Source organism: Struthio camelus, chromosome 6 (assembly GCF_040807025.1).
Source record: "Struthio camelus isolate bStrCam1 chromosome 6, bStrCam1.hap1, whole genome shotgun sequence".
In the NCBI taxonomy this organism is placed as follows: Eukaryota; Metazoa; Chordata; class Aves; order Struthioniformes; family Struthionidae; genus Struthio; species Struthio camelus.
Window position 1 is genome coordinate 42,603,048 of NC_090947.1, and position 72,089 is coordinate 42,675,136.

Here is a 72,089-nt window from a genome sequence, read left to right on the forward strand (position 1 = left end):
CTCTTCCAAGAAACACAGATCCTTCCCATTACCTCCTTAGAGCAAGCTTCTACTGTAGCCACGCAGAGGGAGGGTGTGTGACAAAAGTTCAGCATCCACTTTACTGCTCTGTTATGTACAAAAGGAGTCACGACATAAGCAAATGTTATAAAAAGCCAACAAGTATGAAAGACATTTTAGGGAGAGCGGTATCTTCAGCAACAGATGATCTCTCTTCTTGGTGCCTAAAATACCTGATTTATACTCTTTCAGCTGAATGAATAGGGTGACCTAAAGTGTCTACATCTGCTCAGGACTGCATGGCTTTAATCACTGTTAGCCTTAGTGGTCTACATATGCTTGCAGAAATTCTGATATAATTCAGATGAATAAGTACACGAAAGCATTTGTCCGCCTGATGGTGCAAAGCAGAAGTTGTGAATAACGATGGATGAACCTCAGAGGAGATTATGGGTCCCATTTAGCTGAACACTCACGCATTAGAGTAAGAGTCCTAACCATGTAAACCTCTTCAGCTTGCCAAAGTGGACTGACAACTACGATGCAAGAACATCTCCATGGCTTCTGTCTTAGTTTAGGTTAGAATAACATGGCATCAACTTTTCTCCTAATACCACAAGTCCAGCTGTATCAGGACTTTGGCAACTACCTCCAAAACAACAGCAACAAAAAATCAACCTTCAATAAGAAATTTGGAAGGAACTCAGGTCAGTTGTTATCCTAATGAACTGAATGCACCTTTTACAATCTAAGCTAAGCAGAATGATAGACATTTCTAGCTCAACTCATTCTGGATGCATGAGACTATTAGGGGAGGTGGTTTCTACACAGATTTTCCACCATCATGTTGCCATCATCGTGAACCAATGATCCTATCGCCTTCATGCTATCAGCAGATAACATTGATTCCCTATATAATTACAATTACAGTGTAAGCAGAAGTAACAAATACCAAACTTAGAGAAGTCCATCAGAACTTTTTTCTCCCATATAATAAGCTTCTAACCTGAGTTCCCAGGTGTGCTCAAAAGCAATGGTTTGTAACTCTCCCAAAGGAAATTGCTGTGAGTGTCATTTACCATTTTGAGGTTGCAAGTATTCTGCTCCCATATGGGACACAGCCAGAGACTTGTCTATGATCCCTCTATTTATCTGAACTAATACTCCAGTCATACAACATCTCTGCACATACTTCACTTCCTTTCTAAGAAAGATATTATTTGGTTTACTCATGTGAAAGATATTACTACATACTTACTTGCAGGACTAAATCTCTAGATTGCATCCAAGAATACTGGAATGCTTACAAAGCCTCCCTATGATTTCAACAATCTTTGGATCTGGCTTTATATGGGCTGCATCTCTTTTACCCAAACGTGTACAAGAGTAGGTAGACTTCTAAGAGCTAGTGTAGACAGTTGTGATGACAAAACATGAATCACATGCAGTGTTCTTTAAGTAATTACTCAGATTTTCCTTTTCTCATTCTTAACTCAAAAAAAAATAGTGCTAGAAGTGGTGCTGTTAATTTTGTTTTCTATGGAGGAGAAATTCCTGTTTTGCCTAAGTCTTTTTTGAAGTGACTCTCTGTAAAGAGACCAATACAAGGGGCTGGAATGCGCATTTCAGCACAGCCCAAATCTAGAGCTAGACAAAGACATTCCTGGTATTTAACATTTTTTTTCCTAAGTTGTTGTTTTGAAACTTCCATTTTTATGTGAAGCGTCATGACATCCTGAGTCAAAGCAATAAATGCAGCACATTTTCTGGGTCATAACACTCCCATCCCCTTCAAGAAATCTTGCCAAATAGCTGTGTCTGTATTCACTCAAAATAATACTTCCTCTAAAAATGCATGACATCTTATATGATTTACATCATGTTATGTTGCGGATTAGGTTAATGACTTCTTGTGCTTCTGTGAACCATTCGAAGTACCACGGCCGAGAATACTACTTTATATAAAATATAAATAGAGAGTATATTGCTGCAGTGGTCGATTATTTAACACATGTATTTCCATTAGTATTCTAAAGGTCTAGACTGAGAGGTGGAACCTCTGCATAGCAAAGCCATTCTTCCTGTATGGAAATAAATGCAGTATACCGCTATTCGGAATTAACTGATCTATTTATGGACGAGAATTAAATATTTTTCTGCCTTTCTTCTAGGAGTTTCATCTGGGGTGTGTATGTTGTTTAAATACTAAAGTACCTTATGTCTAACAAAACGGCAACCATGAGAGAGAGTTAAGAGAATTTTTTTGTTCATCTACAGCAGCCTTCTTTGGATGAAATCCAGGATGGGGATAATGTTTGGTTAGCTAAAAGACTAGCAAACAACCCGATCACACAGGGTGCAGTGCCAAATGCATCCTGAGGAAGCTTCTCTGAGCAAATAACCCTTCTTCTATTTTCTATATGAAATATATTCTAACACGTACAAAGACCTTCTCTCTATAGGACAGGAGGTGTTTAGTTAAAAACACAGGTTACCACACTGGGAAGAATTTTAGGAGTCATTAAGTCACTACGAGATAGCAATAGCATCTTAATGATCAGATGCATTCTAAAGGTAAAATAGGATGAGGAATTATTAGGAAAGGAGTAAAGAACAAGCAGAAAACACCATTCATGCCATTTTAAAAATCTATGGTATGTCCATAGCTTGAATATTGAGGCCCCAATATTCTGAACCACCTCATCTTGAAAAGGATATCATAGACAGAAAAGCAGCAGAGACGGGCAATAAGGATAAACAAACGTGTGATGTGACTTGCCAACAAACTAAACGAGTCAGTATTGGAAAGAACTGAGAGGAATATGACAAAGTCCTGCTAAAGTGCACACGATGCAGTGAGTTATCCAAACAGCCAATAGCAGCTAATAAACCAAGAAGTAGGACACACTCAGACAATCAGGTACCGAGCTAAGAGATTTAGGTATTTTGCACACACAGTGCATAACTGAACTGTGGAACTCATCAGGAAGATGTGGAGGCCAAAACATAAGTTTTAAATGGAATTAGATAAATTATTGGAGTATTTCTCCAATAAACAGGAAGTAAACATGATGCAGTAATACGACGATATTCGTGTTACCTCTGGTTCCAAAAGTGTCTAATTCAGTGACTGAACGAGCTGTGAGGATATGTTAAGGGGGGTACCACTCTCTGTCTATGACCTGGTCTCGTATTTTTCCATAAACATCTACTACCATCCACTGTTGGAGTCAGGATATTGAGCTAGATGAACTTTTGGGTTGATCCGTGTAGTGGCACATATTACTGAGAAGCAAAAGAATATGCTCACTTTTATATGCAATATAAGCATGAAGCTGACGTATAAGCATAAAACTGACATATGTTCATGGCTTTGGCCTATTATGTCATTTGGAAAAAAATTATTGTGTAATATTAGAAAAAACGAGCCGTATCCAAAACCAAACTATCTGTTACCATCAAATTTATCATACTTCTATGGAGACTCTCTGAAACAGTACATACACTAGAAAAGTTTATCATCCATCTGAATGGTGGGACATGCTACTTTATCTTTGGAAATCAACAAAGACAGTTTTAAGGCTTTTCAGAGTCCTTTTGTGATAATCAACTGCAATTAACCATGGGAATAATCTATCAAGAGGAAACGGAGATTATCCAACTCTTGGTCTCTTCAAATGAGGATTGGGTGATTTCTCAAAAATATTCTTCAGACAAACAAAACTTCTTGGGCTGAATCCAGAGGTAACTCAGTGAAATTTAATGGCCTACAGGAGGTCAGACTGGATGATCTAATCACTCCCTCTGGCTTTAAACTTTATGAATCATGCTTGAGGTGGAACTGGTAATAGGAGTCATCTAATGGGAGTGGACACTGAAGCAACGTCCCTGATGCTTAGGGGAGCAGAGAAAGCTCACAACATTTGGCCTGAGGAAGAAGAAACCAATTAAGCAGTCCTCTCGCATGAGGCAGAAACAGCCAAAAAGGATTAAAGGGAGAGGTGTAGGCCTTGGCGATTTGGCATAAAAAAGCTGAGGCCTGAGTTAGCCTAAGTAAAGAGAGAAATGAACATGGCCAAACTCATGCTTGACCTTCAGTCTTCCAGGCGAGAGCAATTTCCCCTCTCCTGGGCATGGCCTGGACCTCTGCCACCTGCCAGCGAACCCGCCGGCTCTGCAGCCGCAGCCCCTTAACGCCGGCCCAAGGCGTGCAGGGTGCAAGTCAGCGCTGTCGGTTCCTCCAAATTCCCGTGCCCCATGCACAGCGGCGCAGGCTTTGGAAAGGTTACCGCACGCAGGGCTGCGGCTTTTGTAGTGCTGCGGTCTCCTCCATGCTGCCCGCAGCTCCCTCTTTTTATAAAGCATAAGTTCAAAGCACATTCTGGATTTGTTTCCCTTGCCTGAACATGATACTCTCAATCAATTTGGAGGTCTTCCAGCTACGTGATAAGAAGGAACATTCATACTAAAAACAAAAATCTACATTACAATGTCAACTTCCTAATACAACTACCAGCAAATGACACCGCGAAAACTGCTCTTCGGAGTTGAAGGAGGGAGAAAGAAAAAAAAAAGTGTAGTTCTTGGGTATAAAAACTTGTAGCTCTCGGGAAGCTTTGTGTTTGCTGAGCCTTAACATCGTAACAACAACGGGGTAATTTGCTGTTCTGCATTGTTAAGCCTTAGTTCTAAGTGCCTTACGTTACTGATGGATATCAACCGACTTGCACGTGGTCCCTTCACAACTGCCCGCCTGCGCGTCCAGCCCTTTACACGGCACTGCTACGTTAGACCTTATCTCCTGTTCCTATCTGTTTGAACAGGAAAGTGAGTATCAATCTGATCAAATATACAAGTCTCTCTGCATGAAAATCAATCCTCTGCAGAAGACATATTTTGAAGATTTAAGTGGGGTCTAAGTACCGCTTTAGTCCTTGTGCATGCACAAGAGTGAATACCACCCACAGGGAAAAATATGCCATGGAAAAATTCATAAATAACTTTGAATTACAAAGACATTTGAAAATGTCATGATCTTCTTCACATATTTCATAAACAGAAAATGTAGTATAAATTCAAGGAAAACATTAATAATTACAAGTTATTTGCTCAGCCCTACTGATCAGCAGCAGCCTAAAATATACTGGCAGATTTCTAGGCAAAATAAAGATAAACACAGTTGTGTTCAAATCACTTTTAAAATTGTGGGGCGAGATTTACAGGCTTTTTGGATCCTCTGACTTTACACAGTTTGTTTACTAGCTTAAAAATTTTTAAAGCGAAAAAATGGCCTTCGCTCTGTGAATGTGAGTCCTAATATCTTTCTTTTTAGTTCCCATGCTTATTCAGATCAAAATATAATGTTTAAGATGTTTCCCTTCTGCTGAACATACCACTGTCAGAATAACTTTGCACACAGTTTACAGTTATTGTACATAAAGTGTGCTTTGCACCAGAGATAAAAAAGTTATACTTCTTTTATTGATAGAGTGGCTGTGAAGCTATTTGCTTTTATTAAAAAAAAAAAAAAGCACAAAGCTATGACCTACACAACCGATTGCTGATTGCCTATAACGTCGGAGATGGCTCAGCTATGAAGATAGGGTTCATGAATTAGTAGGTGAATATAAGTGTCTTCATTTAACAGATCGTTATACTATTCCTTTGTTAGCGTACTAACTAGAAAAGTCCATATCAATCTCAGCTCCTGATATTAAGATATTTTGTGTCACTGCAGAAGAACGATACCAATATTCTTTCTCTTTTAATAGATGACATCACCAAAATCACCATATTTGCTAAATCCAGGTTGCTATTTAAGGAATACTACCAAGGAACCCTTTTCCATCTCTCCCGTTTTGATGGAAGCTTTTTAAAGTTTTTGTTTTATCAAGCAATAAAGCCATTTCAATGAGTCCATCCACAGGCAAAATTTCTGATTTCACACCTTTTTTTTTTTTTTGGAACTCAATTTATATTTTCTAAATAGCTCCCTGGAAGTCAGCATGCTGAATGTGCTTTACACCCCATTCATAAATCATTCCTCTGAAATGAAAGAAGAGCTTTTATTTATTTTAGAATAGGTTAATTTCTTACAATTTTTCTTAAAAGGGCAGTTTTTTTAAGAAAACGTTTATAATAATCAAATCGGAAACACTGTCCAGAAAGTAGCAGGGTGTGACACCACATACCAATGACACATCAGGGCAATGATGAATATTATAACCTATAAAGTATCACATTTTATTTGTTGCAAACAGAAACTTGCCAAAGACAGTGTGTTCTAGCTAGAGCTGTGAAAAAAATGCTAATCTTTGTTTGCAAAAATCTGCATGCAGCCATGGTAATTTCTATGAATATTTGCAAAGCCAGACCAGAATAAAATTTCAAAACTCTATTTTTTTTTTTTATATAAAGATAGATTAAATTTTCTCCAAGCAAATCAGAAACGTGCTGAGTTCGGAAAAAAAACTTTCCCTCCCCCAGCAACAGAACGTGTTATTTTCAGATAGAAAATAGCTTTCAGGGATGACTCCCCCCACAAACACTTTTTTTTTCTTCTGGAAAAGAATACTGGCAGTTTTCTTTTAAAATAAAAAAATAGCGAGGCAAATTATATTCCAAATGTTTAACTTTTCATGAAACAGGTGAAAAGTTATTATATGTTGGAGCGATTTTTTTTTAAATGGGATCTTGATTCCTAGCTCAAGGGGGGCAGAGAGAGAGAAAGGGAGAGAGAGATGAATGGCAGTGACATCTGAAAATATACAACTCCTTTATATTAAGAGAGTTTGGTCATATAAACCTTCTGTCTTGTTGCTTTGAGACCCTTTAATAATGTTTGATACCACTAAAGTTTATTGTTTTTATTCATGAAAGCAAGGAAAAAAGAAAAATAAGATTTTTAAATAATAGGTCGATCATAAAGCTGAGTTCAATGAGTGATGAAGGAGTATTTTCCCCTGGGGAGTTACAGTAGTTGGAAGGGTTTGTTTGAATGTAACCCCAAGTTAAAATTAAAAAAAAAAAGAAAGAAAGAAAAGAAAAAAGTAAAAGAAAAAAAATGGATTAATGCCTCAGCAGGTTGAAGGGGAAAACAATTTTCTACATTGTTTTTGCTACGAGCCATCCTGAGTGTTAGGTACTGCTGCTTTCTACTCTAATAAAGTCAAAATACTACAGCTGAACTAATGCTCTCACACATCATTTCAGGCTATTTTATGGCAAAATATAGTGGTCTTTTTAATTAGAAGACGTATAAGAAAAAACCAAAGTTTATGATTCTAGAGTCAAGAGCTCCTCTACGCTTTGCATCCGTGCAACAGATTCAACATATTTTTCGAGCTGCAGTTGGAGACTCTTTTTTATTATTATTATTAAACAGGTTAGAGGTTTGAAAGCCAAACAAATTATATGCGCAACAGAAGAAGGAAGTGTTTTATCTAATTTTTTTCATCTCTAACTTTCAAAAGGCCTCCAAATTAGGATACTGCATCATTAAGCTTTTGACATTTGTCCAGTTAAGACTATTGACTCATACTTTCATTTCTTCCCCCTCAAATTACTGCAGTGCCACAGCTGATCTAACTATATTTTCCATTTCTTATAAATAGCCACAAGAAAAGTATTAATTATCCTTGTACGATTTAATGCACCGACTGCCTTAACCTTTCAGGTTTTCTTAAACGCCAGCATAACAAGGCATATCCATGGCAGCAAATGTGATTTATGACAGGAATCTTTAATTTCTGTTTTTAAATATGTTACCCACCGATCTGCATACATTTAAATTTGCCTGCAACACTTTTCTCTGTCTTGAGGCTGTTGTTTAATATTCAGGGATGATTTTTGTCCACATACATTTTGGTCTATGTCACCTCAGATTAAATTATTACTGTTTGCAGCCTTTTTGGAGCAGGCCTCAGGCCCTTATTTACAAGAATCAATGAAACAGTAATGAAAATCCATTTTTCATACTATCAGCTCTGGCCTGCTTTTATTTAGTTAGCTGTGTCTAAGCAAGCAATTCATTTTGTGCAAATGTCATGTTGATAAAAAAAAAAAAAAGGACGAGCCACGAAAGGGTTAATCAAGAAATAAGGCCTTCACCTTCTGCAGCCCCCCACCACCGCAAAGCACATCTGTAATGGTAAAATTAAAAAAATATTTTCTTAATGCATGCAAAGTAATGTATATTGACACATAAGCAAGCCTTTTCATGATGAATATTGAAATATATATGCAAAGCACAGGAAATGTGTAACATGTTATAGATCTTTCAGTGTACATTTAGAGGAAATGAGCCATTTATATTCCACAATTTAGTGAATACCTACTGTTTATTGGTACAGAGCACATAGGAGTATATTTGTCTTCGTAATTTATTTAGGTAAATATATTTATTCTTCTAGGGGTTCTTGTGCTTTTTCTGGTCCTATAGTACCAGGCATAAATATTTAACACCGCATTGTCTCCAATGTTATTCATGTAATTTATCAGGGGAAACAGTGGGGCTGCAATAACTTTTAAGCCTGCACCTTCACTTAAACCCGAGATTGATTTAACATGTGGGAAACGGCGAACGCTTCGGCCGGCCCAGGGCCGGCTTCCCCCAGCGAGCGGGCAGCAGCGGGCGGCCTCTTCCTCCTCCTCCTCCTCCTCCTCCTCCCGGGTCGTCTCCCCTCGTCTCCGAAGGACGCAAACGTGAGCGAACGCGTTTTTCACCATGATTTACCCCTGCTCTGCTCTGCTCCGCTCCGCTCCCCATCCCCGCGCGGCTCCTGGGCCCCTTTTGCACCACTGCAATTCGATAACCAGCTTTTTGGACCATTTTTTTCCCCTCCTCTAAAAGCCACCCCGGCGCGCTCCGACCGGCCGGGCGAAGCCTCCCCAGCACGCGGGGCTTCACCTGCCACCGGGAGCCCAGAGTTCAGATTTTGTTAAGGTTTTTATTATTATTATTATTTGCACTGATTGAAATTGGCTTCTAGACCCTCGCCCAGCCATCTCGTTTCTGGACGCTGAAAGCGGAAAACTGTCGCCGCCTTTTCGCGACGATACGGGAACTAGGTGAAAGTCCTGAAATTTCCATTATAGCGTAGGCTACAAACTTGAACTTCTTACCAAAAAAAAAAAAAAAGGAGGAGACACTAATAATGTACAACGAACGTTGTTACGAGATGAGTATAGCATTACAGAAGTGCTTTTCCTTCTTCTCAGCAGGTCGACATGATCTCTGGACATGCCCATGCTGAGGTCCTTGATCAAACCCTAAAGTGACGTATTTGCATCTGCTCTACCTATCTCCTGTTTCTTTCTTTCTGGCTAAACGTTCATTTTCTTCCATGTGTTGTGCAGTGCACTCGGGTTAGCACTTGAAAATTATTTTTCATTCCTGAAATTTCCAAATTTCCAGCTGTGTAAATTTAGCATCACAATAGCGCAGACTGCTGAACGTTACATTTTAGTGATGCTGTCTTTCGCACCTTTTTACATTACGCTAACAAACACCTAGCACAATAATCAATTATCTCAGCTAACAATAACCATTGCAGGGCTGGAGTACTGCAACAAATGACAGCGTTATTCGCCAACGGAAAGCGTGCGGATGAAGTATTTATCACACGACACGACAGAACGCTACTCCCAGAGCACAAATACGGATGATCAAGTTTTTCTGCTATTTTGGTTACTTCCTGGAAAGGAGCCTCCTTGGCTCCACCAGAGCATACTGTGGAGCACTGTGCAGCCACAATTATCCCCTCTCCGCTGGGTCGTGCAAGTGCTGGAGGGCCCTGAACGCCGTTTGCATCTCAGACTGACCTACTGGCGCCGAGCGAGTTGAGCATCTCTCCCGAGGAGCCCTTGGGCTTTACAGCCCCGGCGGTGCCGTTGTCCCGTTTGGGTTTATTTGTCCTCTGAAACCCCTCCCTGTTCAAGAGCAGCACAGCAAGGCATCAAAGGGGAACTTGGTTAACTCATATTACGTGCTGTCACGTAGCATGAAAAAGGAGGAGAATTTCCCAGCCGCTTTCAGGCTCACACACAGCCCCGTGGCGACGCCGTTCGCGCGCCCGCAATTCCACCCTAGCCACTGCACTCTCTGTCTTCAAACCACATCGTACCAGCACAACTGTAGCATCAAAAAAAACTATCATCACTGATGCACACATTTTTTTTTGCAGTGTTGAAAGGATGGGAGCCCAATAGACAGTTAAGCCATTCACGGTCGTCTCTAGCTGGACGAACCCCACCCGTTTATCTAGGCATTTCCATTAATGAAGTAGCAAAACAAAAAGGGAAGGAGAGTAAGTTTTCTCCCTTGCATCTTAAAATCTTGAGCAGAAAAAGACTCCCTGTCCCAAGCTGGGCACAGTTTTATTGGACACATAACATGAAAACCAACTCACATAGTCCCAATTACTCCACTACGTTTAGGTAATTTCAGACCATTTCATGTAAGCTTTAACTTTCTATTTTTTTTTGCTCTGAGAGGAATATGGAGTAAATCAGTAGTAGGCTTTGGTTTTTTTTTTTTGGGGGGGGGGGGGTTGCATTTTTTTCATAGGTACGTGTTCAAATTGGAGTTTAATAAGTACCTCCTTTCTGTACATCCTTAAGGATGAACATAGAATTAAAATTCCTTCACTTCGAGCCTGCGTTCACATTTTTCCTGCTCGCATTTTGTAAACGGCTGTGTGAGCTTCAGTGCCATTAACACTTGCAGTAGGAAGATTTTAATGCGTATGCACAAGTACTTCCTGGGAGGAGATACTGCTGGTCAAACCAGGGGGACAAAACTCTTCCCGAGAGCGCGATCCCCTGGCTCCCTGACATGAGCTGGGAACCACAGGAGTTCAAGGAACCCATTACAGTCAAACAAAATATTCCAGAGGACTGATTTTAAAGTAAATTTACTGACGCATTAACTACTGAAAACAGGAAAAAAAAAGAAAAAAAGTGGTAATGCAATCACGGCATGAAAGAAACATGCTAGCAGTGTGATTCAGAAGACGGCGTGGGACAGATGGTCTTAATTCTTATAAACTTGAACACGTTAAGAAACACGAATAGGTGGCCAGCCTGCTAGGGGTAGGCAGTGCCCAAGCCTCACTCATTGACTTAAGAAGTCAATGAGGCCTGACTCATTGCAAAGAAGAAGAATCACACTCAATTCCCTTTCCTTTTCTCCCTGTTCTTTCTCTAAGGAATGCTTTATATGGACCAAAAAGGAAAGATGAATCAAGAGTCTCAAAACGCAAGGGATTTGAACCCACAGTCCCATTGGCAGCAGGGAAAATGGAAGTCCAGATCTTTCAGGCACTTAAATGTCCTCTGATGCTCCTTAATACTGCTAATCTGGCATTGCTCTATAAACTTACTCAGAAGTTCAAAGTTTTTCCAAGTCGTCCTTCTTAAAAGGCTCTTCCCAGCAATGAAAGCAAATAATATCGTGTCCTTCATGCATGCAACCACAACATGTGACCTTTAAGTACTAATTGTCACTGAAAAACTATACATGATTAACAAAAAGCAAACAAACTATAATCCATATGGAAAAATGTCATTTCGAAGGTTGAAAAAAAAAGAAAATACATCATTGGGTAAATTACTCTGAATATTATATATGAAAATATATATGAAATTCATGTATATGAAAATACATATATGAAAATATATACATTCCTTTGATATTAAGGTGGATGTCTAGAAATGGCTTGTCTCACTTTTTTGTGTTATATGACATCAGGACATGCAAATATGCTATCTGCCATGCTAACCTTCAAGTGCAGAGCACAGAATTGGTATCTATTGGATAATATGTGTAAGACTCAGCTGAAACATATTTCAAACAAGTTTACTTTTGAATTTGATTCACTTTACTGGCACAGACTCGCACCTATGCTTAGCACTTACTTGCCAGCTATAAATAAATACAGAGCTTGTGGAACCAAGCAAAGAAGGACAAATAATCACATGGGAATCTTCAAAGGAAAAAACAAAGTTAGGGGAGAGTCGCATTTCCTGTAGATCTGTTTTTGGGATACGGGTGTACGTTTCTTCACCACAGGCTGACCAAAAATTTGCTCTGATTTGTTTGTTCAGTGGATGGTTGTGTTTACCATGCAACTAACACTAACTACCAGAATTTGGCCCTGTTGTAGCATGGACCTCCACAAGGTCCAATGCCATGGTCCAATGCCATCCTCCTTACTCTTTTTTTTTTTTTTTTTTAATAACTGTCATAGAGTATCATTTTCTTTCTCTGATCCTGGAAGCCTGGAGACTCCTATAACTTACATCAACCAAACCTGCCCAATACTGCAGCAACACTTGTGCTCTGTGCTCCTTAGTTGCAGCTGAACATCTGGACCATTCTTCCTTTACCCGTTTTCATAACAACCATTGAGTCAGTACAATTCAAAGAGGCAAGCGTTACCCCAGGCTCTTCAGCGAGTCACCAAAAGTCCCTGTCAAGAAACGAGGAGCAAACGCATCCAGCTTAACACTTTTAATGCTGCACGCAAATCCCCGCTCTGTTGAAAGTGTCCAAGGACATCCACCAGCTCACAAATCAGTGACGACTGTGTGAGACGAGTATACGCTTTATTTGTTTGGCACACTGCCTTACCTCTCGAGCTGGAAGCCATAGTGCCTCTGTAGGCGCCAGAGGCAAAACGTCCCTGTGAGGATGGAAAGCTTGGGCACAAAACAGTTCTTGACATCAACCAAGCAAGTCAGAGGCCCTCAAAAACGCCTTTCCAGGCTTGCCTTTTGATTACAGTTTTACATAGTTCCTTTCAACCCTATTATCAAACGTGCGCTGCAAGGTGAGCCTTAAAAATAGGCTTAAGAGCGCTCACACAAGCTCTTTCGTTATGTGTTCAGACGCTCCGTTTTATTTCTCTGCATCGCAAAGTTTGAAGGCTCCTCAGTCTAATGAGCATTAAAATCTCAGGAGTATTTCTGTCTGTGCGCTCACTGAGCTCACTTCTTATTTAATCCTGGTGCCTCATTAGTTCCTGCTATAAAGCGAAGGCCAAAGGACTGAGTTTTAGGAACGTAAGCTTGAGCTGGATGAGTCCGAACTTCAGAGTTCGTGGCAAAACAGGGGCCCGGTGCTGTCGCTGGAAACACCACCAGTCCCGCAACGCAGGCTGGTTACGCAGGAGTTAAACCACTTGCAACCTCTTTAAAGATACACGTCTAATGAATGATACCAGAGGTCTGAACTGGGGTAGATTCCCTCAGTACATTAGTGCAGCTCCCATTAGTTTTAATGAGAGTTACATGAACGATTGTCCTCTCGCAGCAGGCGTGCACAAGCACCTTAAATACCCATTACGTTCAAAATTTGTTTTTAACTTGTTTTGTTAATTTAAAATATATCTAATCATATATTTATCCTAATATCAGATCCTCAGGCAAAAGCTTGTTGTATGAAACGGATACCCATAGCTTGTGTTTAAAAAAAACCCAACTTCATCCTTGCTTTTATAGGCCCTCTAGATTCAAAGGAATAGCCCCTGGAAATAGTAACTGCTGTGATATGCTTATGGCTCCATTTACAGACTTTCTTATAGGTTCATAAATGGAGACTAGGAGGAGGAGGGAAAGGAATAAAATTTAATAACTGAATAAAAATGTAAATAAAGATTTGCCTAAAATTACTTGTCCAAGAAATAATTCTCCCTCCCCCTTAAGCTAATACTTTGATAAGCTCTGAACAGTGATCCTGATTTGGAGCGTGACCTTTGAAAATGCTCTCCAGCTTGATTAAAGATGTATTAAATTTGTTTAAATAAACCTCGTTGTAATGGCACATCATTTGTAAGAAGCTATTAGGGGGCTGGAAACTGTGCTGCTGTATTTGCATGAAAATGTGCCCTGCTCGAATTGAGGATCTCTCCTGAATTAACCGCAAAGGAAAAGTGACACTTTCATAATTTTTTTTGACAAAAGGAAAAAAAAAAAACTTACAAAACTTTATGCTAAGCTCTATGAGAAAGGAGGTAACTGCATATCAACAGCAGGGCTACATACACACCACACACTCCTCTCCAAGCCACTTTCTCCTTTCTGTCAAGCCTCTCTTTACTTACTTTTTTCCTTTTTGCCTACCACCTCTTTTTATTTTTTTTCCCTGTAAACAGTCTTTAAAAAAAAAAAATGTTTTCCAGTGGTGGTTTTTCAACTATGATTGTGAGAAGAGCAATCCTATGTGAACAGCAGAAAAATTAGTAACATAAAAACTTAATAGGGATGGGTTGACATTGGTTGTGTTAAAAATACTTTTGCCTTTCAGCAGGGTTTCACACAGTCAGATTTTGCAGTAGTTAGGGGAAAGGAAAACACAACATTGGATACCATGGAGTTTATGTGAGGAGACAGAAAGGTGGATGAATAGATAGATAGATCCCATTCCTGCTTGACGCGCGTAGATTGCCAAATGCACTTTAATTTTTTCCAATAGCTCCCAACTGAGTGAGTAACTGCTATGCTAATGAAAAAGTCTCTCTCCCTTAAATCAAATTTTAAATTAAAACCTTTCCCATTCCCCAGCTAAAGTCAGGGCTCTGGGATAGGCACGTGTACGGGGGGCCCGGAGCCTTTTTCCACACTGCCTGCTCCTAAGCACCGATGCGCAATGTCAGCCCTCTGCAGCCATCCTCTCGCTTGCGTCCTTCAGCATCCACTCGACGACAGCAACGCAAGGCGACGTGAAGGTATCTGGGTGCAGCGCTCGGGCCCCGAGTGCCCATCGACCCCCCACCCCCACCCCAGCCAAAATCACAAGCGGGCTCTGCAGATCACAAGGACTTCTTTTGAAACAATACGTTCTGGACTCTCGCTGTCCCACTTGTTGTTGTTGTTGTTGAATCTTAAGAGTTCTTATTCTCAAACTTTCCTCTGAAACCACAAGGGAAAAAACATGCAAAATCATGAGGCTCTCGGTAAAAGCACGAGAGTCAGCAGCGCTGCGTGGTGTAAGAGGCCACGGGTATGGGCGCTCTGCAGAGCAGACCTCTGCCCTTGGAATGCAAAACGACAGTCAAAGAACAAGATTTTGAGCAATGATACCTCTGTTTCCAGCCATTCCTCCCTTCCCTTCCCCAGTCCCTATTAAAACCCAAAAACAATTAAATGAAATTGCAGATCTGAGCTATGTAGGATCTACCAGGAGGTTATTCGCTGCTTTCCAATATGAACCACGTGCGCATAAAGGGCCCTACCACTTTGTTCATTCAGTGAGCTAGGACAGCGTTGATCTAGGTCCTGTTCAGCGAGAACTCACACAACTCACACAGATAATTAAACATCTGAGCAAAAAGTTTATTAAATAAATATTGAATCAGAACTAATGAAAAACGAAATAGTAGGAATAAAAATTGCCAACCCAAGTCATAGGAATGGTCAAATGGTCTAGTAAGCAACTCTGATAGTGATAAATACCATAGGTCTCCAAAAAAGAAGAAAGAAATCCCTCCTTGCTGGGTGATAATAGAAGAATGCACCCAGAGATACTTCATTTAGTAAACAGTTTATGCACTGAAGGAGTATCTTGTGCCTGAGTTTCCCAGGCCAGCTCAGACTGTGTCATTATTTTTCCTTCTGACTGGCTTTTTGTTCCAGAAGAAGGTAAGAAGGATCACCTATTTGATGTTGAGATCCACTTCTGTCACATCCCTGTGTGTTTATTTTCTGCACTAGGCTGTCGTGGTCTTCTAAATCCATCTTCATATGAGACTTTTACTTGTGTTTATTTGAGATATCCATCACTGAACTCCTTGCTTCTATTATACGCAGTTCCTTGGCACTTGTGGATAGATCCACAAAGACATGTAAGGACATAGATGCTACTGCAAGTGCTAAAGTCCAACTCCGAGCTCCTTGCGCGTAGTAATTCCCTAGGTAAAACTCTTCCATGAAAGGAGAGAGCCCAGGTCAACTCCCACTGCAGCCACGTTTCCCGTTCCCTTACAGCATGGCTCAGCAGAGGCTGAGGGCTGCCTGAGGATTAGAAGGAGCACGCTCCACTCCTACAGAAACCATGCCACAGTGCAGCCAGGAACACGAGTCAGAAGAGCAAGCCAGAAATCCACCTTTCCCAACAACTCACAGCCTTTCTTTCTAATTCAAACCTACATGGTGTAAACACATAGGTGCCCCTGGAAGCAGGGACCAGGATCCAAATTCTCCTTCTGCCTGAGGCAGGCCCTAACGGGGTAGATGCACTCAGCCTCCAGCTTTTACCACGCCTGGCTGCAGTGTCCCACTTCAGCTAGAGCTCCTGTGAGTTTTCCCCTAGACTTGGATGATCATGATAGTCTCTGGGGAAGGGAAGGGAGATGGAAAACAACCTCAGGGAGGAGGAGAAAAGGCTCTCCACATCTGCCACATCCTCAGGGAGGGCTCCAAGGCTCTTACCACCAGGCTCTTGTGCAAAAGGTGGGGAACAGAGCCACCACCTGGCAGCTGCCTGCATGGAAAGTGCCACCTCCTTCCTCTGGATGCTAGTCCCCAGCAGGTGCTTCCCATGCCCCTGCCCTCCTGCAGGGTCAAAGCTGCTGGGGACAGGGACACCAGGCCACCATGGGGCTGACCTGGGCAGGACCTAGCAGTGCAGTCCAGCCCAGACCAAAGTGGCAGGCACTGTGAGAAAGGGGCCAGATGGAGGTGACCACTAAGCAGAGTCTTCATAGGGGAGTTTGAGCCTCCGTCCCTACAGTCAGCCTAAGCCCTCTCTTAGCCTACTGTGTCATGTTTTATTTGGGGGCTGGCCATCCCATCCCAGTGAGAGTGGGTAGACCCATAAAAAAAACTGGACTACTTTGGCAGCAAGGAGCTGCTGCCAGATGGAGAAGCCCAGTTTTCTTTAAAAGCCCATGCCATCTTCCTGTGTTAAAGAACCACATTTTCCTCTTCTGATATGTTCTCTCATCTCTTTTTGGCTTTAATTTACCATTCTAAATTGAGATACTAGAGCAGGTGGAAGCAACCCAGCTCCAGGCTAATTGGTTCATCATGCACGTTACGATAATTTTCATTCTGGATTTCGATTAGGTCAGTATGGAGACTGCCTTGGTCAGAGCCTGTAATGATCTGCTTATTAACTCTGTTGCAGGGTCTTTGACTGTACTCATGTTATTAGAGATTGCAGCTGCCTTCAGCTCTGTGAACCATGCAGTTTTATTGGACTGTCTAATGTCCTGTGCTGGACTATCTAACTGCTCAGTTTCTGTCCTATCTGGCGCCAAGACTTCACTTTGTTCCTTTAACATACCTCCAACCCCACTACAATTGTTTGCGTTGTTCTGCAGGGTTTTTATTCCAGTTCTACCAGTACTAATTAGATAATACATTTCCTACTGTGGCACCATGAGGCAGGATGTTTTCACTGCTGAATAAACAAACTTATCATTTATAATTTTTCCATCAAATTCTGGTAAGGCAATCTTCTAGTTTTCCAACATTCCGAAGTTTATGTTTGGAAAACTTTTATTAGGTTTTAACTGAATCTAGGCAAGAATAGATTACTGTTGGTTGGCGGAACATAGAAACATGGTGCGGCAAGGGGCAAGACTTCTTATTTCTATTGCAGTGACGGCTATCTTGGCAATGGAAGATTTTAGCAAACCTGGGATCACTTTTGGCAGTAGACTTTCCACATCTAAGCACACTATTGGCACTTTCAGCATTTCCCCATCTAAACAGTGTTTCCAGAAAAAGACGTTTTCATGTTTAACTGACACAGACATTCTTTTTAATGCTTTTATTACAACCAGATTTGATTACTGTAATGCATTTTTTCTGCTCATCTTCCTCTTGCTAGTGTTAGTTCCTTTCAGTGGTTCAGCAAAACTTCTGCCACTGCTTAAAACTGCTGACGATAAAAATCCTGTTTTCTATTCTTTGCATTATTCTCTGTACTGCTTCCCTGTTTTTGATATGCAGCCCTTAAATGGTTTGATTTTTAAGAATGAAACTCTGTACTAGGTTCATTGGACAGGATCTTTTGGTGTGGGTGGGAATGTCCCAGAGGGGCAGGGTAACTCGGGGTGGAGGGGAAGAGCACGAGACAGAGGTGGGGGGGTACTGGATCGCTAGGAAACAGGAGAGAGCACGAGCCGTCAGGGAGGTGTGCTTGTATGGTGCGTGGGGGGGGGAACTGGCTCCAACATGATAAAAAAAGCTATAATATCTTAAAACAACAACAAAAACCCTCTTTACAACGTAATTGGTTTTCATGAGATGTAGGTGTGCAACTTCCCTGAGACTTCTGCATCAGGATTTCTGTCCAACGGTTCTTGGTCTTCTGACATTACATTCCTGCTTTTCTTACTATTTCTGTCTCCATCAGTTTCTCTCTCTTTAGGATTCTGGGGGGTATTAACTCTCTTAATGTTTTTAATCAAGGCATCAAAGGCATTTTGATCAGATAATTTAAAGTGATCAGCACTGGCCTAACTCGGCTCCAACTAATGGCTGTGGTTAAATTCCCAGCAAATTTAACTGGAATGAAATTAGACACATATGAATGAACACATATGAAAAATACCTCCCCCTAAGTGTAGTAAGTAAAGCTTTCATTTCAGAGAATTGTGTCTTAAATTAAACTTAGCTTATGGAAGTTCATCATATAGCATGCTGGACATCAAACTGCCCAAGTCACAGGTGAAACATGACCTGTTTAACCGCAGTGAGCCCTTGCTCAGCTCCAATTTAAATGCAAACATTTGTTCAGTTCATTTGTTAGATGTTCACACAATTCCTGCCTGTCTAAACTCAAATTATCCTCTGAGCTTAGCTACAAGTCTTTGGTTAGCACACTTCTTGCTGACTCCCTGATAAACGCCCAAATGCTAAGACAGCATCTTTCAGCATCCTGGGCCTTCAGTTTTGGTAACGCGCAGTCTTTTTTCTTTTTCTCCCTCCACTTTGGCTTGCCTCCCCCCCCCCCCCCATAACAAGCAACTGATCAGTGACTCTTTCTCTGTCTCAGTGAAGTTCCCCATAAAAATTATAGAAGGCATCCTTCACTGAACATAAAGCTGGGAGGTTAAACGGCAATATTTGAATTGATACTGCCGGATCTAAACCTTAAATGCAATGGACACGTGGTCCTGGAATCTGTGGGTAAAAAAATGGCTCCGTCTTGCCCTATAGCCTCTCATCGTTGCTGCTGTAACGAGCTTTGGCGTTGCTCTTTTTGCCTCCTCCTTTCTTGCCCTAGCAGTTCTGATGTCCCCACACCGAACATCATGTCACTTAGTTCATTTCCCCTTAAGGGAGACCTTTCTCTTAGCCTTTGCATATCTTAGGGGGGAATGGGGGACCTTGCTGAAGATATGTGCCCAGTTGCTTCAGCTCTGTAGGTTGCCTGAAAATCATATTTCCTCATACAGTCAGAGACAGTGCTTCTTCATTTAGGAAACCCGATATACTCGCTACATCTGCCTAACTAATAGTTGAAGAACAAATTACAAAGCATTTCAAGTACAGTTGCCCTGCTGAACTTTTCCTTGTCCAGCTTATGTGGCATTTAATTAAATAATGCACCATTGCACACCATTAAAAAATTATCAGGAAGCCTTTCTTGTAATAAATACCTCCTTCTAAAACAGAGCGTATAACCTAGTCCCCGACCAACATAAAACCCCTCGGTGTATGCCTCTGGCATCGGTATTCACTGCCTGGTTTACATACTTACATCTATTTAATATCTTAAGGATTCCTTAAGCACCCACTACAGTGGTATCAAAGCATCTATAATTTGCAAAATAAACTTTGCATGCAATAAAACTATATGACTCATATCATCTGCAACAAATTTCCTGGGAATCTGTATTCTAGAGCTATTTAAAACTTACCTACTTCACACCTCACTTCAGTTTTGATCATTTATTTTTATATGCATTTGACTGAGGTTCCATGATTTTTCATTTTCTCCTTAAGTTTCTGCTTCATCACACCCTCTATGGAAGAGGGAAAACACCAACTAAAAGTGTTTCTATACAACACTTACTGTGTACAGAGAGGAGGGGATGAGAGGAGGAAAATTAAGCAAAGCCACAAGAGCTCATTAAAATGAAAAAAGAAAGAAAGAAAGGAGAAAAAAGATACGCTTTATCCAGAAGCAGCAGAAAGTTCTGTTTTAAGCTTCAGTCAAAGTTTTCAAGTCTAGAATAGTAATTTCCAGGAAGCTCCATACTAGACCAGTCCAAATCATTAAACTGGTCTCAGTTTGCTAGTTTTCAGACTTACGGAAAAAACTGAAACAGGTCATAGCTGAGTAACTACCTGCAAGCTGTCTTAGCAAACGATATCACTGAAATGCTCTCACACAACGAAAAAGAGTTGGTAACAAGATGACTCATAAGTACATTGATAATAATTCTTTGACCCATTTTCCTAACACCTGTACAGTTCTCCAATAGCTTATCTATTTCTCATGCTTGGTTGCTTAAAAAAGTTCAGATGTATGCTTTACTGATTGCACTGGTAGTTATCATGAGTTTCCCTGGGACGATCACAGAATAAAGCACAGTGTAAATGGACTGCAATTGTAAATTGTAGGCAATAATGTAATGCTGGCATTGGTTAATTATGGACCATATTTGATCCATGTGTAACACTCTACTTACTTCAATTTAATTCAGTAATAGCCTAGACTTGTTTTAAATGTGAATGATTTCTATTCCAGCAACAATAAATCATAATGAGGGATGCTGGACTTTATTCTTGCAAAGCTTACAGCAGGGCAAGTGCTTAATCCTTACACAAAGTTAGAAATCTAAGGATTGGCCTTTTTGGGGAGTAGCCAGTACTTTGTATATTGCATATACCCTTCCCTTGGTTGATGCAACATACACTTCAGAGAAAAGTACTTTCCTAGTGCTTTGTGTACATATTTTAATTAAGGAATACCAAAGCCAACTCGTAGCTGTTTTACAGCAACCAGCTAGGGCTCTCTCTTGCAGAAACATGCGGTTGAGCGCGAGAGGGCTTTCAACAGCGCCAAGCATAAAGAGAAAGCCATGGCGCACGGTGAAACGCACCTGTGGAAACCCTACACAGCAGGGAAGCTGCATTTGCAGGCAGCAGCAGGCTGCCCTGCTGCTGCCCAACGGCACGGGACAGCACAAGCCATCAGCGTGATCTAAAAGCTCAGAGAAATTCTAAAATTCAGGAGGTGAAATCTTGGTTCTATTAAAGGCAAAACTGACTATAAAAAATAGCTGGATCTACAGTTTTAACTCAGGCCTCTTTTCACCTCACTTGTTACTACGGACGTTTGGCTCTTTCCCTTCTTTCCCAGCCCACCAACGCGTCGCTGCGCAGAGCCTGCCTTCTTCAGTTTGCCCAAAGAGTCACGGTCCTTTGGCCAGTAGCTGCTGGGAGCAAGGGCCACCGAAGGCCCCGCCACGCCAGCCACCGTGCTCAGATACAGCCTGCTCCCCCGTCCCACTGCAAGTATTGTTTAAAGGCCATCCAAGGCCTTAAATTTGTGTAAAAGTGGTCACTTTTGTTTGCTATTTGAGGTCAGCCTCTATTCAAGGACGCCAGTGCAGTTATGGTGGCTACAGCTAGGACCAGCGAGAAGATTTTCTGGCCCAGAGAAGCCCTCAAGCCTTGAGAGAAGTCATTATAAAAACACTGTAGTCAAAAGCAGACAACCCAATGCAACAAAGCAGCACAAGAGCCCTGCACGCTGCGAGCTACTGCCTTAGCCAGCACGGGACAGCAGAGCAGGGGCACCTTGGGGACAGTGACCATCTAGGTAGAACATCACTTCATCTCACCAAGGTGATGGCCCTGGGCATTACCAGAAAGGAATACAAGGCAATTAGCTACCTGACAAAAGGTATTTTCAAGGTTTTGATACAAAATGTAATGACACCTGTGCAACACGACCTGTCACATGATGTTTTACATCATGTCACAATGATGTCACAAAACATACTGTAGCTTTTCAAGTGATGTGTTGCATCCTCTTGCATCACTAGGTCACAAGCAATTTAAACAACCGCTGCTCATTTTGAATTAGCATAACTTTGCAAAGACACACGAAAATAAAAACAAGAGCGTAGGACGAACAACATTAGTCACAGCCATATTATTGCTATCAAAAAAATTAGTGAAAATGATATGTGACACCTGAATACTGGCTGCAGGAGAAGTTACAGGTTATCGTCTGAGTGGTGGCAGTCTACCAAGAAGTGCCTGGCAGGCACGTCATCTTTTTAAATAGTCAAAAAGGCAAAACTTCAGAGGTATAACGCCACAAAGAAAGCACAGGTGCCCAACAACTGCCACCAAACAGCAAGTGCTGCTGAGCACACCTCACTGCCAGACACTTGGAGCAACCCCAAGCACGCTGCCGTCATTCCCCAAAGTGCTCTCTCTGGAAAAGGATACTTCCAGGAATGTGTATTAAAGGACTGGTAATGCTAATTTGCTGGCACTATTTCTCTCAATAAACCTCCCGCCAGTGGGGAAAAAAAACAAGATCATGGAAACGTCCGAGTTCCTTTTCATTTAAGCTCTGAATCTGCTTTTTATTTTCTCAACCAAAAGCCACATTCCAGCTTACTCACAACTATCAGAGATATGAACCCTCCTACATACATGCAACTATTTCATGTAGTTGTTACCTCTCTTGGGTGTATTTGGGAAGCTGTAGAAATGAACTGAAAGTGGCAGTGCACAACATATATTGAGCATTTTTTTCATCTTTCTTGCTCATGCTGAAATAGCTAAGCCTAATAATAATCTGGTTTGATTTGCAAAATGTATATCCTTAGGCTGATCATATGATTCATACTGATTGTGAAACAGAGATTAAAAAAAAAAAAGAAGTCTTTTCAGGGGCTTAGTTACGAAAAATCAAGAAGTTATTTAATTTTGGCTGCAGTTCTTAAGTATCTTTTTATACAATGTATCCTGTGAGAATAATAGCTCTTTAAGGTGCCTGAACCTTTCTATCCAAAGAGCTGCGGTTGAGTTTGTTGTTGCAACAGTTGTAACTGCATTGAGCAAGGACGGATTTCTCCCAGTACTTTGCAAAGAAGAGGTGGCCAGTGGACCTGGAAGTCCCTGGCCTGGAGAACCAACAGTGTACCATTTGGGCTGATCTCCGTTCGAGTCCAAAACGGATATTTACTCTTTATTACAGGGAGATGGGAAAATACTGCTTTATTATGGAACAACAATTACATGGGGGTAAAAAAAATCAACAACAAATTAAGTGATGTCTCTGAATTACAGGTGCTCTCCAGAAAGGAAAAGTCACTTTCTGCAGCAGCATAGCGCGACTGGTATCACTGATAAGGGCAGATGTGTGTGAATTGGTTTTGTTTGTTACTTGGAGATTTGTCACCAGTTGTGCAATGATCAGTAAGCCCAAAAGGCCTGATTGTCCAGCTTGTCTTCACTAGTAAGTGAATTGAAGTAGTTCCTTGTAGAGGGAAAAAGAAGTATTAACAAGATATATATATATTTTAGTTTCAGGTACTAGAGACTCTTTCTAGTGTCAGTTCTACCGCCAGCTTAAATAACAAACTATGCTGACAAAACTATTAAGTGGCTCTTCCAAGGTGAAAAATGGATTTCACAATTAAGAATCAATTTGATGCAATCCCACACTTAGATAAAGCAAAAAATCCTTTATTTTCTAATAATTATTCATTGAGCATCCCCTGCATTGACCACACACTTAGTGCTGTCCACTATGTTTAATTATTTATTCAAAGACAATTTCTCTCCCAGACAAGGAGCCAGTGTCTTTTCAAGTGACATGACTCCTGGTCCTGCAGAGTTTGTTGTCTCACTTTTGAACTGCTGCTGAATTCGTAATAGTGAAATCAAAGTTATGGAACTTGGGGTGTCCCAGTTTTAACTAATTAGCTGATATTAAACTGTTAGTAAGCATAGCTTTTTCTATCACATCCAGCTAATTAAAAGCTTTTTTTTTTTTTTTAAGGTATCACCAAGGGCCAAAATGGGGGAAAAGTTTCTACTTGCAGCATCAGCTGAAGAGGGGTTGACCAGGACAGTAAAGATGTCACCATTACTATTTGCTTGCAATGCCCACTGTTTGGGCATCAAAAAAGGAAAGGAAAAGGGAAATTATAAGCTTTCCCATGCAATCCTACAGGCAGAGAGAGGGGAACTGGAGTCAGACTGCAGAGGCAGCTGTTCACCGCTAGCTCAGCTGCTATGGATGGGCTCCGCGCCAACATCACCACGGACAAACGTCCCGGCAGACAGACAGGAGTCACCAGTGGCTGCACGGTTAGAGGTGCAGAGGCTCAGATAATACTGCAGAAGATGTGCTACAGCACATAAGTACAGTAAATACATTTGCACTGCAGGACCGTTTTGAGCTGAGTGTTATAGAATACATTTGGAAAATCATGTTTTGAATCTTGATTTAAAAGTCTAGCCCAAAGCAGTTTTTTTACTTTGAAATTTTTATTTTTCTTTAATAAAGATTGCTTAATAGTTGAAAAAGCCCTAAAAATATACTAATGTAAACCTACCTTCTGTGTTCCTACTTGCAAAAAAGTTAACACCAAATGTTGCCCTTGCCTATGAACTGTACTTCTGGGGAGCAAATTTGGTCCTTTCCATTTGAGAAATGAAATTTGTTAAGTGACTGGGCCACAAGGTAGCAATAAGACTGTTGGCAATTTGAAAGATCAAATTAAAAAGAACCCAAAAAAGCAAACAGCTGAGACATTGAGTCTAAAAATTATCTACGACACATGCATAGTAAAATGTTTTCACAAATTCTCCAAAGGATTTTTAATTATTACAGATTGTATTAATTAGGTAATTATGCAATAGATTGTTTTGGAACCATTCCCATCTATTATGTATGCAATACTATGTATACAATACATGTTTTTTAAAACCTGTCCAGCCCTGTAAGCCTCCATTCCAGTCTGCTAGTCAGAGGGGTTACATGGGTACAATAAAGCAGAATTTTTGCCATGCAGTATACCTCCTTATAAAGGAGAATAAGTGTGTGCTTAAGGAATACTGGCACAACATTTTTAAAAGCTACAAAACATTATCTTTATTTTAACAGTAGCAAGGAGCATACAGGGCACCTCCTGAGGATTAACGACCATCTGGGAAAAGGTGATGGCCCAAAGAGTAGCTGAGGGCCATTAGCTCCAAATAACCATTAAAGGCTGCTTATAAGGGTTTTTACACCTTTGTAACACTATACAGAAAAGAAAAGCTCCTGGACAGCTAAACATTCATCTGGTTGTTTCAAATAGCAATATATATTATTAAGTACACTTTGGACCAGATTCTCTGTGCTGGGTACAGAAAAAGGAGAGGGGAGGGGGAAAAAATTGATGATGCTTTTTCCAAGTTCATGATTTCTATTTAGGATCCGTTACAAAACTAGGAGCAGCCTTAAGACTGCTCTAAGCAGTCACTGTTTCTTGAGCTTCTGCAGCTTTTAATAAGTCTGGAAAAGACAAACGCGCTCAGAAAGCCTTTTCTCATCATGGCAAAAGCCATGAAGGCAAGTACTGTTACCTCTACTGGGGAAACACAGCCTCAACGCCCTCCCACAACAGGAAGGCAATATGCATTATTGTTACTGTCTAATTTAAAGTTCTTTTCCTTCCCTGGTAATGGGCCCATATTCCAAAGTTCATACAAAAAAACCAGCATGCTTTCTCAGCCCCAATCTTGGTAGGCTAAAGAAGCTAAAATGCTTGAACGCCGGCTTCGTTCCTCTTCTCTACATCCATTTTTTCTAGACCACATCACCACTCTGAAAGGTGGTATTATTCTAGGTAAAAGAAAAACAGTTGGAAGAAAATGAGAGATTCAGCAAGAGAAGACTAATGAAGAACCACCAGCAATACTCACCAGAAAGAAGGAGGAAAAAAATAACAACTCTTCAAAAGTCTAAAGAAGAGATGTAGGATATTATACATGTTAAAATAAAAACATGGGAAAGAGAAAGGTGAAGGAAAGAAGGGGAATACAGAGCATTATTGCCGTTTTTCCTCTCACGGCCTACTTGCTCGTACGCCACGCTCCTGAACTCAGTGACACCTGTAACAGGGTGCGAGAGCATGTCCCAGCTTGGGCCACTCTTCCCTCACATCCCCTTCTCCTCTTGAAGCAGCTTTGTGGGACAGTTTGGCAGCCTCGACAGGCTGGAGATCAGGTAGCAATCACATGTCTAAATACCAAATATAAAAGCAGTTTGTAACTGCACGTAATCAGTGGCGATTAAGAGCAAGTGGAGCCTCTGGCCATGCCTGGCAGGCACAGGGTCCGGAGAGCTGCAGGGAGCAATGTTTTGCTGGTGGGAAGACCTCAGCTGGGGGCTGCACAGGGCTCCGAAACCCTCGCGGGAGGGCTGTATGCATGCTGAAGCCTAATACGAACTGAAAGCACTAATTGAGCCTGGGGAAGACAGCTAGAGGGTTTTGTATGATATTTACAGCAAAAAATAAATTAAAAAAGGAAAAGATAGTTTTGGAAGTATCCATTTTGTAGGCTTGATTGAGGAAAAAAATGAAAATCTGAGGTAGAAGATGGCCTGAGAACACATCATCCCTGAATAATCCCAGTCCTTGCTACCCAGGTGCCTTTCCCCAAACCCCAGCCGTCAGGTGGTATAAATCATTTCCCCTTCTTGGTGCTTCTACCCAAGAACGCTTCTCTGTCTCTCATCAGTTGTCTTGAACCCTGTTAATGCTATTTTTATTCCTGTTCATTCCCTGTAACACCCAAACCAAGTGGCTATCATGCTAACCATGTGTACAGTAATAGACTGTGCTTCCAATACTGGGACTCGCTTGCCAAATTTTTAGAGGCTTTAAACCCTAAAAAAAAGCTTTAGATTTCTAGCCAATACTTTATGATTTCATTCATTTTCTGATACACTGTTCAAATAAGAGTTGTTTTTTTTTTTTCCTTTTGGCATGTGGAAACATTTTAAATTGTTCCTCCAGTAGCCCACTAAATGATTTTGTTCTACTTCACCCACATTGCTTCATTTCTTGTATCACTGCTTGTCCTTTGATTACAATTGCAAATGGAAAATCTTTCAAAGTGGGTTTTGTTCTGAGAGCAGCTAGGAGCAAAGTGAATTAGTAGATTAGCCTATTTGGCAACCGAGATCCAAGCTCAGAGGGTACTGTAATAAATTTAATGTTCTCATACTAAGCTCCAAGTCCATGTTGCACAATCATCACCTATTACAGTGTCCCATTTAAAGACAGTTGGCGGCTTTTGCCTAAAATTTGCAACACCTAAATAAACTGGGCCATTCTAGTTAATCAAAATATTTTCTCGGCCCAGCTCTCATGAAACCAATTGCCCATTCCCCTGTTGTAGGAATAGGGAACATATCTGAAAGTACTGGGAGAACAGGTATGGAGACTGTTTCGTCTGTGTGTCACGTTTTGAAACCACTTTTGAAGCTCTTCAAGCAGGCAGTGATATTCCTGGAGCCCACACCACGGACAAGCAGGGCAAGCAAGGCGTTGGGGGTCTCCCTTCCTCCTCAGCCCTTCTCCCTCCTTTCAGCTACCTTGAAACTCAGATTAAGTGTCAGGCCCAGAACAGGTTTCTTCCTTTCGGCTGCTGGTAATATGGACTCCTTAACACTCCTCCTCATGCACACATGGCACCAGGACATGAAATCCTGCACAGCTACCCAACAGCCAGTCCCCAGCTTTCACACCCAACAAATGCTGTCCTCAAATACTCAGACCTGGGCAAGCCCACAGCTACCCTAACCAGAGGGGTTCGAGTTGTGCAAAACAACAGGAACAGTGTATGGTGCAGGAGAGGTGCCCAGCAGAGCTTGCAGTGCCACACTGCGCAGCGGAGACGCAACAGCAGCGGCACTCACCCCTTGCAAACCACGTTCAGTGCAGAGAACGTATGGTTTTGAACTCAGCAGAAGAGCCGCTGCTGCAGGCTGAAGCAATATAAGCTGGTTCGTGTCATTGTCCAAGGGGCAAGGCTTTGCTGTGGAGCAGAGGGCCCAGCTTCGCGCAGGGACAAGGCAGATTCTTGTTCCTTGGTGGAGCAGCGGGCTCCACCAGCAGCTGGGACTGTGAAACTCAAAGGAAGCAAGGATCCTCTGCCATATACAAAACGAAGCTCTGCCAATCAGCGGGCTTGCCATGAGGTCTCAGTGCTGGCCGAGTTCAGAGCTCCGTGGGAGCTCAGGGCTGATGCCCAGCACAACAGCTCTATGGCAGATGCCAGACTTGCTGCCTTTTCCCAGGAACAGTGCATCTGCTCTCTCTTAACTCTCCACAAAGCAGTGGCTCCTGCTAATTTCCTAAAACCCTTTGAAAGGCACCCGTTTGCCTAGAACTGGTGGTCCAGTGCTAAAAAGAATAGCATATTGCCATATAACGTACTTGAAGTGCCACTTCTGTAGCATGTTTTATCAGTAGAGCTCAAAACGTTTGACCACAGAGGACAACTACTCCCAGAGGGGGCACTTCTCTGCCGCGAAGAGGCAGAGACAGGGGGCGATGCACTCCCGATCACCCGCGCAGGCAGTGGGAACATCACACTCCAGATCACAGGGTGCACTGTTCCACCGACAAGGTCAGGCTGGCTCTCAACCGCGAGGTACATAACCCATACTGAGCAACCACCAACTAAGGAAAACTAACTACAACTGGATGGAGAAAAGCCTAATTTCAGTGATAAGTAATGTCTCCCTTCTTCAAGGAAAAGCAGTACATAATTCGACTATGGATAACAACTGTCAAGGCCAGAACATGCAAGGTGGAGGAACGGGTCCACTCCTCAGTTATAGCGCCTGTCTAGCAGAGCTCACCTGCTGAGAGATTCTTCCCAAAATAAAAGCAGGACAGCATAAGAATGAGACAAAATAAGCCCTGTAGATCAGTAGCGTTATCTTCATAGCACTCAGCTCAGCTCCCTAGAACTTGTTCCACAAGATTAGACCCCACTTCCACATGTGAGCCTTGAAGATGAGTGCTGCCATTGAAAAAAATGGGCTAACATGGGAGAAAGTAAATATTAACTTCTCAGCTATTGCATGGCCTTTTGATAGCTAAAAATCCACCAATACATATGCACCAAGTCAAAAATCTATCTTTAGTTATTTTCACCATTACAGAATGGAAATAAGAGCTGTTGCAGAAAGATCCAGAGCACATAGCTTTCACTCCACAGCAAGATAGAGCGGATATTAAATATTCTGGGCAATCATCACTGTGGTGGATAATTTGTTACCAGGCAGCTTAACCCTACTTAAAATATATATGCTGCATAAATACCTGAGGGTGCTCATAACAACCCTCAAGAAACATTACAAGCATCCTTAAATTGAGAAGTGCAGAAGGACTACATGTGCCTTTGATACATAGAGCCCGTTAGCTAAAGGACCTGAGAACAATACTAGATTTAGGAGCAGTTTAAGGGCAAATGTGTGAAAGTTAAGGACCAGCACCAACAAAAAAGTGGTGGTTCTTTTGTCTACTGTCCAAGAGCAGTCGCATCTTAGCGGAAATACACAATATAAAAAAACCCACAAATATAAAAAGAGTCAGTCCCTCTAAAACATTCGTCTTTCTAATACCTTTAATATTTCTATAATAGATAACCAAGACTGCACATGCACCATTAATAAACCTTGGGAATCATAAAAAGGAAGAATAAAGTTAACCTAGTACAGCTAATTAAAATCAGTTTGTTGGGAGTTTAATCAATTAGTACAGAGTTTTCAAGGCAATATTGCAGCTATTCACGCTCAGTGGAAGCACTTTCAGGCAGCCCTTTATTGCAACATCTATGTTCAGATGACCTTTACTTCATAAGACACTGAGCTAAACATTTTATACGCAGGGGAAGATCTGTTTATTTGAAGGATGCCAGGGGACTGTCTTTAGGAATGTGATTCAGCCTCACTTGGGTAATTTACCAAAGCCCGAAGAAAGCTGCAAACTTATTTGCATCCCCTATTTGAAAGGCATGCTGTTCCTTTGCAGCGCTCACTCCTCTCAAAATTTACACTGCGGTTCTGCGAATAAAGCTCCTTTCAGACAGATGCTGCAGTGATTGTCCTGGCACACTAAAAAAATAAAAAAAACCAAACAAACACAGGACAAACAAACAAACAAGCATCCTTCCCCACAACAGATGCTTTCCCAATTACTTAATTGGACTTTTGTGCAATTCAGCCACGATTTGGGTGAATAACGTTTTCCAGACAGAACGTCTTTATTGGGCAGCGCTTGGTCAGGCATGCATCACCCCAAGCAGGCAGCCCCATCCTTGGGAGGCATCACCTTCCCCGGTGAGCGAGGGCAGCCGCCCTGGCGCCTGCCTCTCGCCTCCCACCGCGGCCGGCCGCCCTCGAGGTTGGGAAAGCCTGACTGTTGAAATAGCACCTGACATTTCACCCTGAGCTCCGGTAACTGCTGATTCACTGACCACACTGAGGCAAAAGCACATCTGCAGCTAACGACGGCATCCTGCCCAGGCAAGGGATGAAAAGTAGAGCTTGCTGAGCTCATTGTGGAAATGCCTGCAATTTTTTTTTTTTTTTTAAACTTATTTACAGTCAAAGAACTAGTTATGAGCAACTTGTATAACTTCCTGAAGAAAGAAAATGATATGGATAAATCATAGAGGTAAGAAGAGTTTCTACTGAAATGCAATATTTTCCTAAACCATGTTGGATATATTTTGCTCTCTGGCAAAGAGATTCTCAACTGAACTGTGATTAATCTAGGCTGCTTGAACTACTTGCAGAGCACGCTTTCTACAAATTCTGCATCTTTTCTTAAAAATTCCTCGCTTGGCCACCCTTTGGGGAGTCGCATCTCTCTGCAATTTTCTGATGACCAGGACCAGCATAGTCTTATTTGCCAGTCCTTATATATGATACATTCCCACAACCTATCCATAAAAACACATGGTTTCTGGAAAGGTGGATGCAAGATTCAGCATGAGCTTGCTACCTCTGTCAGCACCACCACCGAATGGGATGTTGTGGTTAGGCAAAGAGTAGGAGTCAAGGTATGTGTACTTCCAAGCTTCTCACTTTATGATCAAAGTAATCAACCATTCACACTGGCATTCATTATAACGCAGCATCCTAAAGCTCCTTTTAAATAAAAAGCTATTAAAAGCTATTCTCTGAGAATAAAATTCTCTATACACTCAAAAATCCTAGTAAAAAGTGGAAACTTTTTTTTAAGTTATGAAATGAATGCATAATTCCTTGACAGGTCCTTTACGTTTTCAAAGGCTTGAATTGCAACCAAACTTGTATTAACGTTTGCCTGTAATGACAAACGTACCTATTCCTCAATAGCCAAGAAAGTGAAGTAACAGGAAATATCCTGGGAAGCAGTCAATAAATAAATAAATAAATGTGATAACTCACAGAGCATAAACCAGACACTCATAAATTCTCAACTAAGTGTTGCCAGCTGCAATTGTATCAGTCTTTCTCACCCAAACTAGCAATTCACCTTCCTTTCCAAAGTTTTTGCAGCAACGCAGAAGTTGGGAGGGTTTATTCAGAAGTACATTCAAAAAGGCAAGGGCTGGGAATAGAAAAACTCCTTTAACTTATCACACTCAGTAGCATCAGATAGGAGAGGTTCCCACAGTCCACTGAGATAAAAATCACTGAGTTACATTTCATGTAAAGTCCTATCTGGCCTTTGAAGTTTTAGATTGGTGGGAAAGGAAAGACATATGCGTGCTTGTAGCTCTTCCATAAACAGCGAGCCTGCTCATTTGTAAGAGACTAAGAAGCCTATGCTTTAAAAAAGGATCCTTGATGAGTTCATACACACACACGTATGTATATTTAAGTAGCATGAGTTATTTTGGTGATTTTGGAACAGCATCATATAAATAAAATTTAAATGCATGAAAGTCAATATTTTCCTTTTTACTTCTCAGCCTTTCCCGTCAATTACACTATAATAACGAGGAATTTGGGGGTTTGTTATTCTAACTCTACAACTTCAATTACTTCAATTCCAGAGACATTTAAAAGCCAAAAAGAACTAAAAAAGCAGCAGTTTTTTTAGAAGGTGCTGAAGTTGGTCCCTGCCCTAGAGCTTGTGTTCACAGCCCCATGGAAGCGAATTCCCGCTGCTGCCAAGGGGCCAGGATTTTACCCAGAGAGAACTGAAGCCTTTCAGGGTCAAGCCAGGTAGGCTGGAAGCCAGCTCCAGATGAAGGTGCTCATGTTTCAGCTCCTGCCTATGCCCTGGATACTTGACATTTCCATTAGGGTTGGAGAGATCCAGCCAATAGGCTCCGTGCAATGGGGAAAGCAATTCAGATGGCCTAACGCACATACCTGCTTAAGGCTGAGTGAAATGTTTTCTCAGCTCCACTGATTATATTGAGTAGATTTCCACTACGATAGCAAGATCTTACATACCTAGATTGCCTAGGTTCTCAGTTGGAAAACAGATTTTAAAAAAGAGTCTTATATTTTAGCCATTTCAGTATTTGTTTTAAATAAATTATCCTAGCTATGTAAGGGTCAGTGAATTTCTTCAGTTTGTTGTCAAGTGAAAGCCACTTCCACGAATTTTCATAACTCTTCAATAACACCCTAACACCAGCATTTCTAAACTGACAACGTGGACTCAGACTCTTAACTACATATTTAAGCAAAGTAAAATTAGGTCGTTTTAAAATAGAGTAGGCACTTGTCATTCTCAAGGAGCATAACGAGTACTTGGCCCCCATTGTCATCTCCATAGGCAGGTCTTCTCTTATCTTCCAGGTTTTTCCTGACTAATACCTTTTCCTCGAACAGAAAAGGACCTGCAGGTCCATGAGGACAAGGAAGGCTCTGACATCTCTTCCTTCACTTCACAGAAGGAACTCTCAGCTCAGGAGTTCAAGAACCAGGTTTATCTAAGCTCTTCCTCACATTGATGCTATTCACCATTTGGAGATGCTCACAGCCTGTCCCCTAGTCTTAGCTTTTCTTTAACGTATGCTTTCTGGCTCATTATTTTTTGAGGCCTTTTCTCAGTCTCAAGGAGACCAAAACACCTGAACCCCTCAGGAAATCTCTGCCTCATGTTTGAAGATCTCTGGGTGTTAATTATACTTGAAATAGAAATAGAAACAGGCTTTGAGCTGAGAAAAATAAGAACCCTACATTTTAAGTCAATTCTTTAAGTTCAGGAAGATTAGCATCTAATATCACAGACAAGCCATTTCATCCAGGGTTTACCTTCACTCACAAAATCCAAATGAGTTTCTCCAGTAACTCCAGAAGCTTTGTGAACCAAGTTCTTCTGCCTTTGCTGTCCTTCATCAGGTTTAGCATGATAAAGTGAATGATAAAAATAAAGATCTAATTTTCAAGAATGCTAAACAATAACTGCATTAGCATTTTAAAAATACTTCAGGTACCGCTTAGATACCTAAATAAGTAGTTAGATTTGAAGACATGCTCAGAATAGCAGGAGCAGCAAAAGGCTGAGAACATTTGGAAAGCTATCCCTGAAATTCATGAAGATTAGCAAGACAAATCATAAGCAACTTCACTCACTAAGCCTGATGATTAAACTCATAGTACATTTTAATTGTCATCAGGGATGTGCAATGATTTGGAATTTCCTCGAGAGCATCCAAAATATTAAATACTCATCTAAAATCCATCCGCTTATTCTAGTTCCTAAACCATTTTTCCAACTTACACAGCTAGGAGTCTGGTTTTTATGGTGGTTGAAGATGTTACCACCACGGTGCTGAAGACCCCTATCCCTTCAGAGATTGAGAGGTTCATGTGAAAGCTACTGCTCTGCCTCAGTACGCTCAGCTCGCACTGCAGCTGAAGGCTGTGGCAAAGGGGGAATCATGTCTATACCGTACAGGGCGAGCAGCCGAGTGCTGCAGGCTCTTATGAAAAGTCAATGAGACTTAGATGTCATGGATACTCACGCACTTTTGAAAATTGTGACCATGATCCAAATAATCTTGGACCATGTCCTTATATTTGCCATAATTGCATTGGAGTCTTACCATCTTTACATGCATATATTGCCACAGTCACAGTAACCTCTGTAACTTCATGACATACACGCTACAAAGCCAGTTCTCTGCAAGTTTCTGTGCTTATTTCTCCATTATTTTTACGGTTAGATGTCACTGTAGCCCAATTTATGGAGAAACCCACCTGGAAATAAGCACTTAGATTTATTGATCATGTAAATGAAAATGTATAGCCTTCAGTAACTGGAAAGCAGATCAAAAAAATAAAAATAAAAAGAGAGAAGACTCAAGAAGATGAAATAAACTGCAGCAATTCACAGCATCAACCTGACCTGAACATCCTGTGATAGCATCACTCTTACAAACAAGTACAGTGTGTTTGGGAAGTGGTATACTGTCAATATAATCTTTACAATTATAATCATATGATCAGCACATCTGGAAAATAACAGCCAAGTGATGAGCCTGAACTTTGTCCGGATCCTGCAGTTTTCGTACAGCTCTGTCAAATGTCAGGCCTCCTTCTCTCTCTCACCAATTTCAGAAACGTTGCACCATGATTTCAAGCAGTGAATCATCCCTGCCTGTGCCAACCATCTGTTTCGTCTGCCCCCTCAGTGCCTGAAATTAGATGACAGAGGGCAGGGCAGGCTTGCTAGAGTGGCCATTAATGCTCTGGAGGAAGGGCTCTGGCGACAGATTTTCCATTTGAAATCACGGACTGTTAAAACTGGCACAGGCTTGAGAGGAGCGACTAGAAAAATAACGCGAGGAAGAAGGATTAATAAAAGAGCAGGGAGGGGAGGAAAAAAGAGAAGAGAGCACGGGAAAAGGAAACGGGAAAATGAGCGGAGGGTATGCGGTGATAAAATGAGGGAAAAGAAATAGGAGGAAAAGAGGAAAGTTAAAAAACCCGCAAACTAAAAAAAAGCTGTAAAGGCACTTATAAGTGAAGAGTGGCAATTTCAAAAGGAGATATTGCACTGCGCACCAAAAACTTCAACAGATCTGGCAGAGGTAACAGAAGGACGGGGGGGGGGTAGGGGGGAAGAGTGCAAGACAAAGACTGGTGGCGACTCCCAGGAGCTACATTTGAGCTCCAGGACCATCACACTGGCTACTTTCAGAAGGGCATCTGCAGAAAATGAGAGTAATAGGAAAAATACTGGAGCCACTGAGTATCATGAACAGGCAGACACACAGGAGACTAGTTCGTTAGTAGCAGCCTTGGCATGTGGAAGGAAGTCCCGGCCCTAAAGAAGTTATGCAGAAGCAGCCATTTACTTCTAGAGGGTGAAAACATCACCTTTTGTTCACAGCCTGCTAACACCGACAGATGGACTTTGCAAAGGAAACACTGGAATTCCCTAAGGGCCAAACCTCCCGAGGCTGCAGCAGAAGCCAGAACGACGTCTTGGGTGATAAATAACAGCAGTTACAAAGCACGCTACTTTCTACCCAACGCAGACTCTCAGGGCTCCGGCAAACGCTTCAGTTCACTGGTGGTGGCCGGGGAACCAGGTTCTCACTCCTCACCACGTTTCAGAGACTCTTACAGCAGCAGGTTTAAGTTTGCTTTCAGTAGCCTGTCCTCTACCCTCCCCAAACATTAGGATGAGGAGAGTGGCAGGAGAGAGGGGGTATGCCCCCTTTTAACAAAAATACAACCTCAAATTCACGGAAAAAAAAGCCATTATATTAGAAACAGCGATGCAAAGAAATGAGATGCAAACCAAACACAAACTCCATCTTTCCTCTTTTTTTAAACTCAGTCTTGTACGATCTCAGAGCAAATGCTGCCATGCATCACTCCACGCATATTATAATACTTCGGTACAACAGAGAGGCATTAACTATGTCAACTATTTCCGGTCTATCTTCCATCAGCGCAAGCATCTAACGTCTCTTAGCATAAAGAAAGGGTTAGGAACAGCATAAGGAAGGACGGAGAATCAGACCAGTTTGAAACTCTCACCCAGCTGTATGATCCCAGCATACTTCAGTAATAAAATTAACAAAAGAAAATTAACATTTTCCTTTGCTGGAAAAACATATTTTGCATTTTTATAGTTATCAAAAATACAGCACGAGTCTTAGTTCATAAAATGATTGCTCTCAGTAGTTTACTGAAACAGACTAGTGTGGACATCCTGCATACCACTATCCAGAAATAATTAATTAGCTGCCATAAACCTAAATTATACTGGACTACTTAATCTGTGGTTAGTCAGATTATTTGACATTCATCTACAGCAAGATTGCAGTGTTTATTATTATTATTAGGAAGCAGTCACTGAGCTGTATTGTTTGGCTAGCACATGAGTATAGTTTTGCTGAATTTGGCCGAACACAAATTAGTTATTTTTGCATACTTTGTAGGAAGTTTAAGGGTTTAATACTGCATACAAGTCAATGACCTTTGTGTAATACTACTGCTACTGAACAAAGTACAGGTTTATATACTAAATATTAACACCATCTTCAAAAAATTAGTTAAGAGCATAACAGGTATTTTCTCAAAAACAAAATATAATATCCCATTTACATAATATCCATATTCACAGCTATCAAGGATAGCTATTAAGATGACTTCCTTTATGTACATTTCCACTATAGAATTTCTTCTCATACTACACACGTAAGGTATTAAAGGGGAAAAAAAGAAAAGAAAATAAAAAGAACCCACCAGCTCAGCTGATGTTAAGCAGGACAGGGAGTTGATTTGCTGGTTTTTAGGAAAGGTAGATAGCTGTTAAAAGCTTTAAAAAATAGTTTAAAGTAATATAACTTTGTATCTGCCGTTCAATCTTAGGGTATAAACATGCCATCTGTTTGCACGTGGATTATTTGTTCCTGGAAGTGAGTTTTAGTGAACAACTCCAATTCTGCCAAAAAAGCAAAATATTATGTTCTACATGACAGATAGAAGTTAAAGGCTTTCAAACAGTAATGGATCAAATTTTTAAATGATCATCAAGTCATGCTCTAATTCTGCATCCGCGATTTTGCACCTGCAGTCAAGCACAAAATTGTGGGCACAGTCAATTGTAAGAGTGTTTAGCTGTTTGATTGTACCAGCAAGTTAAACAGTAACTGTTGATGCCTGCCTGCTGTCTACTGCACCCATTGTGAAATTCAAAGACAGAATTAGACTGCTTTTAAAATAAAATGGTCTTCATATCTGAACCAAGTTACCCGTGTACTTCCTGCATTTAATGATGCATTTACACTTTAGATTGGCTTCAAGGGGGAAACAGCATCCTTTGCTAACTGAACCTGCACCAAGACCACTTTTTAAAACAAATTTACTTTTGATCTGCAGTTATAATGCATGTTTTTCTGCTGTGTATGACTCAGACACCTAAAGGATTTTCAGCACCACTTTGCTGTTCTGATCACAGTGTTCTTTCAGCCTTCAGGCTTCACAATAAAGGTGTATAAATACCCCCTTTGCGAGTTACTTACTTACCCATGGAGAGCACTAATGCAGTAAACATGATCAAGTTGCGGTTTTAAAACTTGATGGACATCTGACCATTGCTATGGTTCATATACCTATGGCTTTCTGCTTATTTAACACCAGAAGTTATTCTCTTACAATTCCACCAAAGATGTATTGTTCACAAGCAGAATAAAGTTTGCCCATCAGTTCGGATGGGTGTTACATCACAGAGTCATCTCTTTGTCACTGTTTTTACTTTAGCAGCGATGGCTTGCAGGGGGAAGCCATCACTACTCACAGCAGTAGGTCTGACAGAAAACATTACCTTCGTAATTAATATATGGTGACTTTCTTGCCCTTACACAGCATCAGAAGTCTCATTTTCCTCCCATTGCTGTTATTCCCCAATAGATCTTCCTAGCAGTCAGGAGCAGCAGATTGCTACCATTAATAGGAAAGAGGCCCCTCTGCCATTCCCAGCCCTCGGTTTGTCTGCTTGTAGTTTTGGAGGCACAAGGGTTTTATTTAAATTCTTCTTTCTTCAGTTTGGACTACAGGTATGTATCCTGCTCTGCTGCCAGGACACTTCTGCCACTTCCGATAGCTCCTGTCCTGCCTGCTCCATTTGTTGTGGCCCCAGTGCTGCTCTTCAACTCTCATTCCTTTTTTTCCCTCATCCAACACGAAAAGCTTGAAATTCTTACTACTTGGTCAGCTGTCTTCCGCATGCATAACCCACTTTCCCTAATTTTGTTGGTCATTCCTATTCATTTGTAAATCTTCATAAATGCAACAAGAACTTTGAGTTTACTTAGTGCCTCTTACACTGATCCCTGGCTGACAAATGGAGACCAGAGTTCATTAAGGCCAGCCCACAACCCTTGACCAAAATAGAAGAAAAAGGAGGTGCCTTCATTTCTGTGGAGCAGGGAAGAGACAAATCTACCAAAGGGAAAGGCAAAAGATGATCTGGAGTGGTTGAACCATCAGGAGAGTACAGTGCCACGGAAAGATAGACTACTTAGGAAGAGAGAGCAATTAACCATTCTAAGACCTCCCTAAGCACCTGCAGGCGCTAACGTACAGCCAGTCAGAGTTCACCCAACACTCATTGCAACTTTAGCTGAGCATCAGGTATCGTTTGGTTCACTCAAATAAGAAAATAATTTTCTCTTTCCACTTGGAAATATCAACTAGCACAAAGTAATTGCATCTTTTTTTGTAAGCAAGACTGATGAGTTTGCTCTATTTTTTTTATATTAGCCACAAGTCTTAGGTATATGAGAAAGATACAGACATTTCTCAGAGACTCAAAATTAGTCCAACGAAAGAGTAAATAACCCTTAAAATGTTACATTTTTCAACTTACAGGAGAAGAAAAACAAATTCTTTCCTGTCTCGCCCCCCTTTGCGATCTCTTTTGGGTGAAACTACCCATGTTTGTAGTTAGGCAGCTAGCTAAAAATCACTGATAAAAGCAAGCGTTGTAAGTACAAAGCACTGAAAAGCCCAAGTCTTCCTTTAATGCTTTACTAGCACTTCACTAATAGGCCCATGGGGTGCAGTCAGTCAATAATAACCCAATAAAATCAATAACGATAAACAAGAGTCAGTGTTCTAATAAAAATAGAATTTTCAAAATCCAAACCAGCTGTTTCAGTGCTACGTATAAACACAGGCCTAGTGCTAAGGTTCACTCTGTTTCCAAGTATCAGACCTAAGCTGCCAGTCCCCCGTGCAGTTTGCATGGATGAGGCTAAAACGATGGGCAATACACAATCCAAGTTTATTGCTAAGGTGAACACGCAAATTTACTGCGTTGATTCTGCTGTGATTTTATTGACACTCTTGAAGTTAGGTTTGTTTTATTTTTACATACTTACTTTTAATGTTTTATTTTGACACAGAACCCAGGAAGATTCTTCCTCCAGTATCTTCCAAGTAGAGGACAGGATTACGTAAAACAAATTTGGTCACCCATGAAACATTATTATTTATTTGGGTTAGATTGGTCCTTTTTCCTATGTAACTACACAGGAAACACGTACCCTGTTTCTGCCCCTGAAAGGAAGGCCACACACTGTGTAGAGTTATCTGGCTATGGCACATAAGTTCTGGGGAGATAAGGACAAGCAGGATATCAGAATCAGAGGTAACATCTTGGCTTGCTTAGAGTCAAGAAAGGTCTTATCTGACTTCCAATTGGCCCAATAATTTCATTCTCATTGTTCAACTCTGCAGACATCTAAGAATGGAAGTATTTGGGAATGGAACAGAATCTCAAAGTGTACCTCAAATAAAAGACAACTCTGTACACCCCAGAGGAAGAAAAGAGATCTAACTCTTTCCAATCTTTTCCATGAGCTGTGACCATCCTACACACAGGTCTGAGACTAAAGGCTCAAATCACCCTTTACGGAGAGAAAAAAATATCATCAATACTTTACACAGGTTTTTATAAGACTATTCAAATACACTAGGAAGATTAATTAGAACTCATTGAAGTTAGAACTGAGTTTAACTTTATGTATAATTCCTTTGATAAATAGAGCATTATTCTACTGTACAAACAGAGTTGAAGCACAGGATTGTGGAAAGACTCATCCAGAGCCCAGATGGGACCCACATGTTTTCAGGCCTTCGATCAGAATAGAAATGATTTGGTCCACTTCAGATAACATAGACTGGAAGTGAGCTGCTGTTAGATAACTGTCACCTGAAGACAGGAGGGTACACTGGAGGATGGAGAAAACCTTGACCACATGGCTGTCACCTCTAAGCAGCCCTTTGGCCATGTTAAGCAGAAGCATCTGCTTACTAGTGCCTTTTCAGCAGCAACCACACTCAAAGGTACAAGGCAGCAGTGGGAGAAGTCAATTAGTATTAACAGCAGCCAATTTCCCCTACATACCATGAGGGGGAAGATCCAGAAAATCTCTAGCTGGAGCAACAAGAAATTGAAAGCCAAGGGAGGGGATGAGGAAAGGGGATGAGGTAGGTGAGCAGTTTGGGGGCATCCATCCTTTCCCATGAACACACATAGGACACTTTCTGCCCCTGAGCTGATCGGAGGAGGAGGGCAGCAGCCAGTGCCCAGTTAAACTATTTAATCGGGCACTGTCGCACAGCAGTCCTGCTCCAGCAGACACAGGGCAGGTCCGCGTGTCACATCGCCACTCGCCCTTCCCATCCAAACTGAAGCTGAAGGCAATTGAGGATGGTTTTAGCTCAAGAGGGCAGCTGCACAGGTGAAAAAGGAAGTCCTACAGGCTACAGCTAATACTAAGAGGGGCCTGAGAAAAGGGCCTCCATCCAAAGGTGATTTTCATTGATTATGCCATAGTTGGCTAGTCAAATACAGACAGAGAAAAAAGTCTTGATGAAACAAATTTGTCTCTCAGTTACACAGAATAAAAACAGTCTAATAGCATGAAGGATATTTCCTACCTACCCTTAGATATATTTTCTTTTTTGTTGGACCAAGTTTGTCTAATATACAGCATCTTCTGCACGCTCTCCGACAAACTCCAAAGTGCTACGTTATGCTCTGATCACATGTAGAGCAATGCTTTATTCATTTTCTGCATGAAAAGATGGGCACAGAGTTTTGCAGAAACCATCAAACCTCTTATTTTGTGTGCCCTTCCTACAGCATTGCTTTTGCCAACATCATTAATTGCACATGCCTCTACTGCATATACTAAGAAACACAGGCCTGGCCAAAAGCCGTTCCTGGCACCATTGCCATTCTGATATATGCATTTCAGCTTAAAAACATTATCAATGCATGGTTTTGCATTCTACTCTGAAAAGTTTTACCATCTCCACTACAAGGGAAGGGTTCTTGAATTCAAGGTATCATTTTAAGAGAGGATAGAGAACACCATAATAGTAACAAATGGGAGTCCACAGCTTAGTCTTTTGGCTGTGGTTGAGCTGTATGAAGTTTCTAATAGCCTTCAAGATCGTTATTTTACCATAGAGACAAAAGACCACGTTGCGTGTAGTTTTATGCAAGAGAGGTGTGGAGGTCCAATCAGACGGAAAGGCACCGTTACGTGCTTGTGAAACGAATTACACTGACGTCTGCTATAAATCTTTAACATAGCTCATGAGATCAATTAAGATGTTCAAGCAGCTACAAAAAAGGATGATTGAGGCAAATGGTAACATCAGGATGACCATATGGTAAGGGAACGCCAGAACCGCGTGGACATAAAACGCGAGCCATCGGAACGCCACCAGGAACTGCGCGCGAGGCAGCCAGCAGGTAAACGGCAAGACAGCAAGAAAAATACCAGGAGGAGAACAGAACGGCATGGGAACGGATGCATGTGCAGGATCCCATAATACAAAATTATTAAAGAAGTGCCAGGCGCTTTCTGCCTACAAGCCACAGGTGCACAGTTTCGATGCACCGCCGAGTTTGTGTTTCCGACCCCTAACGTTGGCGAGGGGGAGTGCGCGGCCCAGCTGCATACACCGCATGGAAAACGTGGCTGAATGCTTAAAATAATTATATTTAATATGAGACAGTCAGCTGTAAACAGCAGTGATTGTCTTTCTCCTGACCTGCAGGGATGGAACAAATTGACTGGCCCTTTTTAAGATCTCAGACAGTTTCTCTCAAGATTGCCCATTGGACTGCGTTGCTGTGAGCCATCATCTCCGCGGGAAACAACGGCCTATGGACAACTTACTGCACAGGCCGTTGCGTTATTAGAAGGTGATAACAGCACCATTAAGTCATATCACTGCAGCACTAAGGTTAAAAGACTTTCATTTCCTAAGGTTGTTCAAGCTGCTGAACTGCAATAGACAATTCAGCCCAACCTTTCACAGCAGTCCTAAATCCATACTTGCTAATGAAGGCAGCAGCGCATAGGGGGAAAACCACATTCTCGACACCTGATTACGAATGCCGAAACTCAGCATCATGGGGCTGAACCTCGCTTTTTCACAGTCCCATTCCTTTTCTAAGGAAAAGGCAAATCTAAATATTTAGAATACTAGACAGCTAGCTTAAGAACACATAATACACTGGAAATAAAGGTGAAATTAAGCTGATTGCTCTTGCAACTTTCCTCCCATAAGTATTCTAAAAACTTATGGTTAATAACAAATAGTCTTGTCACAGCATTTTGTAAGGGTGGGATTGTTTTGCCTTCTTTGATGTCAGAAAAATTAACAGAAAACAAGTGACCTGCATTAGATCAGACTTAAGACCCCCTTTAACAATAGTTGTCCTGAGGGGCCTAAAATTCCAGAGTGTTCACTATTTCTTATTGTGCTTATTTGTCAAGCATCTGTTATTAGATTTGGTTCTTTCTTAGTGAGATAGCATTGTCCAAAATCCAGAAATAAACAAACACCTTTTGTATTAAAAAAGGTAGGAAATGTTTTGATAGTTGAACTTTAAGACCTTCACAATAGAATGCTACTGTCCACCCAATACACAGTACTTCAAAAGGAGAAGCAAGGAAAAAAAAAGTCTGTAAATTTTCTAGCCTCCAACTCTAGCTTACACAGTGACTAGAGCCAAAACAGGTGAAAGATGAGGCTGTCAAGGTAAAGGAGAGTACAAAGATTTGAAACACAAACATCTAAGTACATAAAAACACCTAAAAAGTTTCTTATTGGCTAAAAAGTTATGTTTTCTACTTTCTGTGCATATCCTTTTCTTAACAATGAGATAGCTACCATGGTTTTTATATGATTTCGAGTCAGTTGAGATGCATGTGAGGAGCCACTGACAATTCCCCAAAGGGCCTAGAGAATTCTCACTCAAAATTCCAGGAAATTAGGGAGGGAGAGGGTCACATTACTGCTTACATCAACATTTTATGTCGCAACTTAATGCATTGCAAGAGAGGTGGACACAGTAACTGCATATACTGGAATCAACGATCAGATGCATCTCGAGGCTCAGAGCCCAAAAGTCAAATTTGTCCATTCTCTCAGGAAAAAAACAGTCTATTAAGCGATAAGGACCACAGGACTTAGCCGTCTGTTAACGCGAAGTAGCCAGTAAGCACACGCTGGTTATTTCTGCTACCCCTCTGACAGACTTCGGCAGAAAGTGCTGATGGCAGCTTTCCTACTCTCATTGACAAAGAACAAGCTGAATTTCTGCCTCTAGTGGAAGGAGAAGCAAATAAGTGGGGGGAAATAGCATCCCTTGAGTGATTGCCAAGAATTCCCACAAAAAATAAACACAGTCTGGTGGTTATGTTCTTAACAGCTGTGTTAATGGGGTTAAAGAAACCTTAAAGAAACTGTCTTTTTTAAATGAGATCTGTTCTCGAAAAAACGATACAGTACAAGCTTCGCTTTTAAGTCCGGCATGGCATTGGCATGGTTTGCCGCTCGCCCTTGGGAGAAAAGGGCCGCCCTAGGGGCAATCTTTGTTCCCGCAAGAGCTCTGGTGGGACTGCCTTGCCCTACGAGACTCGTCGGCTGCGTACCGGGGCAGGCTGCCGACAGCCCGAGCTGTACAAAACTTCCACATTTTTCCTTGCAAAGAGCTGCCCGTTCACCCAACAGCAGTACGCAGCCCCCCATCACCTTCCGCCGCCTCATATAATTCAACTCCTGCTATACAGGTATTAAAAGTAAAGATAACTATTAGGCATAAAGTTCCTTCCATTAAAAACCCCAAACACACACACAGGAAAAATAATACACAGTGAAAGACTTCTGCACTTGGGTTTGTTTCTCTTGTGCGAGGAGCTCACTGGATGAAACTTCAGACCAAGAGTTACCACCTCCGATCCTGTACCCAACCCTCTCGCAAAATAAGCGCCGGTCGTGGTTCCAGGCTAGGCAAAACAACTGCTCTGGAAACACTGCAGGAAACTCGGGGGAAGGCATGGAGGTAAATGAGAAAAGGCACCCCACAGACTGCAATGTGTATTTACTTCCCAAAGTGAATACAACATTAACTTTTGCTTTCTCAACATATTTGTTTGGTAGCATTGAGGTTCTTTTGGCATTAGTCGAGCATCGATCGCAGCAGCATTTTATAATCATATGCACTACCTCTCTGAAGAGGAGAAAGAGATAGTGGTGTTTACTGAGCAAAACTCTCTACAGCAGGCGTACAGCTAACCTCACCTTCACCATCCCCAGGGCGCTGTCTGGGCCTTGGGAAACCACGGGCTTGCAAAGGGGATGTACAGCACCCGAGGAGAAAACCAACTGCTCATTAGCTCAATCTTGTTTAATAAAGCTCAGAGAAGAGAGAAAAACTATCGATACTTTCTAGAAACAGCAGGAAGATTTTTTTTTTCCTGTTTGCACCCTGCATATTTGCTGCTAAAATTCTCACCTCATTCACCACCCTTTAAAAGCGTCCAACCACCTCTTCTTTCTATCCATACAAAAAAAAATTAATAATCCAGACCCACACAACTAATAAAATCCTTCTGCTCTTTGCGGCGCAGGAGCTAGCACAGCCGGTCAGCCTCCCTAGCCAGAGCCTCCGCCGTGGAGGGAGAGCGGGACCCCGGCGGTGGGAAACCTCTTGCTGCCGCGCTGGAGGACAGAGGCTTCCAGCCCGGGAGGGGAGGCAGTGCCGTCACTGGCAGGGCACGAGGCCAGCAGCAATGGGACAAGAGGCAGGCCAGCTCTGGAGAGCCCCAACACCACCAGTGAGAGACGCAGCAGCGAGTGGTCCTCAGAGGAGCTTGTTTTAGCAAGTGCACCTGACTGGCATGCACTCAATACGCTTCTCCATCAGAAAGATCATCCGACTTCAGCTTCTCCCTTGGTACAGAACAGGTTAAATGACCATTATCCAGATCACATGCACGTTTTCAGATCAAGGGCACCACTGCAGCCTCACCAAAAAGACCAAGGAGATGTTTTTCAAAACTATAAGCAATCTCCAAAAGGAATACAATACTCCACAGTATTTAGGACAGTAAAAAAACTATTAGCATGAACAGCAACAGCAGTGGGGGTCTCCCCGCCGAGCGCATCTTAGCCGAGAGTGAATCATTTCCATCTCCTCGCAAATGTCAGCCGCCTGATTCTCCATGTCAGCTGCGTCTCTGAAACCGTTTCAAGCGAGACCTGCTGTCGCTGCAGGGGGTTAGGGCTCTGCATTGCGGGAGAAGCTGCTGCGCGAGGTACCACGAGGAGCTGGGCTCAGCATCGAGGGCAGAGCGAGACGCGTTCGTGCTTCGGCGCCATCAGTCCCAGCCCCAGCTGAGCCTGGAGTCGGGCATTGCTGCTGCTGGGACCAGGAGGAGAGGCTGCTGCTGCCATCTTCTCTGTGTGGTTGGGCACGTGTTGCGTTTCTTGAGTCTGGCTGCCTCTTCAATGTCGTGTTTGACTCAAAAACCAGCCGTGCTGGAACCAACCCTTAGCAGATCCGCAGGGCAGAGAAGAGGTCCCAGCAGCGATGCTGGGCTTAGGCCTGGAGCTGCGTTGGGGCGCAGGAAGCAAGGAGCTCGAGCGAGGTGGAGGAACGAGCAGCGCGAGGTGCATTTCAGCCTGCCTGAGGATTAAACGCCTATATGGATCCTCAGAGAGATTTTTTGGCCGTGTAAAAATTAGAATAGTCTCCTTCCCAGCTGGATCACCAAAATGTGAAAGGAGAGGTTTAAACTACTTCTAGGCACATCCCTTAACTTCTGCTCCATGCACATTAGACACCCTCCAGGACATATTGTTGCAGCTGCACCCGATCCTACCTTCCAGCATGGTTTTTGCTGCTGCCCCGAAACTGCCTGAAAGCAGCTTCTCATAACTGTTTAATTATAAGAGGTGACTGCCACTGCAGGGGGTGGGCTGGGGCAGTGGTCATCTTTATTTCTCCACCTGTCACATTAGGTTGCTATGATCCCAGGCATGGGGAGAAGTCATCAAAACCCCAGGAAACTACTGTAGAAGTTAATTTTTTGGAAAAAAAAAATCCAAGATTTGTATCAGCTCGTTACCCCAAGGAGGAGTTCCTTCCTCAGCCACCCACCTCTCCTCCACGCTCCTCCTCCTAGGCTTTTCACCGTTTCACTTCAAGTTCAGTTTTCTCTTTTCTTGCCAAAATAATTCTTCTCTTTCCAACCCATGCCTCACTGAGAGGCCAGATTGCTCCTGCCAGAGGGAACTCTCCACCAGGATGCTGGTAGAGAGCTCCAGCCCACACAGCGCTGCCGGCACGGCAAAGGCTGGCGAGGCAGCCGGCTCCCCCTGGAGCTCCCCAGGAAGCCCCGGGCAGCCCCAGGAGCTCGACTGCCTCCACAGTTGCTCTGCACCGCTCCCTGCAAGCATTTAAGCTAAAACCAGGGACTAAACATGGGCAATACCACTTAGAAAATGAGCTCCCTGCACACACACACACACACCCCTCCCCGAGGAAAAAAAAGACTTTGCAAAACTTGCATTTTGTGAACTTGTCCACCTTTAAACAAATGCACATGCACAGAAAATTATATTTTAAAAAGCAGGAAACTTTTCAGCTTTACAGGTTCAAAACAATCTCTCCACTTTAAATAACTTCTCATTTTAGAATTGCTAAGTTGCTTTGTGCTTTTCTAAAGGAAAAAAATGTATAGCATTCAATCAGATGTTTTGTTTCAGCTTGAACATGGAATTCAATCTAAAACTACTCCCCCTCTCCCAAAACTTCTAAAGTTGGTTGAAAATTGTGAACCAAAGTGAGTATTTAATCTTCTGGGGGAGATTTGGGAAAAAAATTTTGGGACCATCTGTGAAGCTAAATGTCAGTTGTCTGAACATGGAGTTTCTCTGATCCCTGGACTTTCTCAGAGGCACTACCCAAAAACAACACAGCCTCAGGCGCATCCATCTTCTCCCTGGTCCTGACCAAACGGGCACCCAGTCAGGCAGAAAGGAACGGGTGTTTCTCCTAGACCTGCTCCCTATTCGTCCCTGCTATCATTAGTAATCACAGTGGTTACAGAGGCCTAACGGCTCCTCACTGCCCGGCCGTGGCAGAGGCACAGACCCAAGGCCGCACACAACGCGCTAACAGCGGGAGAAACCTGGGGAGGGAAGCGACACCACCTCCTACACAAGGGCAGAAAACGCTGTGTTAAATCCTGCAGGATTTGAAGGCAGTTTTCCTTCGGGTCGCAATAGCGAAGGTGCCATAGTGACATGGCTGCAAAGAGTAAAAGGGAACAAGAGGCACCTTCAGCGGACAGTCGGTGGAGGCAGGAGACACGATGTAGGCAGGACAGAAGGCAGCCTCCGAATGCTCAGAGCTGTACTTTGGCCCTTTCTTCTCATACCAGATGGATTTTCTGGCTGAGGCTTCTCTATAATTTTCCTTGTAGCTACTTTACAAAGGGAACAGAGGAAAGAAACCGCTTGGATCTGGTTACCCCAGAACAGGGGAGAGAGAGAGAATAGCCTCAGGGCTATTTTGGATCTAATAAGTCACAGGAGGCACCTTAGCCCTTACCTCCCAATTCATGTGTTTGTTGCCATTTCTCTGATTACAGTCCAGTTTTCTCACTTTCCACTTGACTCTAAAGTCTACCAGAGAGCTTGATTAGGTTCAAAAGCAGAGCTCAAGAAAGCTTCATAAAAAGTCTTGTGAGCCTCTTACATACATGCACTAGGAGTGCATACACTTCGTATGTACGAGGTCTTCATGACCAGAAGAGGGGAATACTTGCTTACCCTCAAACTGGAACTGAACCAGACTCCCAAACATCATCAAATCAAGGGTGTGAGGAACAGATTCTAGATCCACGTTTTTCATCCGGCCTCACCTCCGCGATAGGCTGGTTCAGAGCCCGACACACCAAAACGCTCTCATGTTCTGATCTGCACTAAAGCTCGGTTGTGCAGCTCTACTCCATGCTCTTCAAATCCTCTTTTCTCTTAAGCAGACAAAAAGCCTGATTTTCATATGTGTCAGAAATGCTTTATGTTCAATCTTAAAAGCAATGATTACTCCACTGTCACTTTCAGGATGTCAACTAGATGTCACATACCAGTGAAGAGGCAGGTGAGAGAAAAAAAAAAGAACTTTTCTTACCTGACAGCTACCTAGAAAAAGAACAGGCTACAACTGTGTTATACAAATTGCTTCCAGCTAGCATGTAGCTTTCTGCCTTGCTGCAATAAAATATAACAAGTCAAAATTCCTGCAATTTCTGGGTCTTCAAGGATAAATTCCAATTTGATAGGTTTTGGGGGTATAAACAAAGGCCTGACTTCAATGCGCACGTCATCTTAGATGTCTGAATTTTATGAGCACAAGAAGAGAAATAATTCAACCACAAAAATGACATAAGTAACAGTGAAAGCCTGACTTAAACCCACAAAAGGAAAGAGATTGAGAGTTAAGCCTAAAAATCTGGGCTGATATGGGTTTAGCTCACACTCTTGAGGGCTAGAGAAGAAGAGGAAGGAACAAAGAGGCAAATTCACATGACTCCAGCATGGTGCTCCAGTCCAGACTTTTTTAAGTCTTAATTCTGAACTTTCTAATGGGCTCTTGCCATCACGGTGATGCTTACAAGTGGCATCACTAGAGATGCCAGCAGCCTTGTTCCCCACACAAGCCTCCGCTGGCCAGAAGAGCGCTGCGAGGTTCACAGCCAGCCTGGCATGGTCCTGCCTAGAGCACTGGTTCAGTGTCAGGCTCTGCCTGGGAGATTGCCCACACCTGCCCAGAGTCTCCCAAGGCCAAGAGAGAAATGCTGGTGTGGGCTCTGCTTGGGTGAAACAGGGCTCCCAGAACAGGGTCCAGGGTGGTCAGTCACACCTGAAGTATGAGTTACTAATAAAAACCTATGCATTTTATAAGAGACCCCATCAACAGCTTTAGGACAATTTGTCTACCAAGTTTTAACTAAGAATTTTTGATAGCCTACTTACAAACTCAGGAAACCACATTTTCACTCTTGGTGAACACTTGCTTGCTTGCATAGAAGAGACAACTCGTAATTCACATTGCACTAATGTGTGTTAAGAGTGAAAACTGATGCTGGAGTAACAAAAAATAGTAGCTCAGGATACTGGAATTGTTTTCAGAAATCCCTGGAAACCTGTCAAGCTACCAAAAGGAACATCAAAAAATATGTTATACCTAAAAAAAGACCTCCCCCCCACACACACACTTCCCAATTCATTCTCCCTCTGTCCTTCTGCAGCGAACTAAAGAACAGGAGATACTACCATAGAAAAAATGCATCTTTAGTTGACAGTCCATTTCAAAAATATATTAAAATATCCTGCTTATACCTCCCTCGTGCCTTATCTTCTCCTGATGCTTGGAGCTGCCCCTCTCCTCAAGCACCAGGTCTATTCTTTAGTTAAAACCTTCCTAAAAATAAAGAGGTGGAAAATTAACTTGTATTCGAAACCTGTTATGTCTTTGGGGCAGGAAAAGGAGAAATAAAGTCTGGAAAGATACTCTCAGATAGGCCAGAGATACACACATCTCTAATCCACACAAATACGTCACTTCAAAAGGCATACAAGGCACAAAAGCAGTTTAATGACATATTCGGGCAGGCTGCAAGCCCAAGGTGGCAGAGACACGGCAGTTACCATCCTACCCTTGGGAGCAGCTGCCGCGCTAGTGCCCATATTAAAAAATATCGGCAGACATGACAATTGCAAATATTCTGATTTCATCTATGGGAAAATAGCATGCATCAGGGGACAGCACTAGGGGTTTCTCACCTTCAGGGCGCTTACCTAAGGGACAGCTTTCCAGGATGATTACAAAACTTAGTTTCAGATTGGCTTGCAAGAAGACTTCAAACTTTAACTACTGCAATAGGAGGAGAGTGGGTGAATAAATTCATAAGCCTCCTTTCACATCATTATCTATTTATTATTATAGTTTCCACAGGCCAATCAGCTGGTTAAGAAAATACCTTTAAAAATCCACATAAAAATGAGCGGTTTGTTTTTCCACTGTGGGGTTTACACTTTTAAGTTTCAGCAACATAATGTACTAGATATTTGATGCTACAGATGGTTGTGGGGAACCAGAAATACTTGCGGGAGACAGGGCAGGATGTACTTTTGGTATCTCTTACCAAGAGCTAATGCCTTTTCAGGAGCTTTTCAGTAACAAATTTTGCCGAACTGGGTTGGCTCTCCACCCCTTCTCCAAACCTGAATGGAGAAGCAGCCACAGGGGCCGTGCTAATTGTGCTAAAAGGCATGCTAATTAAGTGCTGGAAGTTGCCTTCATGGTTCCAAGAGGGATTCAAAAAACTTTGCAGTATTATTCGAACGCGCTGCACTCTGAGAAGCCGCGCGGGGCAGATCCGCTCCCTAGATTCCCCCCAACCTTTTTGTACAGGTACCAACTTTCTCTCTCTTCCACTTGCTCCCTCTCTCCCTTTTTATAATTATGACACACACTGCAATTAGCATTGCAGCCCTGCCATCAGCAGCCGGTGAGCGAAGCGCACAGCGCAGGTCCGCGAGGAAGAGCCGCTCCGGTTCCAAAGGGTTAATCCCACAGCCAGTTCTTCAGATGTGTAATTCAATACTTCATAACTGCTGAAAATTGGAGTCCACATAATTTATTTTCTTTGGTCTGGGCACATTTGCCTCATGCTTGGCTGTGGCTGACTTCAGAGAGACACACCTAAAGCCCTCAAGTGTCCCAAGCGGCCCGTGTCAGTTGTGCAGCCCGATTGTGGTGCTTGGAGCAAGCCCAAGGATTAGGTGTTCCCGAGAAGGTTTTTTTGGCTCTACAAAGCCCACGGATGTCATGGGAATAGGCTGCACTCCTTTTCCCTCCTCCTCCTCCCTCCCCCCCGTCCTCGAAGGCCACATATCAACGGGGCATCTAACCACTCGGAGACAGGCTCTGCACAAAGGTATACATTAAAACAAACACAACATGCAACCCGAAAGCACGACGGGCGCGAGGGAAGGAGGAATCGCTGCGCGGAGGCAGAAACAATCGCTCCATTGTGGCGCGGGCGGCGAGGAATCGCAGAGTGGAGCTCCACCTACAGTCCCCGTGGCAGAGCTGTCGCCGGCCGGCCGCCCGCTTCCCTGTTCCTTGGGGCTCCCCGAGCCCCAGAGAGTCTTGTTATTTGCACTGGGGAAAAAAAATTGTACATATATTTTCATTCTCACATATATATAAAATCAATCAGCATTTCAATTTTGGCTAAATGTGAACACGGGGAAAGATTTTCTGCGCCAAGTACTTTAAGGTTAGTTTGCTTGCTGTATTTTGAACGTAAATAGCCGCCTTTTTCCTGGAATTAACTTTGGGACTCTGCCTCTTTATCTCTGGCTTTCATTTGCACCAGCTTCATATTGTCTGACAGCATTTCACATTTTTATTGCAGCCTGATTGCAGTTCAGTAGTTGCATCATTCCAGTAAAAAAAAGTTTGAACTGTATTCTTGTTCTTCCTTAAAATAAATGAGAAACGAAAAAACCTTCAAGCCTCAAACATGCTTGGGGTTGTAACTTTTGAAAGCAGTAGCCAGCCTTAAAAAAAAAGGACATGCATTTACTCAAAAAAGTCTCAGACAGCAATACAAGCTTCAGTACAGATGGCACATAATAGTATGCCTGCAGAAGATGTATTTTGAGGGGAGAGCACCATGTCACATGGGGGGGCTCCATGCCCAGGGAAATGGTCACAGGCTCTGAAGCCTTTCATTTCTAGGTCCCTGGCCTGGATCAGCCCTGCAGCTCCTCAGGGGTGCAGTAAGAGCTCCAGGACATGGCAAGTCCCAGGGGCAGCACTGGCCAATGCTCTTCTCCCACAGGGCAGTTTGCAATGATGGATCCTCACTGGGGTCATGCATGATGGATCCTCTGGCTCCTGCTGAGCCAGCAGCCAAGGCACAGGAATCACCACTCATAGCTGTTTCTTAAAGTAGGTTCAAGACGAGAAACCCAAGGGCAGGACAGGTGTGATCCTTCGTGCAGGTGAAGTGTTCTCAGAGCAGTGGCCAGGAGATGGAGGTACTGTTGCAGCCTAGGATGTGCCTCTTCTGCAGGGGAAGAACATGGTCCTCTGAGGAGAGCTGCTTAAAGCAAATGCAGTTCTTCAGATGGTCATTTAGTTAGGTGCACAGATGTAAGATCAGCTTCCCCACACCAGCTATGACAGCTAGGAGACTGTGCAAACAGTGCACGTCTAAAACCCAACTCAGCTCCTTGAAGTTCAGAGAGTATTAAGAGATCTATTGGGCAACACCTTCTTTAATCTTCTACCATCTCATAAGAGGCCTACATTAGGAGCTGTGCAAGTTTACTGTGGAAGCTCTTGAAATGATAGAGGCACCAAAAATAATTATATACATTTTTAAACATACGGTGTTCAGCTGTACTAAGTCAGACTCATGTAAATCTCTTACACTAAAGTAGTGTGCTCCCATCTGGTATTCTATCTCTTGAAAAACAGCAACACCAGGTCTGTTAAGTGGGAACCCTCTTCTCTTAGGGATAACCCCATATTTGCATTCCTAGCATGATGTTCCTCCTGGAAGAAGGATTCAGGATGAACATCAAGTCTTGGAAGGAGAAAGAGGCAAACCTAAAACAGCCCAGGGACACTCATGAGCAGCATTTCCTTTCAGCCCAGGCTGCCAGGCCAATCTGATTTGCATCAGCTGGAGTACACTGCTGAGAAACCTCTGCACAGCAAGAAACATCAAGCCATGATTGCCTACTGCTTAGACTGCTGCTTTCAAAAACATGATTCAAGCAATGGGGGTGACAGATGCAGAGACAGCCTTAAGGATGCCATGGAGTCACAGGCCACCCTGGAAAGACACGTAGGGGGACATGTTAGAATTCAATGACAGAGGGAAGACCTCACTAAAGAATAAGGTGAGTGATAGCTAACGTGCCGACCGATTTTTAAAAGGGCCTTAACTGTTGTCAGAACCTAAGAAAAAAGCAAAAAAACCCCAAACTCTTATACACTCCACATATGAGAAATGGGCAGCAAGCCTTTTCAAAACTGTCTTTTGCAAGAATTTGAGGAGTACTATCTCACCTCATAGTCCAATATATCAAAATTTGCATAACTTTCAACTGTTAGTAGGTATTAGCATTTTTGCATCTTAGGTGAGAACACAAATAGAAGAGATTGAGTGATTCGGGTGTCAACAGCAACATTAGAAATAGAATACACTGTTCCATCTCCCGTACAGCACTGCTGCGCCATTTCTTGATGCACACTTTTATGAGGCAGATATTTGACCTGTTACTGATTATTTTATTCATCATAGTGTAATGAGTGGGTGGGTGATCTCACTAACATATTTAAACCTACCGGAATGTGTGGGTTACAAGGTTTGAATCACACAGGAGTAGCACTGAATTTGCATGCTGTTTCAAAAAAGTGGCAGGAGAAAGACTGCCTAACTGGAACTGGTGAAGAATGACAGAATGAAGAAAGTTTAAAAAGTTATATTTATATAAAATATAAAACACAAGAAAGGAAGAGAAATGAGGAAAGAAGAGCTATAATGAAAACAAAAAGCAAGAATATCCACCTGTGTAAAAGAAACCAGTGATGTTAGGTCAAGCTTCTGAGAATTTCCATTCCTAACACACTGGCTTGCATCTAGACAGAAGATACATTTCTTTCCTTAGTTAATCGTATCTGAAGACAAAGAAAACACAGGTGTGACTTCAGTCCCTCCATCAGTGTCAGTCAGAGCAACTACTCTACTCCAGCTCCTACTCTGCTGCAAAACCAGTACAAATGAGATCAGAATGAAGCATGGAGTTCACGTTGCAGAAAGAAAACCTCCATCTGCACCCAGGCTGAGTTTCTGCCCTTACATTATTCACAGCTCCGAACAATCGAGAGCTCGGGAGGTCGTTCTGCCAGGAGACCGCACGGCCTATCCGGTCCCCATGTTTATGAATGAAATTGCTATTTTCTCCAAGTGCAAGAGAGGAGACCGTGGATGAATGCCACCTTTTTACAAAACCCTGAGGAGGATCTGCATGCTGTATTTCTTCAGTTCAATGCTGAGATATCCGATTTCCCTCCAGAACAGACCAAACATTAAATAACATGGCATGCACTGTATGTATAGCTAAAATACTTGCAATGAAAACTTTTCATTCTCAGCTTATTTCCTAGTTTACAAAAGCTCTTATCAAAAAAAGCTCTCTAAATTGGAATTAGTTAGTGATCCAAGTCTCTAAAGCCCAGAGACTGGAAGTGAAGATTTCTTAATTATACCAGCAGGGGCTTGATTTCTATTCTTAGTGCAGCTGGGTAATGTTGTTAGGTTCTTGCAGTGCACTGTTTTTCATTGGCAGGGATAGCCCCTGGTTTACTTTGACAAAAATAAAGAGCTCTTGAAAATCAAAGTATCCTCACACACATGTAACAGAGCAGGTACACTGCAGCCATACAGACACAGCCAACTTCGCAGCAGAGCCCGTGTTCCTTTAAAGCTCAGTATTCACCTTACTTGGGAATCTAATCACCAGTCTCAGAATTTTAACAAAAAATAAGCTTAATACTTTTCCCAGGACACCTCTGCAGCAGTCGCTTACACCCCCTTTCCCTGTGCAGGGGCCAGGTCTTCGGCCAACAGCTCCCCTCTAGATGCAGCTTGACCCCAGCTCCATCAGGAGCTGCCAGAACCAGGCCCCTGATGGTGAGCGGCATCACAAGAACCACCAACATTAAAAACTTCCATTGGCAGCACCTACACCCCACCCCAATCGACAGGCCAAATCCTCCATCTGCCAGGAGCGCACCATCCTTGTACTTCCCTCGCACAGCCCAGGAGACAAGACAGCTTGGTTAGTGACAGGTCTCTTAACTGGACTCCTCCTCTGGGTACCACCTCATCCACAGATATGCCCAATACAGAGAACAACCGAAAAACAAAGTCTCACATTATGTAGGACTAGAATCCAAAACTTAACCCCAAGAAAGAAGTCACTCAAGGTTAAACAGGTAGCTCTCAAACCCTTCGGATACCCTAATCAGAACAAGTCACTGAATGAAATAGCGTGCAAAATATAACAGCACATGTCCCTAGCTGTGGGTTAAGTGCATTGGGGGTAAAGGGTGTGGGAGAAGGAGGCCTATTAGTTTATCTTCTTGAGGCTCCTGGACAGAACCCAAAGAATTGGGTTCTATCCCCAAGTAGGTCATATATTTTTTCTCTCATTAAAATATTTGACTCACACTGGCAACATTCACTAAAGAAAAATGAACTCTGGACTCTGAACAAGATAGAACTGTACTTGTTAAAACAGCTCTCCAAGTCTCACAACTGGATGGTTGCTAGTCACCTTCGTGAAGGCTAGTTATCATCCACAGCATGCATGTCTCTGGCACACATGGAAAGCTCAGGCAGGGCTAGGCAGCTGCGTGGCATGCCATGATCGGTGGTCACATGCAATACTATTTTTAAAAGAGGCATTGAAATACTGCATCTCTGCATTCCTATCTATTCAAGCTGCCTTATCAAAATTCCAAATTTCTTGCTGGGAAACTGCTCTCTTTGGTACCTTTTCTGCCAAAATCCAACTGTAACAACAAAAGTTTATAAACAATGAAAATTCCAGCTGCTTGACATCAGCAATGTGAAGCTTTCACTTCACACTGATACAAATATTTACCCTGAGCTCTGGCAAAGCTTTCCTTGCCCATGTCGCCCTTAATCATACATTTTTCCTTGATTGAGTTATGCTTTCCAGTACGTGATTTGCTCTGGTTTACTTTTTAACACATCCCAGAGGCTTCGTCAAAATCAGCTCTGCGCAGGCCATGTCATTTGGTAGCTGCCAAACATGCTATTCAGGAGGACCTTGGCAAATAGCAAAACAGTGTCTTTTTCTAACAGCCGTAATAAATGTGTTTGTTCTTTTTTGACCACCATTTATTTTTTAGGTCCCACATATCCATAAAGCAATGAGCCAAGAAAGTAAGCAGAAACACTCATTTTCCCCTTTAATCCACTCCCCTGAGGCAATAAGCAGACTTCTCTTACAGACACCTTATAGCTGAGAAGCTGCAAGCCATCGATGACTCACTTTTGACTATTACTTATGAGACAGAAGGGTTATCATTAGGGGGATGGAACAACAGAGAATCACTCTGTTGCTGTATTAACACTTGCAAACTAAATATACAAGAGTCAAAGCAAATACGATTCTACCTGAGCCAGTAGGACCATCACAACCTATCTTGATGGCTATAATTAAATATGTTCTTCCAAAAGACAGACTGACAATTGTCTTCTCAGCCACATTAGTAAAACCCAACGAAATGTAACAAGGAGGAAAATCTGATCTTCTATAGCCAATTTGCAGATTACCAAAGTAGAAACTTACTTCAGCCTACGCCTGGAAGTGGACCCAAATCCATTAACCAATGTAAAATATTTCTGTCCCTTTTCTTCCCCCTCAGTTTTGATGCCTTTCAACATCCCAGTTTGCAGTGGGGAAAAGAAGAAAAGCAATGAAAACAGAGGCTGTTGAAGAAATTGGGGCCCCAAGACAGAATCAGAAGTTACAGTAACTTCACCAGGAAGTTTGTTCCCAGACAGCCCAATTTCTGATTAACTGTGTGTTAGGCATGCAAGGAGGAGGATATACTGGTCCCACTGAAGTGAAATGGGAATTTTGCTACCAACTTGAGCAAGATCAGGATTTCACTCCGCACAGGTATTTACATAGCATGCTTAGAAATGCAGTAAAACATGTGGTTTTGACAAAGTGGTCATCATATACTGTGAGAGAAGATTAACTAGGAAATAGACAAGTGAGGAACAATTTAGCCTAACATTAAACTTACAAGGAAGAGCATCAGAGAGCTGTATTAATTATTCAGAGAAGGGGGGAAGGGGAAAAAACACACAGAAAAAACAAACCAAACAAACAAAATGCTCAGCCACCACGGAAAGTGTTTTCAGCTTCTCCACTGCAGCCAAGCAGAGCTTCCCTAGAAGGCACCGGCCAGACGCCGCAGCTCAGTGCACTGGGCTGCATGAGCTGCACACCCAGCCTTGGCTCTTGCCTTCTGCAAGACAGACCCATTTTCCTGCACCTCAAAGAAAACTGCAGTGGCCAGGGGTTGATTCTTGGGATACCACTGACAAAAACTTAACTTTGTTTTCTGGTTAATTCAAAAATATTAATTGTTTAAACCTGAGCATATGATCATCTTAAACAACCTGCAGTCAAGCTTGCATTCATAGTGCTGATTCGTCCTCTGAATAATTGCAGTCAGAGGCACGAATCCACTCCCATTGCTTTCTTGAGGGTGACCATCCCCAGGCAGACACAGATAAACTCTACCTCAAACTGCACGAAGCCACTGTCACACACGACCAAACCAGCACATTAGAGTAAATCAGCACCAGTTACAGGTTACAAAGCAGACAAACCTGGACCATCCAACAAGCAAATGTTAAGGTCAGTAATGAAAATAAAAGAACTTCTGATTGAACTTTAGATAACTTAGGACATTTGAGTTTTATTTTAATGTACTCATTAAAGCATCCCAGTGCAATTGTTTGAAACAAGTATTTCACTTCTTGGTTGCATTTTTTTTAAAAGCCATTGAAGCACATTAGTTCACACTGAAGTTCATCTGAAGTTTGCTTATTGCTGGTAGTTTCACACCACAAGCAAGAAAAAAAATTTTATGAAATGTTGGGAACATTTCATGGTCCCAACTAGTCTCCCTGGCTCAGGTTAACACTGGGCAGCAAAGATTTGTGAATCTTCAAGCTAACCTATTTCTAAAGGCTACATGATCTTTCATTAAAACATAAATCCCATGAGAATGCAAGTATTTGGGGTTTAATTAAGCAAATTTTACTTAGGTTGTGTAAGGAAAAAATTATGTTGAAATATATGATTGCACATTTGTGCGCCTGGCATCAGCTATAGGTTACCACCAGCACTCCTGGGAGAAGTTGCAAAAGGGAGAAGCAATCTGGGAAGACTCTGGTGTGGAAAATTGTTAAGCAAATGACAGATTCACACTTCAAGCTAGTCACTGCACATGACTCAAATACAGCAGCTGCAGTGAATTTTCACCTCTGGTTGAAGGAGGAAAACCACCCAGGGTGGCCCTTTTTTCAGCCCCAGCATGGCAAGAATAGGGATGACTGATGCTTTTTTTTGAGGGGGTAGGGGGTTGGAAATTAATCAAATCAGAAACAACCATCTAGAGAATTAAGAGCACAGATTAGATTCAGTCTCTCACATTTTTCTACAACATCCCAGATATACCTGGGATTGTAAATCCTTCTGCATTATCCAGCTTCATGCTTTAAATAGAAATTGTTTTAAAATTGCTACACATATGCTGAATGTTTTGAAATCCTTTAGTAAAAATCATGTTTTAACATTAAAGCCATTTAGGAGCCTAAAGTCTTGTATACTTTTATTCTGAATATTTTTAAAAAAATGAGTTGTTTTGGAATCACATTAGGAGTATTTTAACATTTATGTTAAAGCAGTACAAGAGGACTTCACTAATTGTACCTGTTGCTGTTGACATTGCTGTCAGCATTCAAAATGTTTTTTCATCACACAAGCTTCTGGGTGTGTTTAGAAATAAATGTGTCATGCCTGGTAATAGGTTGCCAGAAACTTGGGAAATTAAATGAATTATTAGAAAGAGCTATAATTCAAAGAAATTAAAAGTCAGAGAGGGAGAAAAAAAATCATTGGCCAGTTAAATGAAGACAAGTGATAGAGTCTGCCTTACCTAACCAGCCATCTCTGCATCTGAGCCGGTCACTCCTAACACCCTCAACAGCCAGCAGAGAGAAACAGGTGCCTCTAGGGAGTCATTTAATTCCAAGGAAGATATTTAGAGCTTGGTTCAGTTGCCCAAACCTGGGGATCCAGTGCTGTTTCAGATGTCCTTAGGGGCCTCCAAGCTCCATGACAAAGGACCTACAGGAGAAGAGGCCCTGCAGATGTTGCAGCAGGAGCCTCTCATTAGGCAGCTGTGGAAAATCTATCCCCCCAAAATTCATTATATGAACTGCACCTTGGAGCTGGTCACTTGGGGTCCGTTACAGTCAGTGGAGAGGAATAGTAGCTTCTCAGGTAGGCATCCACAGCACAGACAGGTAAAGGCAGGGAGATGAAACCCAACCCACACACCTCCCACACAAAACATTTCAGTTAATTGACTTGCTAAACAAAAGGGAGTTCCACAACTATCTCAAGGGTCACGATCTCATACGATTTACAAATTATCAGTAAAGAAAAGAGAAAACACCATATAAGAATTGCAGATTTCCACAGAATGCTACAATGGAAGTTCAGATATTCTCCCATCACTAGTCAGTCACTGATCACAGAAAAAAATATATGTATATGAAAGCTACAAGAAACATAAGTCAAATGGAAGCCATTTACTTCAGTTTTGACACTAAAAAAGGTATTTTGAGTCATGAGTGAACTGAACAATTTAGCCTGAAACCACCTTCCAAAGACTTCTAGCCTCACCCTAATAGAATTAAACGCAAGAATCCTAGAAGGCTTTTGACCACATTGAGAAAATATCTAAGTTGCACTCATAAGGTATCTTCAGTGAGCCAGTTTGTTCTATACTTACCTTATACATAATCTATTTTTGTTAACTGAAAAAAGCTCAGGTCAAAACAATTTAAGAGATCTCAATTTTATTCCGACATACTCAGGGACTCAAAACCTCTCAGTCATCACTGGAGTGAAAAAAATACCATACTAAATTCAACACCAAAGCATCATTGATTTCAGTGCAGCCAGGATTTCACCATGGATTTCGATGACTGCATAGAAGAATTTCTTGGCATTTGAAGGAATTGAATAGATGCAACAAAGGTGCAGCTACTCTCTACATGCACAGCTGCCTCCGTCCAACAGCTCTGGTATTCCTTAGCCTCTCCACTAAGTCTCAAGGTCAACTATTAACGCCAGCTCACAAATGGACTTTTCCTGTAGAAGAGACACGGGTACTGAGTTTCCTTTCCTATCAGGCACCAAATAATCACAATTTAGGTTACAATTTATGACGCTATATTCAAACTATTTGCAGTAAACTGAGAGGTGCTAGTTCTTAACACCTCTCCCTGGAGTCACACTTGGCCTCTATTTGTTTCTTCAGCATTTGCAGCCTCTTCCTAGCGCCTAAAAATGAGGGCTTCTCTTATTCATCCACAAATACCGCTCTACCCCATTTCCTGTGCTTCTAGGGCAGGAAGAACTAAAAATGGAACTCTGCAATTACTTGTTTTAATAAGAATTAGATTTTTGTCCAGAGATAGCAACAGGAATGGTCACTGCTCTAGCAATTGTACTTGTCAGTCACTCTCGGGTGCAGAGTCAGTAGAGGGAGCACAAGAGCACACAAAGTATTAAGTGGAATTTCTATATTCTTTACTGTTCAGTCCTAATTACCACTTGTTTGGGTCTTGTTTTCTTTGAATATTCCTGTATACCTCACCAGGTGACAACCACAAAGAATTACATAAGACCATCATATCACTCAGAGAAAAAGTGACCTAATCTATGCTTTCCAAGCTTTACTTTAAGAGCTCTGACCAAACAGGAAAACAACCGCTTCTTAAAGTAGACATCTTAATCTTAATGCTGGACACCTTCCTGTTTTAGGAACTGCCATAAGGTATGTGCAATCATGTCCAGTGCATTGCCCTACATAAAAAAACTCTCAGCATAAATCATCACAACCCACCAAGAGTTGCAGGTTATGCAGAGAGCTGGGGCTAATCTGTGTTCATTACAAAATGGAAAATAAGGCAAGTTCAGTGTGGGATTGTATTCCATAATCAAATGCAAATCTCATTCCAGGTTCATCTAAAATCTGCTGAAATTCCAAAGTTTTTCAATAATTCCTTAAATGTGGCTGATGGAAGTCTCTGGGATCAAGTCTTTGAGAGAACTTGGAGCAATTTGCTATCAAAATTATGGGAAATTCAATTCTTTTTCAAGGTTTTGGCTTGAAATCAAATACAACATTGCATTTCTAAGTGAGCTTCATTTTAACTTTTCGGTTTTATTTAAACCTCAAAGTAAGGTCCGGGGGACCAAGTTATTTCACATTCACAAATATGAACCCAGAGTAATTGCAGTGATTTTACTGGTGCTATTCCAGCTTTACTCCATTTTAAATGAAAACTTTCACTTGCATTTCAAGGCTTTTGTAAGGATTTCCATGAATCCTTACAAATCAATTGGCTGATCTGAACACTCTTCCCACTGCTATGCATAGCACTGCTCTAAGCCTTGGGATCCAAACACCTACCACAGCACAGAGTGCTGTTTCTCAACTCAGTATATGTAAGATGATGCTCTTCAATGTTATTTCCAGCTAATTACAGAATAGCATTCTTCAGTCATTAGTCAAAACTCTAGACACCTGCACTCATTAAGAACAGATTTAAAATAGTGGTGGAATACCCCACCCTAGATAAATTTTTCCAGAAAGTACAAATATCAGAACAAAAGAAGCTGTTATTTTATTTTTTACTTCCTCTCCATATCAACCAATTCTCTATATAACAAAAGATACTATTCTTTTGCTTTCAATGCTTGCACAAATAAAATATAGCCTATGGTCTTATAGAAGGCTAAAAGGATTGGAGAAAAAATAAAATAAAAGAGAATAAGAGAAATCATAAAAAAAAATTAAATTCACTTAATATAGCAAGCCTGATGTGCATTAAACCTCTCAAACTGTTCTGCAGCTTTAAACTTGATTATTTCCTTATATGCCAACACAACTCATACCTAAAGTCCTGGAAAAGATATTCCACCATTGAAAAAGAGACCCCCTCCAGTCTTTCCATCTTTGAAGGATTTCAGCTTGGCCACTGAATCTGCCAGCAAAACATTTCTTCCTTCCACTCTTGACAGGCCGTCACAGAATCTGAGCCCAAATACACCAACTCCAGGGTAGGTCTCGCACTGAAGTCCAACCAAACATTCAGGAGGAAAGAGAGAAGGAAAAACAACCTCCTGGCATATCTGAATACCTTAACATTCTCAAAGACCACAAAAATGCCTAGCAGTATCTTTCATACAGTTCCTGCATTTTATATGCTGGCTATTTGTGCTCTTAACTTCTACCTTAGGACTTCAAAAAAAAATTCCCATGTATATTCTTTGAGTGGAGTTACTGCATTCCTCAGACCATTTATTTTTTTCATTCATAAATCATTTTCTTTTGCTGTTTAGTTCCCATCTCATGTGAGCCGAGACTAATATTTTCCTATCTGTATTCAAATATTTGTTTATACACATTCATGAATCTGCCCAACTGTCATTAAAGCACTGTATTTCTTGCACTTGTTTAAAGCAGGGGTCCATTCTGAAAGGCCAGAGCATAGGAGCAGTTTGCTTACGGGTTTCCAATTAGCTCTATATCACATGTATCCACTCAAGTTATTCTCTTGATCACTAAGCCTTGCAAAAAAGAACAAACAAATATCAAACAAGATTATATACATCATATAGATTATACAAGAAATAATAATAATAATAAAAATGCTACCTTGTGATATCCAGGTTGCTACCTTTAGGTCAAGATTCCTATGAGTTTATTTAGTATATTGGGTTCAGCAGAAAGATATGTGGGCGCATATATGCACAGATGTATATATATTCAGAAGTTATTCACAGGTACACGTAATTTCAACTTTTCCTATTTCACAGCAAGGGATCAACACCTGCAAAAAACTGACTTTCTGATGGTAACAGCTAAGAATTTTCTGAAAAATAAGCTCCTTTCAGAGTCCAAAACTAGGTACCAAAAATTTGAGACCCCCCCCAAAAGAAATCATTGGTTTATATGTGAAACAGGTGAAGGGTTTGCACAGCAAGCAAAAGCTGAGAAGAAATCTTGACCAGTAACTATGCACATGAAACAGTATTTTGTGTCATTATATTAAAAGAACAAGATGATGATTATTTCCAAGTTACAGAAGACTGTGAATGTTTGAAAAATCCCTGCTTACAGAACAAATTTCAAAGCCAGTTTACATCCCACAAATATCAGTCTGCAGTAGAAACATTTGCAAGTACTAAACATCAGCCACGAACACCGAAGCATCATTGATTATAGCAGTATCACTGTACACACACTGCCTTTGTGAAATACATGAGAGATGGCACTAATAAAAGATAAAGCTAATCTTGCTTTATAGCAACTCGGAGAAACACACAATGCTGTACTACTGCACTGCCAGGTAATCTACTGTCTCTTTAAATAAACCTAAATATTAGGTCTAGGAGGGATCAACCTGAGAAAAATGCTAAAATATAACTGCTAAAGTTAATACTTAATACTTGCTTTTCTACAAGACTTAAAATGAAAAGGCTTTCCAACTATTATAAGATGTACAGTCTTAATCTACATTTCAATAAGATATTTAAAGGCAGTGCTGGAACTGTCAAGGACCCTTTCTTAAGCCTGGGAGAGGCCTAAAAGGAGTGCTGACAGTTTCATTTTCCACAACACGGAAGCGTCATTTTATCAAGGAAAATGTTATTATATTCATATTCATTCCAACCCTTCTCTTTGCGGACTCCTCGCAAACCCCAGATGCATTTGGTGGCACAAATGCTACAGTATCACTTGTGTTGCCAAGAGCCCTTATGATAAAGGTAGATGAAATGATTAGCATAAACATGCCTTCTTGGGTTGCATTTTATACAGAAAGGCTAAAAATGAAGCCAGAATGAAATTTTTCACCAAGAGACTCAAACAGTAAACGTACTCTGAAGTGTCCCATTCGACCTGTTGTTTTGCTTGCAAGGGCCATAGGACTGTAGAGTTTGTTTTTTTTTTTTTTTTTTTTTAAAAAAGAGGTCTCTGTTGTTACAGTTCGCATAAGTATTGTTAGCATTAATTTATATTCCTTCTTTATGCTAAATATATATTTTTGTATTTTTTTTAATCTTAAAACAGTTGTAGTTTTTTTTAAAAGCATGTCAAGCACCTTGTTAACTCTTTCATTAATAACATGGGTCCAGTCTAAAAAAAACATATACACTTATTCTTGGGTGAAGGTACACATACAGATCATAAACAGTTTCTAATTCATCACATGTGGATTCCAACACAGACTCGTATGCTATAAACCAACACTGAAGTGTATAAGAAACTGTCAGTCAGATCAAAAGTCAGTCCAAAATCATCCCATTTGCAGAGCCGAGATGCTGTCACAGTTAGTTAGCCACAAATGTTTAAAACAGCAACCAAACTTTTATTCTAATTGAGCATGAGTTGAAAGGCTGCACGCTTTGATGTCTTCGCTTTTATCATTTGTATATAGCTTAAAAACAGCAGATTTTTTTTCCCCCTTTTGTTAGAAACAGGAGACATTACTTCTTACTGAAAATATACAGGTAGGTCAAGCTGTATTTGTGGAGCCAACGTACAGCTTTCAACCATGCGTGTAATCACTTACAGCACAAGTCCTCCAAAGTGCAATTACAGTAGTTTCTCATTACTGTTTAACCTTTTCCTCCCATCAGCCGTTGACCAAACCATAAGAAAACGCGTCTTTGGAATACGATCTGGAGCAAGACCTTACATCTCAGGAAAGCCGATCCCAAGGACTCCAGCAGCGCCATCGCTTTGCAGCCCGTTCGGGTTTCAGGAGGGGAGAGGGCAGCCGAGCCTGTTTGTAGGATCGCATTGGAGCAGATGCCTACAACCCAGCAACATGTCAACCGAAACCTGAGGCGCAGCAACGAAAAGTCCAGGCCTAATCCGACTGCAGACAACTCTCCATCATACGGGCGAAACGCGCAGAAAACGTCATTGGGCTGGAGCAAGCGCAGCAAGAGGTCCCCTCGCTGCGGCCGTGGGCAGAGCACGGAGACAGCCCGGCCAGTGAGCGACGGCTTCGCCGGGCAGCGCTCCGGCAAGGCAGGACCCACGGGGCACACTCGCCACCTTCGCCTCCCCAGCGAAGTGCTGGCGCAACGCCGCCGTGCTGAGGACTTGGAGATGTTTGTCCTCTGCTCAGCTCTCACAGCCGTTGTTTGCCCACAACAAAATTGCCACCTCTCTCATACGAAGCAGAAAACCAAAGAGAAGGGTTTTGCAAGACAGAGCACCTTGGGAAGCTGCAGAGAGGTAAAAACATCTCCTTTTGCTCCCCCTGCTAAGAAAAAGTGAGCCACCTTTACAGGCCTGCCTCCAAGAAAGCTCTCGCTCCCCCAAATTTCACCTTTCTCATGGCTCAGCATTTGTTTGAAATCCTAGCTTTTTCTCCCACGACAGCTTTTACACGCAGCATCAGCAAGAGTTTACTGCAGTCTGAAGAAAGCAGCTTCACTCTCCTTTTGTGCACAGGAGAGGACTTTAACAGGGCTCCAGGCAGCTACGGGCACCGCCTGGAGTTATAACTTCCCACATTTAGCCTTGAGCAAGATTTGGGCCAAAACTCACCCTAAGGTATACGTAACCACACTGTAACTGAACCCATGCTGACATAACCCCAAAGTTGACCCAGCTTCCTGAAGACAACATACCCGGGGCAGGATCTATTCCCAGCTCCTTCCAGAGGGCCCACGCCAGAGCAGCAGCTCCTCCCTGCAGAAATAACTGCAGAGCAGCAAGGAGCCCGAAGGTCTCAGCTGAAGGTGAGACCTCAGTATGTTAGGGGCAGTACAAAAGACACACTAGGGCACAGATTCAAATTCCAAGCACCTTACAAAATTGATGCGAGAGAAATACGAGGAAGTTATTCCTCTGATTTTATAGTCAAGGAACTAAAGAACAAAAGACTCATTTTGTTGCCACCTTTTCTCCCCTCCTTCCTTTCTCTAAAAGGGAGAGCAAACTCTTGGCTTTCAAGACGAGATAAGGCAACCTTTGATGGTTTGTCCAAGGACACCCCAGAAACCTGTAGCGAAGCTCAGACCACTGGCTGTGTATAGGTCTTTGTAAAACCATCCCAGTTCCCATGAACAATTAGACAGAAGGTGAATAGAGAAAAAAGCCTCCTCAAACAGTCTGCACATGGGAATAGTGCCCACCATATTCTCTCTAGAGATACCGTGCTAGAGTTTCTGCTCTCCTCCCTGGTCTGCTGGAGAGCGCGCCAGACATATCGGGCACACAGTAGTAGCAGGGAAGGTAGCCGTTCAAATAGCTTAGTTTTAGTTTGAAGTTAAAGAAAAAGCTGCAGGATCTGTGGGAACAGGCTATCGAGCCGCAATTGCAGCCGTTATTTTTCTCTTTTATAGTGCTACCTTTTAAACTACGCTTGAGATCTTTGTTGCTGTCTCGTACCCTGTGGCACTGGCCCGGCGTGATGAGACTTCAGTGAGATACAGCACATAAAAGCATACACTGTAAGTGCGACGAATTGCGATGACAAGGTTGGGTTGGAGGTAACTTGTGAATGATCTAGTGAATTGAAAATGCCTGCGTGCTCTGCCTAGTAGCAGTGAAAAGAGAATATGGGCAGTGCCAGTTGCGTGCTACAGGCAGGAGCCGTGCTGAGAACACAGGAGAAACATACCATACCTTATTAACACGCCCAGCTTCTCAACGAGCTCTTTAGAAAACAAATATATAGCATCAGCAATCAACCATATTATTATTAATAATGCAGTTAAAATGTGTGGAGGAGGTGAATTTGGTATGAATCCAGCATTTGAATTATGTACTATTAAAATGAAAATCTCTGCTTAGGTACCCAGAGAACAGACATCGCTATAAAAACCCAATACGCAGCATACAAAGGCGTGCAACTAACTAAAACCCAGCTCAAGTCATGAATAAAAACAATGCGGTAATTCTTTGCACTCTGGAGCATCTTCCATCCCCAGTTCAGGGAGCATTCTGAGCACATTCACCAATAAACACAGCATCCCAGCAAGAAGGCTGACTAACAGCACCCTGGCTTCCAGGACAGGAAACTGAGTCAAAAACAATGCAGCATCCTGACATCAGCGAGCACGGATCAGAGCCCGGGATGCTCACGACATACCATCCTGATGCAGCATTTCAGTTTAACCACTGAGAATGCTATTTATTTGATTCCAGACCTCCTAAAAAGGAGCTCCGACAACCCTTTCCTCTTCCTGGTAAACCCAGGATTGGGGAGAAGAGCTTTAAAACATTGCCTCAGTAAACCTCCCTTACATGCCAGCCACTCTGCCGTACATCTACTGCCGCAGCAGCTGCCTGTACCATTACATAGGCTGGGAGCAGCACAACAAGCCCTATATGTTAGTAAGCTAGCAGCTGACTCTATTAGCTAGAGACATACATAGTGGCCCCTTTTAGCCTTGTTTCATCTCCTGACAGAGGCTTGAAGAAATGCTCGGGGGTGTGCAAGGCATCCACTATGCTAGGGAAAGCATCTGAAACCATTCAGAAGAGCTTATATTTTCCATTCTCCATTTCCTTTGCTTTCAACACCTATGCACTGTAGGACACCTAATACCCACTGAGAAGATCTCATTGCGCTCAGCAGCCACGGCCACATCCCCAGTCAGGTCAGGAGAGCTGAGGAGCAGCAGATGCTGTGCTTGGCTGAGCAAGCTGAGCTCTGCACCACCCCACACAAATGCAAGGTGACTACTGTTTGTTCTTCAGAAAGATTCAAAACAGTAGATGCTGAGCTATCTTACACAGTCGTCTCCTTTTATTTTTTCTTTCATTTTGTCACCTCTGCTTATATGTATTGTTTTTCCAATATGTATGAGTCTACGAGTGTAAAACTGCACAGCATCAATGATTAAACACATCCCAGCAGGTAAAAATCAAAACTTAAATCATCATACAGGCCATGGTGACATAGTATGACAGAATTAAAAATTCACAGCTAAGCACACAGCTTTTGCTACTATAGAAAATTCAGTCAAAAATATAGGTTTAAACCAAAATACAGTCATGATACTCCAGTGTTGGGCCAATAAATGTAAACCACAATAGCATTGTGGAAAAAAAGGGTTTACACTTTATTACTCTTATAACTTACATAGATCATCTTTATGGTATGCCATGTTCAGGACCTGATGTTTTACTTATTACACCAGTGTAATACTTGAGGCATTTTCAATAAAAGTCAAGGTATAAAAATGAGAAATCCACTTCCAGGCTTGAGTATCAACTTGAACGTTCATTGTGCTAGGAAAAAACCTTCCTTTCTTTTCTCTTGATAAACCTTCCCTGAAGTGCAACCAAAGTACACACAACTCAAGGGAAAGTCTGGTATTTAACTATAACATAATGTCTTAAGAGTGTGTGCATATGCATGCATGCACATTTATGTATATTTTCCCAAAACTGTTCAACACCTTTATATTCCTCCCACCAAACAATGAATAGGCCAATATCCTTCTTACAACCTAGCTATTTTAGCTTTTCCTCTGTTTAACCACTACTATGGGATTTAAATGACTTCCAGACGTTATTCGAGCATTAAGTCACTTCAGAGTCACCATACTTCACCCCCAATCTTTTTCCATTCTCTTGCTGATAACCTCATCCCAATAGATATACTATGCACCTTTGCTTGTGAAAGTCAGCATTTCATTAACTCTGTTCAGGTTTCTATACTGAGCACATGAGATATAAATGTACCTATTTTCAACATTAAATGTGCTGTTTAAAAATGCCATTTCAAATAAAATTCATCTAAAAAAGTAATCTGTAAATGATAGCCAAATAATAGTTTAATAATAGTTTAATAATTCCAAGGAGGGCTTGCCCTTAAAAAGGGTGTTTATTAATAGGTACTAACCAATCATTTTTTTTCCCTCAACCTAAATGTGAAATGAAATTATATACTGCATTAAAAATTGGAAAATAACTACAGCTAGATACCAGGGTTTTGTTAATCATTTTTGTGGGCACAAAAGGTACAAGATTGAAGTTTGGCAAATGGAGGCAACCAATAGACAAGGAGAAGCTGCAATAGTACCTGTTCTCCAGGGGAGTGACTTTATCCCCAGGGAAGAGGTCCTGCTGCACCCCCCTCAGCAGCCTCTCTGCTCCAGGGTTTTGCATGGTGGAGGGGTGCTGGCAGAGGTGGGTAGCTCAAGCTCAGCATGGTGTTAATAGAGCTACACCACTTCCCACCTCAGGAATCCAGGTCCGCCACCGTGATACGCAGAGCAGACGGATCCCAAACCGAGCAGTGGCACCCACAACCCCAGGAGAAATTTGGTTCCTACGGGCTCCCATGGATCTGAAATGGGCACAGTCTTCTATTCGTTGAATGTTTCAAACAGTGAAGATTGAAAGGGGTGGCACAGCTGCATGGCATGTACCAGCAGAGCCCCTCAGCACGGATATACAAGCCATATCGGGGAGAAGAGCGCGCGCATGGTCAAAGCTGCTGTTGTGGTTGTCTCCTGCAACATCAGTTGAGGTGAGCAGTCCCAGGACAGCAGGAACTGCCAACAGTCCGGCCAACCGCACCGAAACGTGGGCTGCACATGGCAGTGGCCCGAGACTGGTAACAGAAGGGAAACGCACTCTGTTCAACAGCCAGCCATGCTCTCCTGGGACTGGGCAAGGATGGACAGCACCCTGTATGCGTCTGCTTCACACTGCCCCCAAGCAAGATTTCAGCGAGGTCTTGCCCTTCCACATAGTATAGTTAAGGAAAAAGAACTCATCAGACACTAAACAAAGACAATTTAAAGAATTTGAAGAGACATGGCACTCCTGGAGAGAGTCCAGCAGAGGGCTACCAAGATGATTAGAGGGCTGGAGCACCTCTCCTATGAAGAAAGACTGCAAGAGCTGGGCCTGTTCAGCCTGGAGAAGAGAAGACTGAGAGGCGATCTCATCAACGTGTACAAGTATCTGAAGGGGGAGTGTCAAGAGGATGGGGCCAGCCTCTTCTCCGTGGTGCCCAGCAACAGGACAAGAGGCAATGGGCACAAACTGAACCACAGGAAGTTCCATCTGAAGCTGAGGAAAAACTTCTTCACTTTCAAAACCTGTCTGGATGTGATCCTGGGCAATATGCTCTAGGTGACCCTGCTTGAACAGGGAGGTTGGACTAGATCTCCAGAGGTCCCATCCAACCTAAATGATTCTGTGATTCTGTGAATCCACTGTCACAAGCAACTCTGAACACTGCAACAGGTTTAGCCTAGTTCATCACATTACATTTGTAAAGCGATTACCAGCAAGTAGAAGTAGAATAAAGTATATATGTATAATCTATATATTCTCACCGAATAAGCAGCTCTGCACCAACAGAGGGTCATGCCTTTCTGCACAGAAGGCACCTCACCCTTGTGAGCCTCTGGAAGCATCGCGGCACACCATACTCACATGGACTTACCTCATGCAAGATGCAAAGTGCATTTGCTCAGGTACCCAGCTGAAACACAAGACCCCTATTTCTGAGCAAGGAAGCTGTGTCTCACTGTTTATTCCCCAAAGTCAAATCATTTTGGGTGAAAGAACAGGACAGCATGGGAGAAGAGACACCCTGTGTGGACTCTCTCCTCTCCTTTCCTAGCAGAAACCACCTACAAAAGCCCTCAAGATCAGAAGATGAAGTACCAAGGCCACCATACCAGTGGCTTCTGATCACCCAGGGGCCAGCTCCCCACTGTGATAAACACAGGGTACAATTTTCAGGAAGAATCTGAAGCAAGATGACAGAAGCCTGTTCTTCCAACACTTTTAGACTGAATCAAGCCTATTTCACATGTCAGAGACCCAGGAACCCATATAACTTTTCTTTTATCAAAAAAGTCAGGTATGCCTGATAATCCACAGACATATTGGATATTTACCAAATCTAAAATTCTATACATTTGAAAACTGATCTTCATATTTTGCCCACCCTGCCCCTGCCTTTGGGGGCAAACACTTTCTCTCCTTTATTCAACAATTCCTACAGACAAATTGCTGTAAAAGCAACAGTATTTGTTTCCACCTCTGCTTTTATAAGCCAAGATTTCTCATCCCTGTTGATTAATGATACTAACCAATGGCCACTGACATCTGATTACCATCGAGAATGTGTTTTCTCTATTAAAAAATTGGCTGATATTTTAACAGAAGCATTATTTAGAAGTTATAGTCCCATATCTTAAAATTCGAAGTATTTTGTCAGGCAGAAAAGGAGAGAAAAAAACATGTTTCCCCCCCCCCCTTGCTTTTCATAGAGATGATGAAAAGAAACGTTTCCAGTTTTGCTGTGCATTTCACTGTAAATTTGTCACACATCTCTAATCATTTCTACTAAATGTGGTTACTAGCTTCAGTGACAGCTTTGTTGGGAGGAAATCACAATCCTTTAAAAAATGTGCACATTTTATTAGTTTCTTTTTGAAAATTGTTATCATTGCTGCAAATATGTCTCCATTGCAGAAGTGGAACACTAAGGAAACCATCGCAAGGAGGAGGATGTGAGGAACCTTATCACAGCAATGAGTGGGAGTGCATTTCCTTGTAGTTGCTGTAATAGTAGTGGTAATTCTTAACTAAAAGGCCGTAATGATAACATCTAGAAAATGGCACAGTGTGCTCTGAAATATAACACGAATATTCCGGAGTAGGATGATAACCAGCTGCAAACAAAACATATTAATTCATAAAAATTATATGGACTCACTCTGCATTGCTTTAAAGATAAATAGGTGAAGGAAGCTTCAAACCAGGATTTTTAAGCTAGCTTTTATTTTTTAAAGCATCTGAAGAAGGAAGAGC